The 72,089-nt window shown below is 46.2% G+C and overlaps 1 protein-coding gene across 1 annotated transcript; it reads left to right on the plus strand.

Annotated features, from left to right (window-relative positions):
• Window positions 1-30,317: 30,317 nt before the first annotated feature.
• On the plus strand, window positions 30,318-42,150 carry LOC123398190 (trafficking protein particle complex II-specific subunit 130 homolog). Its single transcript, XM_045092690.1, has 21 exons — window positions 30,318-30,608; window positions 31,235-31,464; window positions 31,592-31,773; window positions 32,015-32,198; window positions 32,323-32,413; window positions 33,967-34,127; window positions 36,262-36,351; window positions 36,475-36,636; window positions 36,865-36,926; window positions 37,015-37,105; window positions 37,633-37,784; window positions 37,895-38,111; window positions 38,372-38,917; window positions 39,136-39,348; window positions 39,546-39,930; window positions 40,015-40,105; window positions 40,185-40,269; window positions 40,485-40,668; window positions 40,919-41,199; window positions 41,302-41,392; window positions 41,507-42,150. The coding sequence occupies exons 1-21, from the start codon at window positions 30,545-30,547 to the stop codon at window positions 41,680-41,682; spliced, it is 3,738 nt and encodes a 1,245-aa protein (XP_044948625.1). The 5' UTR covers window positions 30,318-30,544; the 3' UTR covers window positions 41,683-42,150.
• The last annotated feature ends 29,939 nt before the right edge of the window (window positions 42,151-72,089 follow it).

Below are 72,089 nucleotides of genomic sequence, written 5' to 3' on the forward strand. Positions count from 1 at the left end.
TGATCTTTCCTAGTGGCTTTATTCAATTTCCTAAAATCGATCACCATCCTATAGCCAGTAATAATCCTTTGTGGGATCAATTCATCCTTATCATTAGGGACAACGGTAATGCCTCCCTTCTTAGGGACGCAATGCACCAGACTCACCCAATCGCTGTGAGCAACAGGATAAATGATACTGCTTCCAGGAGCTTTAGTGTTGGGGATATTGCTTATTAAGTGACCCGCCGAATATGGGCCGGGTTACGTGTAAGGCGATTCATCCTTTAGGGCTAGTTGGGCCTCAGCCTGGGCGGTTCAAAGTCGCAGGATGGTTATGATTTGTGGAAGGTCTCCGGGTTTTGCAGGACGGCGACTTAGAGACCGCGGTGGTCATGATTTGTAAAGGGGAAGGGACTCTTGTAAACCCTAGGGCTTCGACCTATATATAAAGGCGAGTCTGGAGGGGGAGAGGGAGGTTAGAAATCATCGAGTTCTAGGTTTAGGCAAGTTACGCCTTCCTTGTAATCGAATCCATATCAATACACACAAAAGCAGGACGTAGGCTATTACCTCCTCTCGAGGGGCCGAACCTGGGTAAATCGCCGTGTCTCTCCCGCTTAACCCCTTTGAGTCGCCACCAAGGTGCGATGGCTCCAGTACTAAGTCCTTTCACGAGGACATCTGCCGTGACAAAACCACGACAGTTGGCGCCCACCGTGGGGCCTGCGCACGGTGGAGTTGAGTTCTCAAAGGGATCCCTACCAGGGTCTGGGAGTTATGCGGCGGCGCTCATGACTTGGAGCCGACGCGGCATAGCCTACATCGACAACCGGCGATGGGGACCTGAAGCAAACTCTCTCGAATCAGGCTACAGGGTCCCCTTCGGCAAGATCAACGTCTTCATCGGCATGATCGGGTCATCTGTTCCGGAGCCGGACATCTCCTCCGACATCGTCGAGCCGGCCAGGTACGTTCATCTAGTCGTAACCCGGAATCTGACCCACCCGGTCTTTGTGGGCTTCACGCACGGGTCGGAGGAGCCAGAGCACACGGCGGCTCAGGAGGTTACCCCCATCAACTCTGACGACGAGTCATCCATGGGCGATTCCGATTCCATCCAGTCCCTCCACGGAGACGGTCTCGGGGGCTTGTCATTGGCCATGGATCCGGAAATCCTCGATCGAACCCGCCGCCAGATCGCCATCTACATGGCCGGGGCGACTCAACCCGCACAGAATCCCGCCGGAGGCGATGGAACCGGCGGGACGTCCAGAAGTGCGTCAGCAGTCCTGGTGGATTTAGCGGCGGAAATCACAAGACTAATGTCAACCCCCCTCACGCCTGAGAACCAAGAAGAGATAAATGCGGAGTTAGTAAAACTGAGGGAGGCGGTGGCAAAGGCCCATCAGGATGCTGAGACGGAGTCCGCCAGGATGGAAACTCGACAAGCCCAGATTACGGCCGAAAGGATGCGGTTGAACACCGACAATTGGCGGCTTGAAAGACAGCAGCGCACATCCGACGCCGTCCATCAGCGGAGGCACCAGGGACGCCTGCCCCATGATCTTAATCCAACTCGCATGTTCGACACTCCCCAAACACCCGGGATGGGAGCCGCTCCAGCAGGAGGGCTTGGCCGCCCTCCTAACCCGCCAATTCAGACGACTGAGGGTCAAATTCCTCGTTTCCGTACCCCTCGAGGCCACTTCTCTAACCCGGTGGATAACGTGCTTGCCGCAACTCGCCATGTGGAGTCTCTCCCGATCCACGGCAACACCCCAGCTGAGATCGAAGCAAGGAACGCCATCGAGATGTTGAAAACGGCGGTGGTCCAAAACGCGCAGTTCTCGCACAGCCCCGAGCGATTGCACTCCACCCCCAGGCGAGCTATACCAGGGGTTGGCCGGAGGATCAGCCAGCCGTAAACAGCGCCCCGCGACACCTCCTGCCGGACAACCCGCCCGAGCGGGACCCGCCGGGCAAAGGTCCACCCAACATTCAAGAGGCTCAGGCTCATACCGCGGGGACCGGAGGGCGAGTTGGGGTGCCCTGCTTGTCCCTGGCCCTTCGAAACGAGAGAATGCCCAAGGATTTCAAAGGACCGAGAAAGGTGCCTAATTACACACCAGATCTCGAACCAACATCTTGGATCGAAGGCTATGAGATCGCCATGGACATGCTCAACGTAAACGAGGCGGTTTGCGCCAGATATTTCACCATGATGCTCGAGGGATCGGCACGCACTTGGTTGAAAAATTTACCCCCCAATTCTATCCAGTCCTGGGCCGAGTTGAAGAAGCGTTTCATCAAAAACTTCTGGGGAACCTGTAAACGGCCGATGACAATCGTCGACTTGCAACACTGCGTGCAACGCCCGGATGAGTCAGCGCATCATTGGTCGCGGCGAGTCGCGGAAATTATCCATTCATCGGATGGCATCACGGTAGCGCAAGCTGTGCTTATCCTCGAGCACAACTGCCACTACGAACCGCTGGTCCAGAAACTGGGGCGACTCAAACGGAAAGTTCAGGATATGGGCGAGCTGATGGATACCCTCACTAGATACGCCGAAGCCGATGATACCAAGGATCCCGGCGAGGATGGTAAGGGTAACTCGCCCAAGAAGGGCGATTCAACGAATAAGCATACCCGCCTCCAAGGCCGCAACCATCATAACCAGGGGACCAACGGCAAGCGTAGGCCGCATGAGGAGCCCTCGGATCTGGTTGCCAACACCAACGCCAATGACGGCAAAAAGAAGAATCGAGGCTTCAGTGGGAAAAGACCGCGTAACTACGAAGAGCTGCTCAAAGGCCCTTGCCCGCACCACGCCACGGCCGACGGCCCGGCGGGCCACTCCTGGGAGAACTGCTTCGTGATGCGAGAATTTCGGGCCGAGGCAATCAAGAAGAGCCAGAGCGAAGATCCGAACCGTCGCCAAGACCAACTCGCCGCGCCCAACCAAAGACACAACCCCTTCGGCGGTTTTCCCGAACAAGAGGCTCAGGGGGGGGGTGCAGCCAGGCGGCGGCCAGTACCCGGTGCACCACCAACGGCGGTACAACCCGCCGGGAGTTTTCCAGCAGCCGCCCCCACAGGGGGCTCCGCAGGACCAGGATGACCATGGGGGCTTCCGCAACAATCCTAAACAGCTAAGTAATGGGCAATATCATGTTTTCACCACTAATGCTTGCAGACGTGATAAAAAAGTAAATCACCGGGCGTACAGCGTAATTGAGCCGGCAGTTCCCAGATATCTCCACTGGTCCGAACAGACCATAACATGGAGCAGAGAGGATCACCCGCCGAGAATAGATAACCCGGGCGACCTGGCATTGGTCGTGGCTCCCCAAGTGGCGGGTTACACTCTATCGAAAGTACTAATGGATGGCGGCAGCAGCATTAATATTCTATACTTCGACACCTTCCGGAGGATGAATCTGTTAGAGAAAGACTTGATGCCTTCAACCACGGTCTTCCACGGCATCGTCCCGGGTAAATCGGCTTATCCGATAGGCCGGGTCAGGCTCTCAGTAGCATTTGGAACTGCGCAGAATTACAGGTCGGAGTCGCTGGTCTTCGAGGTGGTCAAACTAAAAAGCCCGTACCATGCGCTGTTCGGGCGACCGGCTTACGCTCGCTTCATGGCCCGCCCGTGCTACGTTTACCTCAAGCTCAAAATGCCTGGTCCTAAAGGGCCCATCACGGTCGACGGAGATAGAAGAATCGCAAAGGAGTGTGAGGAAGGAGACGCGGCCTATGCGGAAGTCGCCTGCGCGGCGGAGGAGCTCAAAAACCACCGGGCCAATATTGATCCGGCAGACATGTCACCACTCAAGAAACCGACTACAGATTCCGAGTCGCCCCTCAAGTCCAAACCAACGGATGACACAAAGACAGTCGATTTTGTCCCTGGCGATTCATCCAAGCAGTTTACCATTGGAACGGGTCTGGACCCCAAATAGGAAAGCGCGCTCATCGAATTCATCCGTGAGAATCGGGACATCTTCGCATGGAAGCCCTCTGACATGCCGGGTGTACCGAGAGAATTCGCTGAGCACCATCTTAATATTGACCCAAAATGCAAACCTGTCCAACAATACCTTCGCAGGTTTAACGAGGAGCAACGGAAGGCGATTGGAGAGGAAGTCGCCCGTCTTTTAGCCGCCGGGTTCATCGTGGAAGTCTTTCACCCCAAATGGCTAGCTAACCCGGTGTTAGTGCTCAAGAAGAATGGCACGTTCCGTATGTGTATTGACTATACGGACCTCAACAGAGCTTGTCTCAAGGATCCTTTCGCTCTTCCCCGCATCGACCAAATCATTGACTCGGTGGCGGGATGCGAACGATTGTGCTTTTTGGACGCTTATTCAGGTTATCATCAGATCAAAATGGTCGTGGAAGATCAGGAGAAGACTGCTTTCATAACCCCCTTCGGGGCCTTTTCCTATGTGTCCATGCCGTTCGGGCTCAAGAGCGCGGGAGCGACTTACCAACGCTGCATCCAGAATTGTCTTCATAGCCAAATCGGCCGCAACGTCCATGCCTATGTTGACGACATTGTGATCAAGACCCGCCGGGAGGAGACACTTCTGGAAGACCTTAAGGAAACCTTTGATAATTTACGGGTATATCAGATGAAGCTAAATCCTACCAAGTGCGTTTTCGGCGTACCTGCGGGAAAACTACTGGGTTTCTTGGTATCGGAGCGCGACATCGAGGCCAACCCGGACAAAATTGAAGCGGTTACTTCCCTCGGCAAGCCGACGAATGTTAACCAGGTTCAGCGATTGGCAGGTCGTATTGCGGCTCTCAGTCGTTTTGTGAGCCGCCTCGGAGAAAAGGCGATTCCTCTTTATCAATTGTTGAGAAAGTCCGACCGATTCGTGTGGACAGAGGAGGCCGACGAGGCATTTCAGGCCTTGAAACATCAATTGGTTAACCCGCTGGTCCTGGCGGCCCCGACTGAAAAGGAGCCTATGCTCCTGTATATCGCCGCGAATTCCAAAGCGGTCAGCGTGGCTGTGGTCGTCGAAAGAAAGGAGGAAGGAAAGGAGTACCCGGTACAACGCCAGGTGTACTTTATCAGTGAGGTGTTAACTCTTTCCAAACAGCGATACCCACATTGGCAGAAACTGGTCTATGGGGTGTTCATGGCGAGTCGAAAGCTTAAACATTATTTCCAAGAACACCCGATCACCGTGGTCAGTTCCGCGCCCCTCGGCGATGTCATCCAAAACCGCGAGGCAACAGGGCGAATCGCCAAATGGGCAATAGAACTTGGGTCACATCACATACAGTATACCCCCCGCACGGCCATCAAGTCCCAGGCACTAGTTGATTTCGTCAATGATTGGACGGAGCCTCAGGCTCCGGAAGATCGACCTGACCTTACCTATTGGACTATTTATTTTGATGGATCCAGGCAGTTGGAGGGCTCGGGGGCGGGTGTGGTGTTGATATCCCCTCAAGGAGATAAGTTCTGCTATGTCCTCCGGCTCATGTTCCCTTGTACAAATAATGCAGCAGAGTATGAAGCTCTGCTTCAGGGTTTGCGACTAGCAAAAGAGATGAACCTAACCCGAGTCAGATGTTTTGGGGACTCAGATTTGGTGGCGCAACAGGTTTCGGGCACCTGGGACTCTCGAGATCCTATGATGGCGGCTTACAGGCGAGCCGTATCTGACGTGGCGGGCTATTTTCATGGGTACCAGGTTGATCATGTTGATCGGCGACTCAACGAAGCAGCCGATGCCCTCTCGCGACTCGGCTCACAGAGAAAACCGGTCCCCCCTAATGTCTTCTTGGATATCCTGCATAAACCGTCCGTAACTGTACCCACGGAGGAGGAATTGGCGATACCAGATCCCGAGTCTCAGCTTGTGGCGGCTCTCCATGTCGCTCCGGATTGGGCTCTTCCTTATCTAGCTTATCTTGCTCGTGGCGAGTTACCCACTGACGAAGTTTTGGCTCGCCAGATTGTTCGGCGTAGCAAGTCCATGGTCATCATTAATGGCGAGCTATATAAACGAAGTGCTTCAGGGGTCTTTCAGCGGTGCGTTTCCTCCGAGGAAGGATGCATAATCCTAAATGACATCCATTCTGGAGACTGCGGGCATCACGCCGGGTCACGTTCTTTGGTATCAAAAGCCTTTCGACACGGTTTCTTCTGGTTGACGGCTCACGCAGATGCAGAAGATATAGTACGGCGGTGTGAGGGGTGCCAACGATATGGGAGACAGGCTCATGTGCCGGCTCAAGAATTGAGGATGATCCCCATTACTTGGCCTTTCGCGGTCTGGGGGCTGGACATGGTCGGTCCCTTTAAGATATCCTCCAACAAGAAAACTCACTTGTTGGTGGCGGTTGATAAATTCACTAAATGGATTAAGGCGGAGCCTGTTGGGACTTGCGATGCGGAGACTGCGGTAAAATTTCTGAAGAAGCTGATTTTCCGTTTTGGATATCCACACAGTATCATCACGGACAATGGTACTAACTTGTCCCAAGGAGCGATGCTGGATTTCTGTCGCCGTGAACATATCCGGCTTGATATCTCTGCAGTTGCTCACCCGCAGTCAAACGGGCAGGCCGAGCGGGCGAATCAGGAAGTTTTGCGAGGGATCAAACCTCGGCTCATAATTCCCCTGGAAAGAACTCCAGGATGTTGGGTGGAGGAGTTACCTTCGGTATTATGGAGCATCCGGACCACCCCGAGTCGGTCCACGGGGTTCACCCCTTTCTTCTTGGTCTATGGTGCAGAAGCCGTCCTCCCTACCGACATAAGGCATGATTCTCTTAGAGTCGCCGCATATGTGGAGCGAGACAATGAGCTGGCGCGTCAGGACTCTTTGGATGCCTTGGAAGAGGCACGTGACTTAGCAACGGCTCGTTCGGCGATCTATCAGCAAGATCTGCGGCGTTATCATAGTCGCCGGGTGAAGAGTCGGACCTTCCAGGAAGGCGATTTGGTGCTTCGACTGATACAAGATCGGGCAGGCATGCACAAGCTTTCGCCCCCTTGGGAGGGACCTTTCGTTGTCAGCAAGAGCCTCCGCAATGGTTCTTACTACTTGATGGATCTTCGGCCTGATCGACCGACTACGGGGGCTGAGTCAACTCGCCCTTGGAATATTGCCCATTTGCGGCCTTACTACACTTGAGTTCTTAAAACTCCATGCTTTGTAAGTTTTTCAGTTTTCATTATGGAATAATATAATGTTTCCCTGACTCGGGGGCTTCTTCTTTAAGAAAAAGAGAGAGCAATTTCATGACATCCTGTTGCGACCTTATGAGCCGACAGAACATGCATTAAGGGTGGGTGCACGAGCTTTCTGACTCGCCTCCCCCTGTCGCGACCGTATGAGCCGACGAAACCTGCATTAAGGGTGGGTGCACGAGCTTTCTGACTCGCCTCCCCCTGTCGCGACCGTATGAGCCGACGAAACCTGCATTAAGGGTGGGTGCACAAGCTTTCTGACTCGCCTCCCCCTGTCGCGACCGTATGAGCCGACGAAACCTGCATTAAGGGTGGGTGCACGAGCTTTCTGACTCGCCTCCCCCTGTCGCGACCGTATGAGCCGACGAAACCTGCATTAAGGGTGGGTGCACAAGCTTTCTGACTCGCCTCCCCCTGTCGCGACCGTATGAGCCGACGAAACCTGCATTAAGGGTGGGTGCACGAGCTTTCTGACTCGCCTCCCCCTGTCGCGACCGTATGAGCCGACGAAACCTGCATTAAGGGTGGGTGCACGAGCTTTCTGACTCGCCTCCCCCTGTCGCGACCGTATGAGCCGACGAAACCTGCATTAAGGGTGGGTGCACGAGCTTTCTGACTCGCCTCCCCCTGTCGCGACCGTATGAGCCGACGAAACCTGCATTAAGGGTGGGTGCACGAGCTTTCTGACTCGCCTCCCCCTGTCGCGACCGTATGAGCCGACGAAACCTGCATTAAGGGCGGGTGCACGAGCTTTCTGACTCGCCTCCCCCTGTCGCGACCATATGAGCCGACATTAAGGGTGGGTGCACGAGCTTTCTGACTCGCCTCCCCCTGTCGTGACCGTATGAGCCGACAAAACCTGCATTAAGGGTGGGTGCACAAGCTTTCTGACTCGCCTCCTCCTGTCGCGACCGTATGAGCCGACAAAATTACTCGTGTTATGATTTGACCTTGGAGGTTTTTATCCTCACTGTTTATTTGTTGAAACTATTTGTAGTTCTTTTATTTGCACAGATAATGTGTTCAAGGTTTTCATCCTTGGCGGATTGAGCATTACAGGCGATTCTGCTAAGGATTAACAAAATATTTTAAAACCGCATCAAAAGCGGTATAAGGGTTTTTGCAGAAGATGTCATCAAAAGATAGCATTGAATATTACATGGCTCTTGGGCCAAATTCAAGGAAAATCTATTCCGCTAAGTCCTGGAGTGAGCTCTGACCAGCTTCGATTTGTAAATCGCCCAAGACCCAATTGCATCTGGACAAAGAAGCAAAATCGTCTTCATCGGTCAAGATTGATGCCAGGTCTGTTTCCCAGTCGAAGGGATTCTTGGGTCGCCGAGGGATAAGGTTGGTCACCACGAAGGTTGGCGGGTTGATTTTCTTATTCTTATCATCGTAAGCCGCCTGATATTTTGTCAAGTCAAGGCTGGCGGCGAGTTGAGTCGCGGCCAGTCGAGAATCCTTGACAACCTTCTGGTAGTCTTCTTCCACGAACTCCGAGCCGTCATCTTTGAGCTGAGGGAAGCCGGCAGCTACTTCTTCCAAATTAATTTCTGGAGCATACGCCAGGCAGCGACTCAGAGCCGTCAGGACACCCTTCGGGGCGGCTGATCGGGTTAACTCGCCGATCTGGGGAGGCAGTGTGGATAGATATCCAAGCACCTTCTTGATGGAAGTTATGGGCTCCTTTGCACCTATCACAACTTTGACGGTCAGCACACTGCCTGTGTATAGTTGTTCCGTCAGTGTATAGATCGCCTTCAGCATCAACACGCTGTCGTCTTGCAGATTGGCGACTCTCGAGCCTGTGATTAAATAACCGGTAAGTTAAACATTAAGGAATTTGCCCAAGGAAGAGGATAAGATTGGAGAGTTAGGTAAAGCTTACCAAAAATGGCTTGTGTCATGTTGGAAATATGGCGCTTTAAGCCGGATAGCTCCTGCTGCACAGTTGCCAGCTTTGCTTCTGCTTTTTCGGCTCTCGTCAAAACCGCGCTGTGGTCAGCCTGAGTTCTTTCTAACTTGGCTTTGAGCTTTTCCAGTTCAACCAGAGCCAACTTATATTTGTCTTCCGACTGAGTTCGGGCATCTTGTTGGTCAGCCAAGTTTTTCCTTAAGTCGCCAAGGGCCAGTTCGGTCTGGGCAAGGCTTTCCTGTTCAAAATTTAAAACAAAGACAAGTCTCAGAATTATTGCAAGGCAATACCCCTCACACTTGGGGGCTAATGTATAATTTCTCAAGGGAAATTATACAGAAATCAAGACCCGGCTCATCATTTTACTGATGACCCGGCCCTTGGGGGTTACTGGTCGCGAAGCTTTTAAAAGACCCGGCTCATCGTTTTACTGATGACCCGGCCCTTGGGGGTTACTGGGGATAATATAGAGTATAAATTTTACCCCATGCTTGTTATTTAACATCTTCAGCAGATTCCTTTCCATCTCGTAACTCGCTTCCAGGCGACTTGCGAAGCCAGAACAGAGTTCTTTAAACTCCAGACCTGCATAGTCAGAAAGTTTCGCCTTGGAAGGCCCAGACTGGGGAATTGATGGAGAAGGGGATGCCATATGTTTGGAGAGGATTGTCGCTGCCGGCTTGGAGAAACCAAAACCAGTAATGACCACAGCATCTGGTTCATCAGCTGTCGCCATTACGACCGGTGATCTAGGGACATCCGTTGATCCTTTGGGCGATTCAGGAGGGTTTGCTTGAATTGTTGGCTCGTTCTGACTCGGATCTTCTTGAGTCGGATTAGCTTTCCTTGGAAGCTCAGAAGTGGTGTCAGGGATTGATCCACTGGTCTTCCTCTTTTTGGCTTGCGCCCTAATGAAAGATATAGGTGTGTTTAAAAAAATTAAAAAGAGTGCTATTCTCAAGGATCAGGACAAGGAACTTACCCCGGGACTCGGATCATTGGTGGAAGGGTCGACATCACTGAGTCGCCAGAAGTAGGGGGAGAATCCTGCAGAATTTGTACATCGATAATACAGGCGGGTTATGACTGTGATCCAAAGCAGCACGAACAATGGTTGCTCAAAAAAAAGAGAGGTACCTCGCTTGGTTTTCTTTTGTTCGTTGTTGGCAAGCGAGGTGTTAGGTCGCCAGAATGACTTCGCGTTTTCCGTTTCGAGGCGTGCTGCGTTTTCTTCAGTAAGAAATTTGGGTCCAAATGGGCATTTGGATGTGAGAGAGGAACTTTCCCACATATTCGCCGGGCCGGCTTAGGTGGAGAAGGAGATGAATCGGAGGAGACGGAAATTACCTCGACAGAGTCTTCTTGGCTTTCGTTATCTTCATTCTATTATAAGAGGAGCGAGAGATAAATAAAGTTAAAAGGTGATAGGTGGCGAGTGAAAATGAGGACGGATTGGTACCTCTGAGAGTGCGTCGCCAGCTTGAGATTCGTCGACTTCAGATGGCTCGGCCGCAGCCGATTTACTTTTGCCCTTGTTTTTCTTGGAAGGTGGCTTAGCACTCTTCATGGCTTGTTTCTTAGGTCTCCTAGACCAGAACTTGTCGCCTTTCTGGAAAGATATATGGCATAAAGTCATGATGGCAATAAAACAGATGGAATAAAAATTGAGGGCGAGTTAGCCTTGGTTACCTTGGGCGCCGGGTTAATCTTGCAGAAGGGCTTAAGGCCGATTTGGCCGCACTTTGCTGTAGGCTCGCCGGTCAGCTTCTTGATGATGGCGACGATGTCTTTTTCTGTTAATGCTGTGTGGAAGTAGCATTGGGGATGATCCAGAGTACCGTCAAATTCGCACATCAAGCCTTCTCGACGGCTCAGAGGGAGGATCCGCCATTCGACCCAGCAGCGGATCAGGTCAACCCCGGTGAGACCATTGTTAGTCAAGGATCTCAGTTCGGACAGAATTGGGACGAATTCCGACTCTTCTTCCTCGGTGAGCTTGTCAGGGAGCTTGAAGTTGACCGGAAGGCGGCTTGGCATGTAGCCCTGAAGTTTGTTCTCGCCGGCAGGAGATGTTTCTTTGCAGTAAAACCAAGATTCACCCCAGCCTTTGGGATGGCTAGGCATAGTGAGTGCAGGGAACGGACTGTCCCTGCGACGCTGGACGTTGACCCCACCGAGCTCCAAACTGGGGCCATTGTGGAATTCTGTCTGGCGATTCAAGTGGAAAAAGTACCAAAACAGAGGGACGGAAGGCTCGATCCGCAAATAAGCTTCGCAAAGGACTTGGAATTGACTTAGGTTGCTTATGGAATTGGGTCCCAAATCCTGGAGTCGGACGTTCATAAAATTCAGGGCGTCTCTAAGGAATTTAGATCCGGGCGGCTTAAAACCCCATTCTAAGTGTTCCACAAAAACTACTATCTCCCCCTCCTTGGGGTTGGGGAGGTCTTCTCCTAACCCGGTGCGCCATCCAATGACGTCTTGAGGATCCAAGCAGACCGCTTTCACGTAATTCGCCAAAACAGTATCATCGACTTTGGTAGGAAGCCAATCGCTCTTGAAAACGGCACCCATGCTACAAATAGGCAAGAAACTGGTGTTACATGTCTCGAACATTTACTATGTGAGTCGGGACTAGCTCCTGCTTAACCCGCCGGACTGGGAGGCCGGGTTGGGCTGATGTGGCGACCTATCGGAGCAGGGCTATTCTCAGAAGCGACGCTACTGTGGGTGGTAAAATTTATTCTTTCCGAAACACTAAGGGAAGGACGAGGTTTCCAAACAGCTTTTTACAAACAGTGAAAGAGGAATGGATCTGTTCAACAGATATAAAAGCTTACGGACGTGGCTAAAACATGAACGATGTGTGATTAGGGTGGTACCTCATGTTTGAAAAAACTAGTCTATATAGAAAATTCGCAAGGGCACAGATGGATAGGATTATTCGAAGCACTAGGTGCCCTAATGGCGCTTGGGCTAATCAGTTCGACAGTTAAGGTGGTGACGAGCATAGGGCTTCAGAGCTATGGCAATGGCGGCAGCATGAACAACAAATAAATCTACCCTTAAAGAAGGGGAAACGGTGGCCTAACCTGAAGATCTTGGTCGAAGAAGATCGGCGATGATGGAGGCTGTTGGAGAATGAAGGGACCCTCGGCGGCGGCGGAGCCTGGCGACGGCGACGACTTGCGGGCGACGCTGGAGCTCCTCGAACGGCGCCGGAGTTCTTCGAAACGGCAACGGCTTGCGAGCGGCGTCGGAGCTCCTCGGGCGGCGACGGCTTGCGAGCGGCACCGGAGTTCCTCGAACGGCGACGGCTTGCGGGCAGCACTGGAGTTTTTCGAACGGGGGCAGAGTTTGCAGCCGGCGGCGAAACCCTCGGGAAGCGGTGCGGTTCTTTGCTGCGATAATGGGGGGACTGACGAGACTGGTAGGTGGCCAGCGTCAGCCCTGTCCCTTCCGCCTATTTATCAGGACAGGCGCTGGAATCGAGGCGCCGTGAGCGGGAACCGACGAGGAAGAAAAGATTCGCTATGATGACGTCCGAAAATTTCGGGATAATGATGCACTAAAAGATCCGTTGGGATTATGTTGGAGTTCCCGAAAATCGAGGGCTAAGGGGAGTGCTGACGGGAAATGCATTGGCGGCTCAAAAACTTTTTCCAGTACCAATTGGCGAGTTAAAATTTCTGGCGTATGGAGGAACACAAAGGAGTGAATCGCCTTCACCTAAAACGGAGGCATTGGCATGAAGATTCAAGTCAATTTGGGGCCTAATGTTGGGGATATTGCTTATTAAGTGACCCGCCGAATATGGGCCGGGTTACGTGTAAGGCGATTCATCCTTTAGGGCTAGTTGGGCCTCAGCCTGGGCGGTTCAAAGTCGCAGGATGGTTATGATTTGTGGAAGGTCTCCGGGTTTTGCAGGACGGCGACTTAGAGACCGCGGTGGTCATGATTTGTAAAGGGGAAGGGACTCTTGTAAACCCTAGGGCTTCGACCTATATATAAAGGCGAGTCTGGAGGGGGAGAGGGAGGTTAGAAATCATCGAGTGCTAGGTTTAGGCGAGTTACGCCTTCCTTGTAATCGAATCCATATCAATACACACAAAAGCAGGACGTAGGCTATTACCTCCTCTCGAGGGGCCGAACCTGGGTAAATCGCCGTGTCTCTCCCGCTTAACCCCTTTGAGTCGCCACCAAGGTGCGATGGCTCCAGTACTAAGTCCTTTCACGAGGACATCTGCCGTGACAAAACCACGACATTTAGTATTTCTTTTCTTACTACCTATTTTATCTTAGGATTCAATCTCCTTTGATGATCAGCAACTGATTTGAAATCAGGATCAGTTTTAATCTTGTGCTGGCATAGGGTAGGACTAATGCCCTTAAGATCATCAAGAGTATATTAGCAGCACGGTGCTTCCTCGGAGTTTTTAGTAACTTCTTTTCTACATGCTCTGAGAGGCTAGCACTAATAATAAAATGATATATCTCTTTTTCATCAAGATAGACATACTTAAGAGTATCAGGCAACTGTTTAAGCTCGAAGATAGGATCACCCTTTGGTGGGGGTGGGTCCCCAAGCAGTTCAATAGGCAAGTTATTCTTAAGGATAGGATATTGTTCTAAGACAACTCTATCTATCTCATCCCTTTCATCCATATGCATATCATTTTCATGCTCAAGCAAGTATTGCTCTAAGGGATCAGTAGGAGGCACGGCAATAGAAGCTAAGGCAATAGTTTCACACCTTCAAAGCCAACAGTGACAGTTTGCTTCTCACAATCAATATGAGCATTGACGGTATTGAGAAAAGGTCTACAAAATATGATGGGACAGAAGCTATCTTGTGCGGTAGCAAGAACGAGGAAATCAGCAAGATACTTCGTTTTACCACACAAGACTTCAACATCCCTAACAATTCCCACAGGAAGATAGTATCTCTATTGGCAAGCTGAATAGTGACATCTATAGGTTCTATCTCAACAGGTGCAATCTCGTGTTTGATTTAATCGTATAAGGACTGAGGTACTGCACTAACACTAGCACCCACGTCACATAAACCATGGTAACAATGATCTCCTATCTTAACAGAAACCACAGGCATGCCAACAACAGGCCTATGTTTGTCTCTAACGTGAGGTTTAGCAATTCTAGAAGCATCTTCACATAAGTGAATAGTATGTCCCTCAACTTCTTCAGACAGAAGATCTTTGATAATAGCAATGCTAGGTTCAACTCTAGTTTGCTCAGGGGGTGTAGGTGTTTGATACGTCTCAAACGTATCTATAATTTTTGATGGTTTCATGCTGTTATCTTGTCTTATTTGGATGTTTTATGTATCTTTTTATATCTTTTTGGGACTAACTTATTAATTGAGTGCCAAGTGCTAGTTCGTGTTTTTTCTGTGTTTTTGACTCTTTTCAGATCTGATTTTGGAACGGAGTCCAAACGGAATAAAAAACCCGAAATGATTTTTTCCCAAACGGAAGAAGATCAAGGGGCCTCTGGGCCAAGCCAGGTGGGCTCCAAGGAGCCCACAAGCTCCCACTCCGCCACCAGGGGAGGCGGCGGGGTCAGGGCTTGTGGCCTCCCTGGCCGCCCCCTGACCTAGATCCTTGGCCTATATATTCCCAAATATTCAGCAAAAAATCAGGGAAGCCTCGAAAATACTTTTCCGCTGCCGCAAGCTTCTGTTTCCGCGAGATATCATCTGGAGACCCTTCCCGGCGCCGTGCCGGAGGGGACTTTGGAGTTGGAGGGCTTCTTCATCATCATCATCGCCCCTCCAATGACTCGTGAGTAGTTCACTTCAGACCTACGGGTCCGTAGTTAGTAGCTAGATGGCTTCTTCTCTCTCTTGGATCTTCAATACAAAGTTCTCCATGATCTTCATGGAGATCTATCCGATGTAATCTTCTTTGGCGGTGTGTTTGTCGAGATCCGATGAATTGTGGATTTGTGATAATATTATCTATGATATATATTTGAGTCTTTGATGATTTCTTATATGCATGATTTGATATCCTTGTAAGTCTCTCTGAGTCTTGGGTTTTGTTTGGACAACTAGATCTATGATTCTTGCAATGGGAGAAGTGCTTGGTTTTGGGTTCTACCATGTGGTGACCTTTCCCAGTGACAGTAGGGGCAGCAAGGCACACATCAAGTAGTTGCCATCAAGGGTAAAAAGATGGGGGTTTTATCATTGGTTTGAGATTATCCCTCTACATCATGTCATCTTGCTTAAGGCGTTACTCTGTTCTTATGGACTTAATACACTAGATGCATGCTGGATAGCGGTCGACGTGTGGAGTAATAGTAGTAGATGCAGAAAGTATCGGTCTACTTGTTTTGGACGTGATGCCTATAGATATAATCATTACATAGATATCGTCACGACTTTGCGCGGTTCTATCAATTGCTCGACAGTAATTTGTTCACCCACCGTCTACTTGCTTTCATGACAGAAGCTAATAGTAAACACTACGGCCGCCGGGTCTATTCACATCCATCGTTTACACCTCCGCTTTTACTTTGCTTTGTTACTTTGTTGCTTTCAGTTCTCACTTGGCAAACAATCTATAAGGGATTGACAACCCCTTCATAGCATTGGGAGCAAGCTTTTGTGTTTGTGCAGGATCTTGAGATACTCCTTCACCGGATTGATACCTTGGTTCTCAAACTGAGGGAAATACTTACCGTCGCTATGCTACATCACCCTTTCCGCTTCAAGGGAACACCAACGCAAGGCTCCAAGGCCACGGGGGAAATCCTTTGCATACTTGCCTAGGAAGTCCCTTAAGGCGTAGCCGCAGCTGAAGGATTCCTGGTGTCGTCGACACATCTGTTTCTGGCGCCATTGGAAGGTCTTTTGTGCAGTAGCATAGCTGACATCAGAAGCATTTATGGCGCCGTTGCCGGGGAGGAGAAATCAAGATATATCCAAGTAGGTCTCACAAACTATTCTCTTGCATTTACTTTTGTTGCGAGTTGCCTCTCGTTTTCCTCTCCCCCACTTCACATTTGCCGTTTTCATTTGCTTTTCTCCTTCGCCATTTTCTTTTTTCCTTTGCCGTTTCCCTTTGCTGGTTCTCTTCCTTGCTTGTGTGCTTGCTTGTTTGTTGAAGTCATCATGGCTGAAAACACCAAACTTTGCGACTTCTCGAGCACTAATAATAATGATTTTATTAGTACTCTGATTGCTCCCGCCACTAGTGCGGAATCGTATGAAATCAACATAGCTTTGCCGAATCTTGTTATGAAAGAGCAATTCTCTGGCCTTCCTAGTGAAGATGCCGCATCCCATCTCAATACCTTCATTGAGCTTTGTGATATGCAAAATAAAAGAGATGTGGATAATGACGTGATTAAGTTGAAACTTTTTCCTTTCTCGTTGTGAGATAGCGCAAAAACTTGGTTTTCTTCTTTGCCTAAAAATAATATCGATTCTTGGGACAAGTGCAAATATGCTTACATATCCAAGTATTTTCCGCCGGCTAAGATCATATCCTTACGTAACGATATCATGAATTTCAAGCAACTTGATCATGAACACGTTGCACAATCTTGGGAGAGGATGAAGCTTATGATTAGAAATTGTCCCACTCATGGCTTGAGTTTGTGGATGATTATACAAATCTTATACGTTGGCTTGAATTTCGCTTCTTGCAATATCTTGGACTCCGCCTCAGGTGGAACATTCATGGAAATCACGTTAGGAGACGCTACAAAACTCCTAGACAATATCATGACCAACTACTCTCAGTGGCACACTGAAAGGTCGCCTGCTAGCAAAAAGGTGCACGCTATAGAAGAGATTAACTCGCTTAGTGCTAAGATGGACGAGTTGATGAATTTGGTAGCTAGTAGAAACGTTACCGTAGATCCTAATGACATGCCACTATCTTCTTTGATTGAGAGTAGCAACGCTAGTTTGGACGTGAATTTTGTTGGTAGGAACAATTTTGGCAACAACAATGCTTTTAGAGGAAATTATGTTCCTAGGCCTTTTCCTAGTAACTCCTCTAACAATTATGGCAATTCCTACAACAACACTTATGGAAATCACAACAAATTACCCTCTGATTTAGAGAGTAATATCAAAGAGTTCATCAACTCTCAAAAGATTTTCAATGCGTCCATAGAGGAAAAACTACTCAAAATAGACGATTTGGCTAAGAGCGTTGATAGGATGTCTTGTGATATTGATGCTTTGAAAGTTAGATGCGCTCCTAGCAAGATCAACTTGGATGAAACTTTGAAAGCTATGTGTATCTCCATGAATGAGAGCAAAGAAAGAACCGCCCAAATTCGCGCTAGACATGAATGGTTTAAAAGGGTGCGTTCTAGTGATGCAAATCACGAAGATCTTAAAGTGCTTGGTGTGTCTCCTCTTGAATCTTTGTTTTCGCGTGTCAAACCTACTTATGGAGGGGCTGGATATGAATCCACTTTGGTTGAAAACGCCCCAATGATTCGGAGTCCACCTATCTTGATGATAAAGGTGTGGAGAGTGGAGTAGAAGAAGTCAAAATTTTGGGTAGTAATGAAACTCCCACTTTGGATTTCAAGGAATTCAATCATGATAATTGCTCCTTGTTTGAATGCATTTCTTTGATGCAATCCATTGCAAACTCTCCACATGCTTATAGCCAAAGTAAAGCCTTTACCGCGCATATCGTAGATGCTATGATGAAATCTCTTGAAGAGAAGCTCGAACTAGAAGTCTCTATACCTAGAAAACTTCATGATGAGTTGGAACCTACTATCAAGATCAAGATCAAAAACTATGAGTGCAATGCTTTGTGTGATTTGGGTGCTAGTGTTCCCGCGATTCCAAAGTCTTTATGTGATATTCTTGGTTTTCATGAGATTGAAGAGTGTTCTCTTAATTTTCATCTTGCGGATTCTACTGTCAAGAAACCCATGGGAAGGATCGATGATGTTCTTATTGTTGCAAATAAGAACTATGTACCCGTGGATTTCATTGTACTTGACATAGATTGCAATCCTTCATGTCCCATTATTCTTGGTAGAGCTTTCCTAAGGACTATTGGTGCTATCATCGATATGAAGGAAGGGAATATTAGATTTTAATTTCCTTTAAAGAAGGGCATGGAGCACTTTCCTAGAAAGAAAATAAGATTGCCTTATGAATATATGATGAGGGCTACCTATGGTTTGAGCACCAAAGATGACTATACGTGATTCCATCACTTTTTGCCTAGCTAAGGACGTTAAACAAAAGCGCTTGTTGGGAGGCAACCCAATGAATCTATCCTTTTTATTTCTGTTTTGTGTTTTCAACACTTTCATAATTCTGTTATGATTGTGTTTTTTGTGTTTCTTTTTGCGTTTGTGCCAAGCAAAACCGTTATGATTAGTCTTGGGGATGATCGTTTGATCATGCTGGAAAAGACAGAAACTTTCTGCTCACGAAAAGAATTTTCATTTTTTTTCTGTAAGAGCTTTTGAGTTGATTATTTTTGCTCCTGATTTATACGTAAATTCTTCAGACTGTCGTAATATTTTAGAATTGTTGAAGTACAGAGGTATACAAAATATATAGATTGCTACAGACTGGTCTGCTTTTAACAGATTCTGTTTTTGTTGTGTTGGTTGCTTATTTTGATGAAACTATGGATAGTATCGGGGGGTATTAGCCATGGAAGATTGAAAATACAGTAACCCAACATCAGCACAAGTAGAATTTAAGTTTGCTACAGTACCTAAGGAAGTGGTGGTTTGCTTTCTTGTACTAATGTTATCACGAGTTTCTGTTTAAGTTTCGTGTTGTGAAGTTTTCAAGTTTTGGGTGAAGTTCTTATGGACAAAGAGACAAAGAGTGGCAAGAGCTCAAGCTTGGGGATGCCAAAGGCACCCCAAGAGATTCTGCCATAAAATCCTAAGCTTGGGGATGCCCCGGGAAGGCATCCCCTCTCTCGTCTTCAATCCATCGGTAACGTTACTTGGGGCTATATTTTTATTCACCACATGTTATGTGTTTTTGCTTGGAGCGTCTTGTATCGTAGGAGTCTTTTATTTTTTTTGTGTCACAATCATCCTTGCTGCACACCTATAGAGAGAGACATGCACACACCGTGATTTTGTCGAGCTTCACTTATATCTTTTGGTAGACAATTCAGCTCACATGTGCTTCACTTATATCTTTTGAGCTAGATACGTTTGCTCTATGTGCTTCACTTATATCTTTTAGAGCACATCGGTGCATGGCTTGGTAGTTGATCTATGCTTTGAAAGTAGTCTCAAAAGGGGTAGTTATCCAAAGGGATACGAAAACATCCACCTTCATGTGCATTGAATAGTAAGAGAAGTTTGATTCATCTCAATTAGTTTTGAGTTGTGGTATGGTAATATTGAAGTCATGCTAGTAAGGTGTTGTGGATCTAGAAATACTTGGGTTGAAGTTAGTGATTCCCGTAGCATGCACGTATGGTGAACCGCTATGTGATGAAATCTGAGCATGATTATTATATTGATTGTCATCCTTTGCGTGGCGGTCGGGATCGCGCGATGGTTTATACCTACCAACCCTTCCCCTAGGAGTATGCGTTGAATGCTTTGTTTCGATTACTAATAAAACTTTTGCAACAAGTATATGAGTTCTTCATGACTAATGTTGAGTCCATGGTTTAGATGCACTTTCACCTTCCACCATCACTATCTTCTTAGTGTCGTGCAACTTTCGCCGGTGCACAAAACCCACCATTAGCCTCCCTCAAAACAGCCACCATACCTACCTATTATGGCTTTTTCAAAGTCATTCCGAGATATATTGCCATGCAACTACCACCATGACATGTGCCACCACGTCTACATTGCCATTGCATGATCGTAAGATAGCTAGCATGATGTTTCCATTGATGTCTATGCCATGCTAGATCATTGCCACGGTACACTACCAAAGGCATTCCATATAGAGTCATAGTTGCTCTAAGTTTTGAGTTGAAAGTGTGATGATCATCGTTAATGGAGCATTGTCCCATGTGAGGAAATAAAAGAGGCCAAAGAAGCCCACCAAAATAATAAAAAAAAGAGGCCAAAGAGCCCACCCAAAAAATGAGAGAAAAAGAGAGAAGGGACAATGCTACCACTTTTTCCACACTTGTGCATATTAAGCACCATGATCTTCATGATTGAGAGTCTCTCGTTTTGTCACCACCATATAGCTAGTGGAAAATTTTCATTATATAACTTGGCTTGTATATTCCAATGATAGGCTTCCTCAAAATTGCCTTAGGTCTTCGTGAGCAAGCAAGTTGGATGCACACCCACTAGTTTTTCTTTAAGAGCTTTCACATACTCATAGCTCTAGTGCATCATTTGTATGGCAATCCCTACTCATTCACATTGATATCTATTGATGAGCATCTCCACAGCTCATTGATATGCCTAGTTAATGTGACTATCTTCTCCTTTTTTGTCTTGCAACCTCCACCACATTCCACGCCATCTATAGTGCTATAACCATGGCTCACGCTCATGTATTGCGTGAGATTTGAAAAGGTTTGAGAAAGTAAAGGTGTGAAACAATTACTTGACCAATACCGGGGTTGTGCATGATTTAAATTCGTTGTGCAATGACGATAGAGCATAGCCAGACTATATGGTTTTGTAGGGATAACTTTCTCTTGGCCTTGTTATTTTGAAAGTTCATGATTACCTTGTTAGTTTGCTTGAATTATTATTATTTCCACGTCAATAGCAAACTATTATTTTGAATCTAACGGATCTGAACATTCACGTCACATAAGAGGAATTACAAAGGACATCTATGCTAGGTAGCATGAAAGCATAAAAAATTCAGTCTTTATCACTTCCCTACTCGAGGACGAGCAGGAATTAAGCTTGGGGATGCTTGATACGTCTCAAATGTATCTATAATTTTTGATGGTTTCATGCTGTTATCTTGTCTTCTTTGGATGTTTTATGTATCTTTTTATATCTTTCTGGGACTAACTTATTAAGTCAGTACCAAGTGCCAGTTTCTGTTTTTTCTGTGTTTTTGACTCTTTTCAGATCTGATTTTGGAACGGAGTCCAAACGGAATAAAAACCCTAAAATGTTTTTTTCCCGAACGGAAGAAGATCAGGGGGCCTCTGGGCCAAGCGAGGTGGGCTCCAGGGAGCCCACAAGCTCCCACTCCGCCACCAGGGGGGAGGCGGCGGGGTCAGGGCTTGTGGCCTCCCTGGCCGCCCCCTGATCTAGATCCCTGGCCTATATATTCCCAAATATTCAACAAAAAATCAGGGGAGCCTCGAAAATACTTTTCTGCCGCCGCAAGCTTCCGTTTCCGCGAGATCTCATCTGGAGACCCTTCCCGGCGCCCTGCCGGAGGGGACTTTGGAGTTGGAGGGCTTCTTCATCATCATCATCGCCCCTCCAATGACTCGTGAGTAGTTCACTTCAGACCTACGGGTCCGTAGTTAGTAGCTAGATGGCTTCTTCTCTCTCTTGGATCTTCAATACAAAGTTCTCCATGATCTTCATGGAGATCTATCCGATGTAATCTTCTTTGGCGGTGTGTTTGTCGAGATCCGATGAATTGTGGATTTGTGATCAGATTATCTATGATATATATTTGAGTCTTTGCTGATTTCTTATATGCATGATTTGATATCCTTGTAAGTCTCTCCGAGTCTTGGGTTTTGTTTGTCCAAGTAGATCTATGATTCTTGCAATGGGAGAAGTGCTTGGTTTTGGTTCTACCATGTGGTGACCTTTCCTAGTGATAGTAGGGGCAGCAAGGCACACATCAAGTAGTTGCCATCAAGGGTAAAAAGATGGGGTTTTTATCATTGGTTTGAGATTATCCCTCTACATCACGTCATCTTGCTTAAGGCGTTACTCTGTTCTTATGGACTTAATACACTAGATGCATGCTGGATAGTGGTCGACGTGTGGAGTAATAGTAGTAGATGCAGAAAGTATCGGTCTACTTGTTTTGGACGTGATGCCTATAGATATAATCATTGCATAGATATCGCCACGACTTTGCGCGGTTCTATCAATTGCTTGACAGTAATTTGTTCACCCACCGTCTACTTGCTTTCATGAGAGAAGCCACTAGTAGACACTACGGCCCCCGGGTTTATTCACATCCATTGCTTGCATCTCCGCTTTTACTTTGCTTTGTTACTTTGTTGCTTTCAGTTCTCACTTGGCAAAAAATCTATAAGGGATTGACAACCCCTTCATAGCGTTGGGAGCAAGCTTTTGTGTTTGTGCAGGATCTTGAGATACTCCTCCATCGGATTGATACCTTGGTTCTCAAACTGAGGGAAATACTTACCGTCACTGTGCTACATCACCCTTTCCGCTTCAAGGGAACACCAATGCAAGGCTCCAAGGCCATGGGGGAAATCCTTTGCATACTTGCCTAGGAAGTCCCTTAAGGCGTAGCGGCAGCTGAAGGATTCCTGGTGCCATCGACACATCTGTTTCTGGCACCATTGGAAGGTCTTTTGTGCAGTAGCATAACTGACATCACTATTCTAATATAGCCTCTACGTATCACAGTTGAAGCTTTAGAATGATCCTTTATCCTAACAGGAAAAGGTGGTTTCTCAATGTAAGCACTGGGAACCACAAGATCATTATAGGCAATGACTTTCTCTTCAACTGGAGTGGGTTTGACTACATTGACTTCTAAAGGAGGATTATATTTAAACCACTTCTCTTTGGGGAGATCAATATGAGCAGCAAAGGATTCACACAATGAAGCTACTATCTCACAGTCAAGTCCATACTTAGCGCTAAAATCACTAAAGGTATTTGTCTCAACAAAGGATTTAACGCAATCAAACGTGAAATTCATACCCGACTCCTTACCTTCTTCAAGCTCCCAATCTTCAGAGTTGCGTTTAATTCTGTCCAATAAATTCCATTTGAAGTCAATATCTCTCTTCATAAAAGAACCGGTACAAGAAGTGTCAAGCATGGTGCGATCATCATGAGAAAGCCGAGCATAGAAGTTCTGAATGATAATTTCTCTCGAGAGCTCATGATTGCGGCATGAATATAGCATTGATTTAAGACTCCCCCAAGCTTGAGCGATGCTTTCTCTGTCATGAGGCCAAAAATTGTAAATATAATTCCGATCACGATGTACTAAATGCACAGGATAAAACTTTTGATGAAATTCCAATTTCAACCGATTGTAGTCCCATGATCCAGTATCATCACATAGCCTATACCATGTCAATGCCTTATCCTTCAAAGATAAAGGAAAGACCTTCTTCTTTACCTCATCCTCGGGCACACCTGCAAGCTCAAATAAACCACAAACTTCATCTAACATAGATTAGATGCAAGTCTGGATGTGATGTTCCATCTCCTATAAAAGGATTAGCCAGCAATTTCTCAAGCATACCCGAAGGAAATTCAAAGCAAAAATTTTCAGTAGGTGCAGCAGGTTGAGGAGCAACTCTTTGTGCTTCCGTTCGAGGTGAAGATACCCCGAACAAGCCCCTCAAAGGATTAGTATCCATAGTGACAAGTGACAATAAATTTCAGCACACTATATGAATGTTTCCTTACCAAGTTCCACTTACCAAAAACGCTTCACTCCCCGGCAACGGTGCCAGAAAAGAGTCTTGATGACCCACAAGTATAGGGGATCAATCGTAGTCCTTTCGATAAGTAGGAGTGTCGAACCCAACGAGGAGCAGAAGGATGTGACAAGTGGTTTTCAGCAAGGTAAAATCTGCAAGCACTGAAATTGTCGGTAACAAGTGATTGTGTGGTGAGATGATTCGTAGCAAGCTACAAGTAACAAAAGTAGCAATGGTTGAAACTTGAGAATGATCCTTTATCCTAACGGGGAAAGGTGGTTTCTCAATGTAAGCATTGGGAACGACAGGATCATTATAAGCGATGACTTTCTCTTCAACTGGATTGGGTTTAACTACATTGACTTCTAAGGGAGGATGATATTTAAACCACTTATCTTTAGGGAGATCAATATGAGCAGCAAATGATTCACACAATGAAGCTACTATCTCAGAGTCAAGTCCATATTTAGCGTTAAATCACAAAAAGTATTTGTTTCAACAAAGGATTTAACGCAATCAAACTTGAGATTCATACCTGACTCTGTACCTTCATCAAACTCCCAATCTTCAGAGTTGCGTTTAATTCTTTCCAATAAATTCCATCTGAAGTCAATATCTCTCTTCATAAAAGAACCGGTACAAGAAGTGTCAAGCATGGTGCGATCATCATGAGAAAGCCGAGCATAGAAGTTCTGAATGATAATTTCCCTCGAGAGCTCATGGTTGGGGCATGAATATAACATTGATTTAAGCCTCCCCCAAGCTTGAGCGATGCTTTCTCTGTCACGAGGCCAAAAATTATAAATATAATTCCGATCACGATGTACTAGATGCATAGGATAAAGCTTTTGATGAAATTCCAATTTCAACCGGTTGTAGTTCCATGATCCAGTATCATCACATAGCCTATACCATGTCAATGCTTTATCCCTCAAAGATAAGGGAAATACCTTCTTCTTGACCTCATCCTCGGGCAAACCTGCAAACTTAAATAAACCACAAACTTCATCTACATAGATTAGATGCAAGTCGGGATGTGATGTTCCATCTCCTGTAAAAGGATTAGCCAGCAGTTTCTCAAGCATACCCGAAGGAAATTCATAGCAAATATTTTCAGTAGGTGCAGCAGGTTGAGGAGCAACTCCTTGTGCTTCCGTTCGAGGTGAAGATACCCCGAACAAGCTCCTCAAAGGATTAGTTTCCATAGTGACAAGTGACAATAAATTTCAGCACAATATATAAATGTTTCCTTACCAAATTCCACTTACCAAAGGCACTTCACTCCCCGACAACAGCGCCAGAAAAGAGTCTTGATGACCCACAAGTGTAGGGGATCTATCGTAGTCCTTTCGATAAGTAAGAGTGTCGAACACAACGAGGAGCAGAAGGATCTGACAAGTGGTTCTCAACAAGGTATTCTGTGCAAGCACTGAAATTATCGGTAACAGATAGTTGTGCGGAAAGATTATTCATAGCAAGTAGCAAGTAGCAACAGTAACAAAGGTGCAGCAAAGTGGCCCAATTCCTTTTGTAGCAAGGGACAAACCTGGACAAAATCTTATAGGAGGTAAAGTGCTCCCGAGGACACATGGGAATTTCTGTCAAGCTAGTTTTCATCATGTTCATATGATTCGCGTTCACTACTTCGATAGTTTGATATGTGGGTGGACCGGTGCTTGGGTGCTGCCCTTACTTGGACAAACCTCCCACTTATGACTAACCCCTCTCGCAAGCATCCGCAACTACGAAAGAAGAATTAAGACAAAGTCTAACCATACCATAAAACTAGTGGATCCAAATCAGTCCCGTACGAAGCAACGCATAAACTAGGGTTTAAGCTTCTGTCACTCTAGCAACCCATCATCTACTTACTACTTCCCAATGCCTTCCTCTAGGCCCAAATAATGGTGAAGTGTTATGTAGTCGACGTTCACATAACACCACTAGAGGAAAAACAACATACAACGCATCAAAATATCGAACGAATACCAAATTCACATGACTACTTATAGCATGACTTATCCCATGTCCTCAGGAACAAAAGTGACTACTCACAAAGCATAATAATATTCATGACCAGAGAGGTATTGAATAGCATCAAGGATCTGAACATATAATCTTCCACCGAGTAATCCAACTAGCATCAACTACAAAGAGTAATTAACACTACTAGCAACCTTACAAGTACCAATCGGAGTCGCGAGACGGAGATTGGTTATAAGAGATGAACTAGGGTTTGGATATGAGATGGTGCTGATGAAGATATTGATGGTGATGAGTCCCCTCCGATGAGAGGAGTGTTTGTGATGACGATGGCGACTATTTCCCCCTCCGGGAGGGAAGTTTCCCCGGCAGGACGACCCTGCCGAAGTTCTAGATTGGTTCTGCTCAAGTTCCGCCTCGTGGCGGCAGCGAATCCTCCTGAAAGCCTCCTCTTTATTTTTTCTGGAATGAAACCCTCCTTATAGCAAAAGAGGGGAGCCAGAGGGGCAACAGGGAGCCCACAAACCCCCTAGGCGCGACCAGGGAGGTAGGCCGCGCCTAGCAGGCTTGTGGCCTCGTGGTGGCTCCCCTCTGGTACTTGTTTAGCCCAGTATTTTTTATAAATTCCAAAATAATTCCTCGTTGATTTTCACGGCTTTTGGAGTTGCGTAGAATAGGTATCTCAAACTTGCTCCTTTTTTAGGCCAGAATTCCAGCTGCCGGCATTCTCCCTCTTCATGTAAACCTTGCAAAATAAGAGAGAAAATGCATAAGTATTGTACCGTGAAGTGTAATAACAGCCCATTAAAGCGATAAATATCAACATAAAAGCATAATGCAAAATGGACGTATCAACCGGTTTGTGATTTTGCGATTATTCGGACAACGGGTTGGAGTTCTTATAGCTCCGGTCGACCATCCCCAACGTACGGGTTGCATCAAACCTTGCTAGGTATGAAGCTAGTTGTCTTGGCTGCTTGCAGCTGCTTATCCTCCGATTTGATCCTCCAACGTGAAGATTGGGCCACCTTCGTATGTGAACTTGTTCAATGGTTTGCACCTATCACAAGTCTATTTTGTGTTATGTGTGCAAGTACCAAGAACTTTGGTTGAAGAAAAATTTCCTACTAGTTTGATAAACCATGGTTCTAGATCGAGTAAAATACGTATTGCTAGGTTAGTTCACCCTTGCACTTGAGGATTACCCAACCACTCTTACAAAAGAGCAAGCAAGCTTTCGTTAGGAACATACCAAATAATACACTTTGATCTCCTCTTTTGAATAAGGCACCGAGAGAGACATGTTCATCTTGTCGGACATCTTTCATGGCACATGGTCCAATACATGCTCCATTCCATTAGCCCCTTCGAAAGCAAAAATATTACTATAAATTTTCTTAGCCATGATTTCCATCTCGGTCAAGTTGGACGTACTTGTCCCTTCATGTTTAGTGAACTTTTCATTCTCCTCATACAAGCCCTTAGATGTAAATGCTTCCTTTGTCTAAAATTAGTTGACCTCAAACAGATGTATCTAACGGGGAGTATTTTGTATTCTTTTCACCTCTTGCAAGCCACTCGATACGCGATTGCTAGCGCCACATGATCTCTTCATGGTAATACAATTCAACCAACTTCTTATGATCTTTAACTCGGCATGAGTCGGACCAACTCTCAAGGGATGGTCGTGAAGATCTTCTAGTTCTGAAGATCTTCTAGTTCTCTTTTCATGGTTTTTATCTCCTTTTCTAACGCTACTGAAAGAACCAATTATCTGTCTCATAAGGTTGACCAAAAGTGCTACAGCTTGGAAGGAGTGATTATGCAGTTGACAATGGTAGCATTGCCATGGTTGCAATGTTGGTGACGATGAAAAAAAAAGATTATGATGAATGGGTTTGTTCTTGATGGCAACGGGTCTGACCAACGGCGGCTAGAAAGCTCACGAGGACGACTGATGAGCCGACTGGCGTTTGGGGAGGAATGCACGCAGCGCGGTAACGAAGATGTAGGAGACTGGATCGGACTGTGCAAGAGGGGACCGATATGGCACTGCGACCATGATAATTTTTGCGATAAATTTCTATGCTTCGACCATATGTATCGTAATTTTACGGCCAGATGGATATAGAGTATGATAGAGATGTACCCTGAGCATCTTCAGCCGTTCGGCCCTCCAGGGGCGTGAAATAGAGCCGCCTCGGGGGGCACCGACGAAAAAACAGCGTGGGGGGGGGGGCTCGGGTTTTGAGTCGCCCTCAAAGGTCGCTTCAACTAGTTTTTAAAAAAAAACTCGACCCAAATTCGGCCAAAAACGACTCAAATTTAAAGGGAATTCATAGTTTTTCATTGAAATTTGTACAAAAGTGAAATTAAAACATAATTAAACCCTATATGGAAACTACCTCGCCGCCGCCCGCCGCTGTCGCCCGACGCTGCCGCCTTCTACATGTCGAGAAGCTTGTAGAAGTTGGTGTAGTCACCGCCGTCGTCGTCGTGCGCTCCGCCACCATCCTTGCTGCACCCGAGCCCTGGGTCGTTGTGGTGAACGGGGTTGGAAGGCCCGAACACCTCCTCGTCGTTGTCGTCGAGGATGACGACGCCGTCCTCCACGCGGCCGCGGCGCCGGGCGGCGATCTCCTCAAGGGCGCGGTGCTGACGCTCCATCTCCCCCCGGACATAGTCATCTCACGCCCATTTGAGGGCCGTCTCGTCATCGGCAACCATGGTCAGATGCTCCTGCTTGACGGGGAGGAGCGTCAGCTCCGTCTTCATCTTGACGAGGTGGGAGGAGGCGTCGAGCTCGTTGACGACGATGTCGCCGCTACACGTGTGTCGCCCTAGCGGCGTCTCCTACGACTCCCGTTTGATGGGGAGGAGTGCCGGCGACCCGAAGGAGCGGGAGTGGGAGCTGGACAAAGAGGACGACATCGTCTCCATCCGCCTCGGCGTCCAAGAGCTGCCGCGGCGGCGGGAAAAGGCGGGTGGCAGCGGGTACTCGTACTGCTACGAGTTCCCGCCCTCGATGTGCTCGAGGACATCCTCCAATGTGCGGTCGGGAACGCCCACCATTGGCGGCGCCCCTCGGAGTTGTGACGGCCGCGGGGTTTGACCCCGTTGGTGGCGGCGTGCCGGCGTTCGAAGTATGTCGTCCACAACATGATGCTGTTGGGGGCGTACCTCAACAAGTTCCGCGAGCTCTCCGGCAACGGCGACCGGATGCGCGCGGTCTCCGCTCGTCGGTCAGCTCCAGAAGGCAGGGGTGGCACTCGGACTTCACCGGCGCTCAGCCTCCACGAGCCCAACACCCGCATGTGCGGTGGCGCCGGATAGTCCACCTCGTAGAGAAGGCGGGCCTCGTCCTCGTGGAGGTGCCGGCGGCCGAAGCCATTAGGTGCTGCTCCATCGCCGGGGAAGCGCTCGACCATTTTTGGGGAGAAAGAGGGAGAGGAGGCGCCGGTGACGAAATAGGAGAGGGCGTCGACGGCGAGATACTAGCGAGAGAGGCGTGTGTCCATCGACGGGGAGAGGGGCGACTTATATAATTGCGGGCGGGCGGGCACGCGGAGCGGTGCCGAATGGACGGGACGTGCGTCGCCGCGCCTTCACTACGACGGTCGTGAAGAATCAATGGAAGGCTGACCGACGGTGCAACCTTCGCAGTGATTCTCGCGGGAAACGAGGCGATGAGGATGATGACCGCGCGTCAGTCGCTGACTCGGTGGGTCCATAGTTGTTTCGTGCCAAAAACGTTTACGCCGGCGCCCCCATGCGCCCCTAGCACGTTGGGTTCGATCTAGGACCGTCGGGGCCAATTTCCGCCCTAACCGATGAAAAAGGGCTCCTGGGGCACGATTGGGCCATTTTTTCTCCGCCGACGATTTTTTTTGGCCTGGGGGACTTGTTGGGGCGCAGTTGGAGATGCTCTAACGACTCGACCTACACAACCGTAGCCAGCGAGGACAATTTTTATGTTTTGACCTAACAAATTCCGGAATTGGTCTTATTTTCAGAAAAAATTGAATCTGAGCTCTTTTGGTGACGCCAACATCCGTAACATCTGGTTTGCATGGAAGACACCAAGGTCCCTGATGTTTTGCATGACCGGCTTATCTGTTGAGTCTGTGACGTGACTCGATACCACACGCGAGGGACCCTGACGTCTCGTCGTGGACCAGACCCCAAGGACTCTCACGTTTGGTACCAAAAGCTAGTGACCCTGACGTCTCGTCAGAACAGATCACACAAACATTTTTTTGATAACATGTGCCACGTTATCCATATGCCAAGGTCCCCGACGTTTGGTACAAGACGCGAGGGTCCTTGGCATGTGGTCCAGGACGAGACGCTATGGTCCGTGGCGTGTGGTCCAGGATCAGACGCTAGGGTCCATGGCGTGTGATACCGAGGCACGTCACACACTCAGCCGATCAGCCGATCATTCAAGTCCATATCATACGTTAGGGATCTTAGCGTCTTCCATACAAATCAGATGCCATAGATGTTGACATCACCAAAAGAGGTTAGATTTGATTTTTTTTAAAGTAAGGTTAAATTTAGAATTTGTTAGGCCAAAAGTCAAAACACAAAAATTGTCCAACGAGCTACTCAGTTGGACCACCGCACGGCCTCTTCGCCCCGTTAGCCATTTGCCCGCTTCGCACCCGACCCGACCCGCTTGAGCGCCTGCCGCCTTGTCGTCTCCACCAAACTCAACTCCCCCACCACTCTCCCCTCCCCTCCGCATCTCGCCACTCCCCCGCCTCGTCCCTGTCTCCGGCGACCTCCCTGGCGGCGGAGCGCTCGCCGCATGGAGGAGTAGCCCCAGCGCCGAAGCTATCTCATTGCCCCTGAGCCGGCTGCGGTCATGGCCAACTATCTGGCACAGTTCCAGACCATCAAGTCCTCCTCCGACCGCATCGTCATCGCCGGTACGCCACCCCCTCTTTTAACTCTACTCCTAACCCCTCGGATCCCATCCCTACCATGAAACGCGCTCTCTCGCACGCTGCCGCGACTCGCAGCATAGCGCGATCTGCGCAGCCGGCCCGCGTGATCTCGGGCCTACGCTCTCGGGTTGCGCCCGATCAGGCGGCAATTGGAGACGAAATGGTGACATCTATAGAGAATAGAGATGAAATGGTGGTCTCGGGCTTGCTGTGACATCTTGTTGAGTGATATTCATGGTGATCTGAGGACTGGAGGGTTGTGTTTTGCCTCCTGCTGGTCGCATCTCAATTAGTGACAAGTGAAGTTCGCAGTGCTTAAGCTAATGGGAAATGAGTGTTGTCTCCAATTTCCAATTTGGCCAAACAATTTGCATGGAAACCACATAATGCACCAGCATATTATGAAATTTATCTCAAATTGCACACATCTGTAGTGTTGTAGTGTTGGACAGGCAGATGCCCATTGGTATAGCCCGGAGCTATACAATGAAAGTTGACTAACACGACTACTTTTGCTCCTCACCGCACATGCTGACAAAATGCGAGATCAAATTTGTGTATTTGTTATATAATTTCCTTCTCATACAGCAAATAATCTTTTGTAACAGTTGAGGATGTCAGTGACTTGTGGCTCAACGTCAAAGATAGTTTCAAGCAGCGCTTGCCAGTCAAGAAAGCCTGTCTCAATAACAAGGCGAGGAACCCTGTTCTTGTGGAAAACCTACCAGCTGAGTTTATACAGACAACTGATTCAAGGCTGCGTAGTCGGTTTCCACAAGAACAATACTTGTTTTGGTTTCGCGAACCGTATGCTACTGTTGTTCTTGTTACTTGCGAGGTATTTCTCTCCACATTTTTAAATATATCATGCTGCATGCTGCTCTTTCTGATTCTAGTCTTAGATAACATCACTTTTCAAATGGACCATGACTTTTTGCCATCCTTCACATATATGACATGTACAGGATCTTGATGAGTTCAAGACCATTCTTAAGCCTCGCCTCAAATTAATTGTGCAAAATGATGAGAGAGAATGGTTCATTGTATTTGTGTCGAAGGCCCATCCTAGCAATGATCAAGCAACTAAGATGGCAAAGAAAGTATACGCTAGGCTTGAGGCCGATTTCAACACTAAAAAGAGAGAAAGGTAAGTTTCTTGCCATGTCTCCATAGTGGAGTTAGTAACACACATATCCGTGTGCTGAATATTTGTATGTATTTGTTGTTTGACTTCAACATCCTACTGTCACATGTCATCTTGCACTGATTTTTTTCGGAGGATGCCTCCATTTATGAATTTTCAAGCAACTCCTTTTGGGGTTTTCAGTTCAGATACTGCAAATAATACTTAATTACATGCAAATTTAAAATGCCCACCAATGATATAGGTGCTGCAAATTTGATCTGCATGGACCTGATGATGAATTCTGGGATGATTTTGACTCGAAAATGGTGGACTGCATAAGAAACACATTGGATAGAAGGGTTCAGTTCTATGAAGAGGAAAACCGCAGGTTAAGTGAGCAGCGATTCACACCGATATGGAACTTCTGCAACTTTTTCATTCTGAAGGTTAGCAATGGAACCATTTCTAATGCTTATCAATTGTTGTTACTTATTTCATTCTCAGTGGCACTGTGTTTTATTACCTGTATGTTTGTGTGGCTTTCTTGAGCTTACACTCTTATTTCTTCAGGAAAGTTTGGCATTTATGTTTGAGGTGACTAATCTTCATGAAGATTCACTCCGTGAATACGATGAGCTTGAACTATGCTATTCAGAATCAGGTTTTTCTTCAACTTTGATCTGGGGCAGTTATGTTGCATTGAGTTTTGACCTTCATCTCCAATTAAACTTTTGCATCATCAAAGGATTTTCTTTTTAATATATCAGGGTTCATTGTAAGGTGATCAAGAGTGATGCAGTTTTTCATGAACTCAGAGTAACTCCATACATCTATTCATAAGGTGTATGCGATTGCTTTGTAGTTTGTAGGGGTAGGACAACAGTAGCCAAGGCTAATGGTGGTGATTAGCCATTGCTGGTGGCAATACAGAAAGAAATAGTGCAAGGGAGTTATAGGTTTAAGGAAGAGAATTTGGGGAAGATGGATTTTTATTATTGTTGGAGAATAAAATGTGCAATACTAACTGACCTATATAGCATTACAAAAGTTTGTGAACTAGGCGGACATTGAATTGTAGTCTGTCATGGTAGAATCCGCCTGCAGTGCAGCAGGGCTCTCCCTTTGCATGTCTGAATCCGGTTGTGTCCAGCCAGTTGGTTATGCGCCAGTGTCACCTTGTCGCTTTCTCCAGTAATGTTGACCCCAATATGAATCTGGAACAGTTCTCATTTGCATAGGCTAACATTAACTTGTGCTGTCAGAACTGCAACACAGGTTCCTCATCTATTGCACATGTAATATGAACCGTAGATTAGAAGTAGTTTGCCTTGAGGTTTCTGAATTTGTATTACTATATAGAGGCATTGAACCGAACTTCTTATAGATGACAAGTGATGATTAGTTAGTTAGACATCGCGTATTAGGACACCGAGGAACAACGAGCCGATGTATGGACAAGCATATAACCAGCGGCTCCATGAGCCAATGCATGAAGCCTAAACAGCCCCTCTTAACTCCTTGGTATGTTATCTAGCGGGTGTTCGGCAGCCCTCTGCGGAGCCGAGAGCGCGGAGCGGCGGCTTAGCAACTTCCCAAATTAACACTGGAGACTACTCCGCTCCGGCGCGGAGTCCCGGAGCGGAGGAAGTCCGAACACGGCTCTAATATGCAAAGCAATGTTCAAGATATTGGTAACTGGTACCATATCGGTGGGGTGCTGAGTAGGGATAAATATGCGAATTTTCCAGTTAATCGGCCGATAACCAGTTAATCAGCTATTCGGTGACCCGCCGAGTAGCGATTAACTGACCGAGATGCCAATTAACTGGCTGATATTTGGAGCAATGAATTGCAAAGTAAAATGAAACAGAGAGTAGCATGAACACCAAATATGATTATAAATGATTTGATATTACTTCCAACCATAAATTTATGGGTCTATTGTGAAAGCTTGCTTGTTTTTTCTGGAGGTGACTGTGAGTAACTATTTATTTACCGACTATTTGGCACGCTTTTCTTTGCTTCAGATACTATAATGGTGATGTCACCAACTAATTCCTTGTCTTCTATGTTAAGAAAAGAGAAAGTGTTACATTTTGACATAAAGCTTACCTGTGCCACCAGTCTTTTTTGGAATATTAAGTTTCCTGTATATGTATTTGATGAGATAGTTTGCTCATTAGTGTCCATATTATTTTGTTCGCATGAATGCAGTAAATCTCCCAGGGAAACCTCGAGAATTTGGAGGACTGGATACTGGTGATGATCAGGCTGCGCTGCTAAATCCAGGGTTCAAAGCGTTAACCCAGATTGTTCAGGATGACGTGTTCAGGGAATTTGAGTTTAGGCAATACATATTTGCTTGCCAGGCTAAGGTATGTGCATAATGGATTATTCGTTTGTTGAAATAGTTTTTCGAGAAAGCGCAAAAAGCCTTTGCGTTTCATTGTATTGGAAAGAAGGGGGGGGGGGGGTACATCCTCCTAAGAGGCTAGTACAGCAGCGTTACATGAGGATCAGCGAACATCCCAGGATGTGGGCAAGATTACCCTGAGCCCTTTGGCCCCGGCTCTTGCCCAACATCTGGTCTCATCCTTGATCCTGTCCATGAGCTCATCGAGCGATGGTGTTACATGGTCAAAAACACACGCGTTTCTATGCTTCCAGATCATCCAGGGCACCAGTAGCGCGGCCGACATCAGCGCCTTGCGAAGCGATAGTGGCGTGGCATCCCTCGCCCTCAGCCACCAGTCCTGGAGCGAGGCGTCGTGTTCTGGCGACGGGGCCGGCTGGCGCAACCAAGATAGGGTCTCGTGCCAGGCCTGCCTCGCGAAAGGGCATGTGAGCAGCAGATGCCGGATGGTTTCCGGCTCTTGGTCGCATAGAAGGCATCGAGGGTGATGATGAAGGCCGCGGCGAGCGAGCTGCTCTGCTGTCCAGCAGCGGTCCTGGTTAGCAAGCCAATGAAAGAACTTCACTTTCGGCGGCGCCCAGCCCTTCCAAATAAGCTTCCAGGAGCGGCATGTCATCGATCCGTGGAAGGTGGCCCGGTAGCAGGACCTCGCCGAGTATACGCCATTGGCCGTCCAGTTCCAGACGAGCTTGTTCGGTTCGGTGGACAATGTTGTGTGCGTCACAAGCTGCCATGTCCGCAGGTACTGCCCAATCTCTTGTAGGCCTACGACTCCGCGGATGTCACATGCCCAAGCGTTGCCGCCGATGCCCTCCGCCACAGTCCGCGCTTTTCTCCTGTTTTTGGGGATGCATAGGTAGAGCAGGGGCGCGAGCTCGCGAATGGACTGATCGTGGAGCCAACGGTCTTCCCAGAATAGGGCTGTCAAACCGTCCCCGACCACCATGGATGTAGAGGCGTAGAAGAGGCCGCATTCCTCAGGTGTGAACTGCAGGTCGAGGCCCTGCCAGGCACGGTCGGTGTCCGTCCTCGATAGCCAAAGCCATCGGAGTCTGAGGGCGAGCCCCGTGCGCTCAAGGTCTCGGACGCCCAGCCCGCCATATTCGATCGGTCGTCAGACCATGCCAGTTCACGTGGCAGTGCCCTCCATGGGCGACCTCGCGGCCAGCCCAAAGAAAACCGCGCTGGATCTTCTCGAGTTGCTTCAGGGTTTTCTTCGGGGGCGCCAGGGCAAGCATCTGATGTATGGGGATCGCACTGAGCACCGACTTAACAAGCGCCAGCCGCCTAGCCTTGTTCATGAGCCAGGCATTCCACGACGGGAGGCGCCCAGCCACGGCGTCGACAAGCGGCTGCATCTGTGCCGCTGAGGGCCGGCGGGTGGTAAGCAGGATGCCCAAGTATGTGATGCCGTCCCGAAGATACCCAGGATGCTCTTCACGGCGAGAACCTCATCCATCTCGGCGTGGCAGAACAGCATCACATCGTCGGCGTAGAGGGATATGGCCGGGATGTTGCGGCGTGGGTGAAGGCGCCGAAGGATGCCGGTCTGGAGTGCCCGGTGCATGAGGCGAGCAAGCGTGTCGACAGCCAAGACGAATAACTGCAGGGATGTGGAGTCGCCTTGGCGCAGCCCGCGACGGTGCCATATCGGGGGTCCGGGCACTCCATTGAGCAAGACACGGGTGCTGGCCGAAGATAAGAGTATGGCCAGCCATTCCCTAAATCTGTCCCTTGTTGAAATAGTTTGTGCAATATTGTACAACTGCTTAGTATTTTATGTAAGTATGAAACCACCTCGATTTATTGCTTTATTTTGTAGCAACTTAGAGTTACGCAATGTTTATGATTAGGAGAGGAGCATGAAACAACAATAATTACTTGTAATTTTGCACAAGCATTAAAGGACTGACACTTATTTAATTAATTAGGAGAGGGACATGCTCTTATTGTGCTCAAATGGATCTTGTCATATAGAACTACAACCTGTGTCGTTTTAATTTATGCTATTTTTTTATACAATTCATTATTAATAGTTCTATGGCAACTGACAATTAAATATTTTATTTATCATTTATTTCATTTCACCTTTTCAGTTATTATTTAAACTTTCTCGGCCAGTTGAGGTTGCTGCAAGAGGATATGCTTTTGTTGTCAGCTTTTCCAAGACGCTAGCCTTGCATGAAGTATGTAACTTTGGTTTCACTATTTTTCTCGCCAAGAATTAAATATGTTCTAGGAAGACTATCACCCTTTGCGAAATACTACTTGTTTATTAATCCTGAATGTGTTTTCCCTTCTCCCTTCAGAATGCACTACCCTTTTGTTTCCGCGAAGTATGGGTGATAACTGCTTGTTTGGGTTTAATTAAATCTACAAGTACACAGTATGATGGTGGAGTTGTTGCTATTGATTCAGAAAAGGAGTTCTATCGTCTTCAGGGTGACCTTTATTCTCTCTGTCGTGCTAAGGCAAGTTCGAATAATCATCTGTCTGCAGTTTATAATGATTTGAAGTTCAAATGGACACTAGAGAATGCAGTTCTTGTTTTGTGTTTTGTTGGTTTATTAGCTTCTTGCTGCAATCAGATTAAATGTTCCATCCACTCCTTTTTGCTTATCTTTTGGACTATATTTGCCTAATTCGCTGAAAACATGCAAAACTCTTTGCTTACATATTACTTTTGATGAATATGGCAGTTTATGAGGCTTGCTTATTTGATTGGTTATGGGGTTGAAATAGAAAAGAGTCCAGTCAACAGGTATAAGATCAATGTCACTATTATATATTCTGAATTCACCTTTCCATCCAGTTTTGCGTTCAAGCTGACATGTTTAATGTACCTGTAGTGCATCATTAAGCATGCTATCTTGGCCAAAGCCAGCTACTTGGCCTTCGATTCCACCTGATTCGTCGTCGGAAGTAATGGCAAAGGAGAAGGCAAGCATTTTTCAGCTTTATATCATGCCTTCTTATTATGTTTCATCTGCATCAAAAGTCTATTTCACTCTTATGTGGTCTAATTGGGCCATAACCATGCGAAGTGACAACATCAACATGTTAGAAATCAGTCACTAAATGTTGTCGCCCTTACTCTAATATTGTATGCTCAAAAGGCAAATCTTTCTGTACGAAATGGCATGAAATAAAGCATGGCATATGGAAATGGAAAATGTTACTCCTTGCATCCATGTTAGGGATCAATATCATTTTCAGTTTTTTGTTCCTGTGAACATGCAATTTTTCATACACGGAAACACTCAGTTTCATCACTAGTATAATTATGCATTTGGGTGTAGAATAATAAAAAAGAAACCGGAGATGCCAAATGTTGGAGTTGGAAAATGGGAATTCTTTTACGGCTCTCCCTCGATCTTGGACAAAAGAAAATGCTTTACTGTTTAGCTGCTAATTGCATATGTAATTCAAACTGTGGCTTAAAGTTGTGAAATATTCTCTCTATGCAGACAATTCTTCAAGCAAAAGCAAGAGAAAAGCTCTTTGACATTCAGAGGAAACCCCTGCCACTGGAACCTTCCTCTCTTCTACGTGAGGCTAATAGGCGTAGAGCTTTTCTTTCAGTTGGAAATTTGGCTGAATTATATGATTCAGTTGATGGGTAAGGGCAGCCATTTCTCCCATTTATGATGCATTTATATCTGGAGTGGGAATTTCAGCATAAACTATGGGTTGTCTTATTTATGTATGTGTATATTTTTGTCTGGACAGTTCAGGTTTTGGTCCACATTCAAAAGTTTCTCCCAACAAATCGTCTTCTAACTTGATGACAAGAACTATGTCTGGGCCAGCAACCTCTGAGACTTCTCTACCAGTTGATCGGCCCATGAGATTGTCAGAAATTCATGTTGCTGCTGAGCATGCATTGAAACAGACGATATCTGATCCTGACTTTATGACGTCACTTTCATCACCAGAAGAATTTGAGGTGCTATATTTATTCAGCCACAGCTCGTCATTATAGATTCTTTTCTTACTATCCTGTTATATATATTTTTGGAACACCTTAATTATACTTTCCCATTCTGCTCATTCCCCCCCCCCTCCTCCCTAATCTATTTTAAAATTAGTTTGTTGAAGTAAGTAATTTTGGAGACACTACTTGAATACCATGTTATTTAAATAGATTTTCCCAAGCAATAGATTAAAAAAATAAACTGCAAAGAGTGTTTGTTTCTGTGTTAACAGAATAGATATATGGAGCTTACTAAAGGCGCAGCTGACAATTATCACCGCTCTTGGTGGAAAAGACATGGAGTTGTGCTTGATGGAGAGATTGCAGCTATATATTTTAAGCATGGGAATTATGATTTGGCTGCAAAATCCTATGAAAAAGTGTGTGCTCTCTATTCTGCAGAAGGCTGGGAAGAGCTGTTGGCAGATGTTCTTCCTGATCTTGCAGAATGCCAGAAGATTCTTAATGACGAAGCTGGTTATCTGGCTTCCTGTGTGAAGTTACTTTCTATTGAGAGTAGCTTGTTTTCATCTAAAGAGCGGCAAGCTTTCCAGTCAGAGGTTGTTCGGCTTGCTCACAGTGAAATGAGCCATCCTGTACCCCTTGATGTTTCATCACTAATTACATTCGCCGGAAATCCTGCTCCGCTGCTAGAATTATGTGATGGTGATCCCGGTACACTATCTGTAGCAGTTTGGAGTGGCTTCCCAGATGACATGACACTTGAGTCTCTCAGTTTAAGATTGTCAGCTTTCTCTAGTGCAGATGAAGGTCTTAAGGTATAGTTAATTAGCTGTTACTATCAATTACTTTCCTTTTTTACTTGTGGGATCTAGACTTCTTGTTTAGTCTGATACAATAGTATGTTCCCAATCCAAATCCAGTTTCATCATTGTAGGACAACTTTCAGAAGTTCGTACATGTAGGACAACTTTCAGAAGTCTGCACATGTATTATTTGCAGTCACCTAATCGATGAATGATGCCATGTCATGCAGGCAATAAGGAGTACGGATGCACGTGTTCTTGTACCAGGTAGAAATATTATCACCTTTGACATTCCTCCTCAAAAGCCAGGTTCCTATGTGTTGGGCGCTCTCACTGGACAGATTGGCAAGCTGTCATTCAGATCACATGGATTTTCTCAAGATAGTCCAGTGGACACTGATGAATTCATGAGCTTTGAGAAGCCCACAAGACCTGTTTTGAAGGTAATGCATTAAAATTAGCTGGAGTATTATGACAAATCGGTCCTGGTGAATCATGTCAACTAACCATAAGTCAGCTAGCATTATTTTCAAAATTATAAATAGGCACACTTAAATATAACATGGTAAACCTTTCTTATACTTAGGGTGTGTGCTTTCAATCGGGCCTGTCTCACTTTTTGTGTTTGCATTCACTCTAGGTGAGAAAACCGAGGGCTTTGGTTGATATTACTCCTGCTGTATCCTCTGCATTGCTTATGAATGAACTCCAGTGGATCGGGTTGATTGTCAAGCCTATAGACTATTCTTTGAAAGGTGGCATACTGCATATAGATGCCGGTGCTGAACTAAAAATCGAGGAGTCGCAGATGATTGAGATAGAAAGCTACAGAAGCGATGGGGATCATTCTGGTAATCTTGATGCTTCCAAAGCATTATCAAGGTCCACTGATACTGGAAGGGTTGAGAAGGTTCCTATCGGAAATGGGAAGATAGAACTGCCAGATTGGGCTAGTGACGTGACAACTCTTGTTTGGTTCCCTGTTCGTGCTATCGACGATACAATTGCAAAGGGAACATCCCCAGGTTCGTATGAAATAGATAACATCAGGTATAGTAGTGTGTTTCATCCAGTCAGTTGACATTTTTATCGTGTCTTTATTTGTTCAGCATCCCCTCAGAAACATAGCATAGTAGATGGGATGAGAATGATTGCTCTCAAGCTTGAATTTGGAGCTTTCCATAATCAAATATTTGAAAGGTATACCTCAAGTATTTGTGCTCTCACTTCATTATTTAGATATGCCAAGTAAAGAAATACCATTGTGATTGCTTTCCAGGACCATTGCCGTACATTTCACTAATCCATTCCATGTGAGCACACGTGTTGTTGACAAGTGCAATGATGGAACTCTACTTCTGCAGGTACAGTCTTAATGTTTACACAATTGTTAGATGATACATTGTAAAAAAAAAGGCACATAAAATATGCTCTTCATCTTGTATTAGGTGTCAGCAACAATGCACATAAAGTATATTTTTGGCAGCTCTAGTAACATATTTGAACAAATGCATGTATCTATTAGTACTAATTTCTCTTGGATTATTGGATCCCAATTTATGTTCTATTTTGTGTCCAGGTAATATTGCATTCTGAAGTGAAGGCTACTCTGCATGTAAAGGATGTATTATTGGACCTACAAGCTGGATTTGAGCACCTAGGCAAGGGAGATGGACGTCCGACTTCGAGTTTGTTCCCTCTGGTTATTGCTCCTTCTTCCAAAGCTGGAATCTTATTTGTGATACGTTTAAGTGGCACAAAAGGTACTTCTTCTCTAGGAAGTTCACTTACCATAGCTGACTTGCAATGGATGATTGCTCACGTCTGTTACTCCTTGGTACGACTACTAGTCATGTACTTCACTATGCCAAAGCTAACCACAAAAATTATAGTTTTCTTAGGTTGAATTATTGGTTGCCACAATGACCATCTAAAATGTACAACGTAAACTCCATTTTCTAAGCGCTACCAATCTTAAACATGAATCACCCATTTGAACTTTCACATTTTCAGACCTAGATGAGTTGGAACAGGCAGACAGCATGTTGAATATTAAATACGGGATATCCGGTGACCGAGCAACCGGAGCACACTCTCCAGTTCCTGTTAAACCTGATGACTCTGAAGAGCTTCTGTTCAAGATTTCACTCAAACTGAAGCGCCCTGTTCTGGATCCATGCCTGGCAGTTGGATTCCTTCCGTTTTCTACCGATTGCCTGAGGGTTGGTCAATTAGTCAACATGAAATGGCGGGTTGAAAGGCTCAAGGACCTGGAGGAGGCATCTCTGTCCGATGTAAGTCTGCAGAACATTCCTTTCTTGCGTCTCAGTAGGCATCACTTTATGCAGATGCCACTGGAAACTTTCATCATAACTAATCCAAATTCAATTTGGCAGGATGAGATACTTTATCAGGTGGACGCTAATCCACAGAACTGGATGGTTGCTGGGAGGAAAAGCGGTCACATTTCATTCTCAGAAACACAAGGTTAGAATCTAGACACATCTGCGGTTCACTTCACTTGCCATCCATCTTTATTTAGCACCAATTCAGAATTACTGTGTGCACCAATATAACAGTAGGCATCCATTTTACCCATAGGATCAAGGATCGAGATCGCCGTGACGTGTGTCCCGCTGGTGTCGGGGTATGTACACCCGCCACAGCTAGGCCTGCCCGACGTAGGCGATGCGAATATCAGCTGCAACCCGGCAGGTCCCCACCTGGTGTGCGTGCTTCCTCCCACCCTCAGCACCTCCTACTGCATACCGGCTTGATTCATGAGCCACCTCTGTGCCATTACGATAGCTGCTTAGAGCCTCCCCATTTGAGATACAAGGTGTTCTGTATTTGCCTGGAGACTGTTCCTTTTTTCTATAGGTTACATGCACGGTGTATATTGATTGACTTGGTGCAAATCCGTATTCTCGTGATGAGTTGGGGGTTTAACCCTCGACATTTGAATTGCCCTGAGTAACGAGTCGAGGGTAAACCCTGAACATTTGTGTGTTTTGCTGTCTCCCTACGAAAAAGCTAGCCGTTACAAGTGTTTGCTTTCTACTCTACTTGGTCACTGCTCACCAGAAGACGGTTTGTTTCGGAGGAAAGCGGAATGAAGCAAGCGGAAGGAGCTCTCGTTTCAGCAAACAGAATCCTTGGTTAAGCTTTTGATGTAAGTTTTGTGGCTGAGAACAGTATGTAACTCACAACCTATCTACAAAGCCAGAGCGCATACGAGTTCTAAAGCCGTGCACATTTCCCTCATTCCATGCATGACCATTGAGGCTTGAGCTTTTCTTCGTTTACCTTGCGGTCAGTATTTTAAAATGGCTCGTTTGAATGTTGAGGCCTAGCAGCGTAGCGACATTTTAAAATATAAGACAAGGTTTGCCAATTGCTCAAGCTGATCTACAGTCCAGATCGTTTGCCAACTGCTCAAGCTGATGCCAACTGCTCAAGCTGATCTGCGGTCCAAATCGTATCGTGAAACACCACGCGAAGAATTAATTCAAAGCTCATTGGTGAGTGTTTTGGGGTTCCATGAATTTCCCCGAAAGTGCTGGAGCCAATGGACTTGGGCTAATCTCGCCAGAGACCGTAGTTTTTTAATTTTGGGGTTAGCGCATTCCCCTCCTCGTTGTATGCGTGCTTGGCCTCTCCATTCACGCTAGCCTTCGTGTTCGTGCTTGTGGGGCGTTGTCTATGATGCTTCAAACTCTTTTTTCTTCTATCAATACAATGATACATAAAGCTTTCGTGTATTCATGAAAAAAATTGAATTTTCCTCATAGGCGCCCCTAAGTTTAGAATTGAGGGGTTTCTATCTTGTCGGATTGGTTTGGAGTAGCAAAAGAAAAAAAACCGTGAACCAAGTGACATCTTTTTTCCTATTTCTATTTGAGATGTTATATATTCCTATTTTTGTATTATTATTTGAGACATGTATCTCACTTCTAAATACTATTGTACTCCTATGATACTCCTGTCCTATATAAAAGATTGGTTCATGTCGTCAACGTTGCTCGAGAGCAAACATGACTCCACAACATTCATGTTGGTCGGACGGACTCGACCAGACGAGCAGGCAACACCGCTGCAATGCCAATGCGGCAAACGAGAAGCTTAGAGCAACTCTAGCAGATCCAATATATCACGGACCTGTATCGCGCGTTTATAGTTTGCAAAAATCACTTTTTACGGGCTGATGAGGGCCGCGGCAGAACAGAACTCGCATCACAGAACTATAAAATAAAAATATTCATAGAATATTTTGTAAAAATTCAAACTTTTAATTTGACATCAATTCCGCTGATTTGCATCAAATTTGAACAATCAAACATAGTTTACGTACAAATTAAACCATAGTTTTTAATCAAGACGCTAAAAGACGTCATGCAAAAGTAACCACCATCTTCACCATCTTCATGACCATCATCGTCAATATCATCACTCTTCACCACCGCCACTCATTCCACCACCGGCACCGAAGCCATCACACCTTGCAGCCATCATCCTTGTCTTCAAGATTTTTCTTCTTGTCATATCATGCCATTCTTTGATGATGTCGTCCATTTCATTGCGGTCCATTGTCATGATCTTATTCTCCTCCGCAAGAAGCTTGGCCAAAGCCTTGTTCTCCTCGGTAAGGGCTTTCATCTCCTCAGTGGCGGCCTTGCGCAACCCCTCCTCCTTGAATAAGAGCCACTTTTCTTGCTTCTCTCGCGCTTTCTTCTCGGGCAACTCCTTCTTCGCCTCCAATATCTTGATCACCAACACCTCATTTGATTGCATCATGATATATATCTTATCACGCAAGCTTGACAACCGGAGGAGGCGTTTGCGAGGTTGCTCTTGCAGCCGCCTTCTTGTGCTTCACACTCGAGATCTTGCCTTTTCGGGTCGATGCGGGCCTCCTCTGCAGCGCCGACATCGGCGGCACTGGGCGCGCATGCCTGCCCGGCGGGGGCTACAAAAAAGCCGCGGTGGACGACGATGCTGCCATGCCGCTTGGGGGGGTGGCACAAACGAGGGTTGAACGGCCACGGGCATGTAACGACCAAGATGCGGTCCTTTCCGATCTGGGGGCCGAGGCCCCCGAATAGGAAAGAAGCGCATCTAAGCGTTTCGCAAGCAAGTAACATAGCACAAATAATAATAACAGTAGACAATTCGGGATTCAACTGTCTCCTTATTAATAACTCAGAGTACAACACAGTTACAATGAAGGTAGTTCCGCTACGGACTACAAAACATGGAAAATGCTATGCTACCCTGCTGCAGGCCCACGATCACGACCACGCCTCAGTCCTCTGGATAGTTCACGTAGAGGCGGTCTGTCTCCTCGTCGTACTGCCACGCCAGCTGGGTGCCGTCGGGATCATCTGTGTCTGGGGTACCTGTACCTGCTGGGAGTTTCGGAGGAATCCGTGAGCCACGGGGACTCAGCAATCTAAGACCTTGGTGCCAGAACTAGTCATGTTATTAGGTAGGGTAGGGGTGAAGTATATCAGGCTGCAGCATCCTATGCTTGATTAAGTGGCTAACTTACGCAAAGTAGAAGTGAAGGTGGTCTACGCTAACGGTCGGGTTTACTTGATCAGTAAGTGATCCTGAACACCTACCTACGGCATTCATAACCCCACCGTGTTCCCGATCGAAGAGAGATCTTCGAAGGGACAGTCACGGTTACGCACACAGTTGGCAGTTTTATTAGTTTATGTTTAAGTTCTCTAATACCGGATGTTAACAAAATATTCCAAGTTGCCACATAACCGCGGGCACGGCTTTCCGAAAGATTAAACCCTGCAGGGGTGCTCCAACTAGTCCATCAGAAACGAACACAGGCCGCAAAGGCATCCTCTATCACGAATCTCGTGATCTCGTCGGATTCCTTAGAGGAAAACCTCAACTCTGGGGGAAACCAAAGCTTCACTGGGATTCCTATACGCAAGATATACCGCTAAGGTAAGGCAAGGCTAGCAGGACCTCCCGACGTGTCGACGACCCTGATAAGAGCCGCGTATCTCAGTCTCAGGACACGCCGGATGAGTCACACTACAGGTATACCAAACCTTAGGTTGCCCTGTGGTGGACCCATAGTCTGCCCAGTTTGGACCAACACTCATGAGGAGCACTGGCCCGGGTTGTTGATTAAAATCCTCGGGGTAGCTATTCCCTATGCAGTTTATTATTAAGTGATTAGCAAATTAACACCAATGTTGGGTCCTGCCGGACAAGCCTTAGCACTACGCGATTTATCGAGGGGGTCCCCATAACAACCCCGAACGTGTTAGGAGCGATCATTATGGAATCAAACACCGGTAACCGGTAACTAAGGCGGCAATAACGGAACAAGGCACCCGACAAAAGGCTAGGCCTCCCGTCATTTACCAAGTATATAGGTGCATTAATTAAATAACAGAATTTAATATAATGATATCAAGCTCATGTTATCACATGAGTCAAAAACACCTGCAACTAGCAATGCTAACATTAGTAGCTGAGCAAGCCTACTTAGCCACACAAGTTTGCTAGAAAGGAGAACGGTGTTTGGGCTCATGGCATTTCAAGAGGCAATTTAATTCAGTGGTAGGAAGCGAGCAATATGACATGGAAACGAAACTAACATAACAAGTCTAGAGATGGAATCAAGGTCATATCATCTTGCCTGTGATATCCTCAGCTTGGAATGGTTCTGGTTCGTCCTGCACGTACTCTCCTGACTCCACGTATTCGTTCTACGATCCCGGTGCTACCCAACATGAGAATAACAGCCAATGAACAGCAGCACCACAAGATGCAACAATGACATGATGCATGAGATGAAAATTGAGCATGCACCACTATTTCTATCACTAGCACAAGCAAAATAAACTACTGCAAGTTTCTGGACAGAACTGTACACTAAGCTATTTTGACATGCATGAGAATGACATGAACAGATGCGTCTCGTGAAAACGGTGCAAAACCATATAAAGAACATTGCAAACGGAGCTACTGATCAACGGGAATCAACGAAACAAGATATGAAGCTCTACGTGGAAGAATCAACACCACACACTCAAATGGCATAAATCTGGTATTCCCAGGTTGCCAAGACATGTATCGTTCCAACATGAATGGAATGGAGCAAGGAAGAACACCACAACACCCCCTAAGCTCACACAATGACCAAAATGACAAAACTATATAATCTGCCATAATCTGCATCTTAGCTCTTTGGGAGCTACATACAACATAGCTACAGGCCTCCAAACATGACAATTAATATATGTGGCTGAAGCCAACCAAGAACACTACAAGCACCAGCAAGAATCACAGCAAAAGGAATTGAACTCTAGAAGATACAAGGCAACAAACTTTCCCAAAACCATCAGATCTTAGGGGCTTAGTGAAAATTCCTGCACCTGAGTTTCTGTCTCTGTTCTGAATCTTTTTGACAGCAATCAAAACACAATCTACTGGACTCGAAATGATTTGAAATTTGACAGGGAGCTTCACAAACATATCAGGTTCAAAATCCTAGCACTGAACTATGGCTAGTTCTCAACAGAATGACCAGCACATCCTCATCTATAAGAGAAGAAAATGTTTCCAGCATCCCAGATTTAGTGAAATTTCAGATTTCACAAAGCTGGACTTTTTCAGCCACATGCCCACTTTGTCTAGGCATAGTTTGCACATACATAACACCAAGTGATAAATGACACCACTATGGTGTAGAGCAAAACCCCTACTACTATCACACAAAAGCTCATGCCCTTGGGCTCCACCTATTCCATGGAATCAAGGAACAAACTTGCAACAAATCTGAATATGTCAACTCCATAAAGTATCCTAGTGGCAAAACAAACTTCACCACTGGATTCCTTGGGAGATTCTACCCCAAAATCATATATAACATGTGAGCACTTACTTGGAACAAGTGGCCATAAATTAAGGAAGAGGAAACTACTCCAAATCATGCCTAGTAATTAGTGCATCATTTCATGTAGTTCCTACTAAGACAACAACTACAAAGGTTGTGTTCATGTGCACAATGACAAAGTGGCATGGGGGTTTGAACCCCATGTTTGTGTCATGCACATCAACAACACAAATACTACTCACTAAGCCACCCCACACACACAACCTATTGCAAACATCAATTGCTAGTACCTACAACGAAGAAGAATCTACACATGCTATATCTACTCTTGCTAATATGTTCCTAGGATCAACTACTAAGAAGCATCACTATACCACACACTCAAATGGCACAAACTACCCCATGACAACAACAACCTACCATGCACACTCCCTAGTTACACCACAAGGGCACAAACAAAACAGCCCACTTCATTACATCTACACATACACACACTATCTTCACATGCACATGAATCTACTAGATGTCATACAGCTAGTGCACACACACAAACACATATAATCTACACATGCAACAACAAGGACACAACAAAAGAAATAATGCAAAACTAGCCTAATACACCCTGATCACATGCCTCTGCAGTTTTCTGTTGCTAGCAGCAAATAAACACACCAAAGAAATAATATACATAGAGAAAAAAAAGAGATTTCCAAGATCTCTCTGCACTGCACTGCTGGAGGGGGGGGGGGGGGGTTCGAACCCAAGACCTATCTGCACTGCACTGCTATTGTTGCCACCCTGCTACCGTCATGGCTTCGACACAGAGGGTGCAGCTAGCAAGAAATACCTCTGGTGCTGCATCTACTGCTATTGACCGAAAAGAAAAAATATATAAAAGGGGGGTTGCACAATCTGGGGCTCGAACCTGGCACCAGCGGTTAGTCCAAACAACAGCGCCCTCACAACCACCACTGGGATACACAACAGGATCTTGGCAGAGAATGAACATGTTGCAAAGAATACTATCCCTACTGTGTGCTCTGTTCTGCACCGATAAGTGCCAGCGACAGGGAGGCTGCCGGGGCTAACTGCTGCTGCGCTGCGCCGCGCCAAAGAGCTTGGCAACCGCGTGCAACTAGCTACGGCTGCAGCTACTCTACCTGCACCTCCACATCTACTACTCCAATAGCAACCCATCTGCTGCTGCCGCTCGGGGCAGGGGCTTCCTGCAGCCTACTCGCCGGATCCAACGAGGGAGAAGGGAGGAATAGTACCGGCTCACCTCAGGGAAGAAAGAGGAGCCGCACGGTGGAGGAGGCCGGCCGGAGAGGAGGGAGACGCGCGGGAGAAGGCCCTGATGCAGATTGATGTCGACGGAGGTAGACGAAGCAGGTCACCGGAGCAAACGCTTTGACGTGCTCCTGGCTGGCGTTGTAGACGTCCCTCAACCTCACCGAGGACGAAAATGGGGGCGCGGGCACCGTCCCCGTGCCCCTGGACATGGCCGCCGGCGCTGCTCGACGGAGAAGGCGGGGTATACGGCGGCGAGGGGTTCTCTTTCTCTCTGCTCCTACTCTACAGAGGACTTACCAGGGAGAGGGAGGAGAAAAGGAGGGACGTGGCGGCGGCGCTGGAGGAAGGAGAGGGAACCCTAGGGAAGGAGGAAGGTTCCCTCCATCTTATATTACCTCGGGGGAGACGCTTGAGCCACAGGATCGAGCCATGGAGAATCGGTGGAGGAGGTGGAGTCGTACACCGTGACGTAGATGGAGGAGGAAGAGGGACGCGGGATGGGCTGCTGTCGCGAGGGGGATAGGAGGCGCTGGGCCTCTCTGAGTGGGAGGAAGCCCACCAGAAAAAAGAAGAGAAAACAACCCTGGACATGTTATTATCTAATTAGATTAATTACAGAGAAGGGAAAAGGCCCACAGGACTAACTACTGATTATAAAATCAAAACAAAAATGCCCCTGGACCTGAAAATACATAAGCTTTTTAAATAAAATGCAAAAGGAATTTTATGGGGCAATTAAATAAATACAAAACAACAATTATAATAACTGTTTTGTGATTTATTGCACCTGTTTAAAACACCTTTAAAATCACCAAACTTGCACAACTAAACACCCACAATACCCCCCTAAATAAAAGACATTTTTTTAAAATAGCTTAGGAGCAAGTAAATATTTGAACTAGGGAATAAAGAGAGAGATGGGTTTTGCAAACAAAGGGTTTTGCAAACCAACTATCACCACAAACACTACTACTACTCACCCCAACACATATGCACCAACATCACATGAAATCACCAGACACCACACTTGCAATCACCAAGTCTCAAAGAAACATGGAAGATAAGATATGGCATGCATGCATGGGAAGGAAACAAAAAGGAACATCACACGAGGTCATGGCACAAATGAGATCAACATATCCCTGACAAGGTGGACCCACTTGCAACAGGTTCCAAATAGGGAAGGTTACATCTGGGGCACTACAAACTCTCCCACACTACAAAGAAGATCTCGCCCTCGAGATCTAAGACTGAAAGAAATCGGGGAATTCGGAACGAAGGTGATCCTCGCGTTCCCACTTAGCCTGTTTATCAGAATGGTGTGACCACTGCACTTTGAGAAACTTGACAGTCTTGTTACGGGTCTTGCGCTCAGTCGCCACGAGAACCGCAACTGGATGCTCACGATAAGAAAGGTCAGGCTGAAGGTCGATATCTTGAAGATGCACAGTGCGCTCGGGGGTCTTGAAACACCTCCGGAGCTGAGAAACATGGAACACATCATGGACATTTGCAAAGGTTGATGGAAGCTCGAGCTGGTACGCAAGGTCGCCCCTCTTGCCGACCACTCTGAACGGACCAACGAAACGAGGCACAAGCTTGCCTTTGATGCCAAAACGCTGCATACCCTTCATAGGCGACACCTTGAGATAGACAAAGTCATCAAGCTCATACGACATGTCACGGTGCTTGCTATCGTAATAGCTCTTCTGACGGGACTGCGCTGCTCTGAGGTTGTCGCGAATGATCCGACACATCTCCTCAGCTTCTTCTATCATATCATTGCCAAGGATCTGACGCTCGCCTGTCTGGGACCAGTTGAGCGGAGTACGACACTTCCTTCCATAGAGAATTTCAAACGGAGCCTTACCAGAACTTGCTTGATAACTATTGTTATACGAAAACTCCGCGAAAGGCAGACAATCGTCCCACCTCATGCCAAAAGAGATAACACATGCTCTCGGCATGTCCTCAAGAACCTGATTCACTCTCTCCACTTGACCACTAGTCTGAGGATGGAACGCTGTGCTGAAGCGGATCTTCGTGCCCATAGCAGACTGAAAGGAGTCCCAGAACTTGGAAGTGAAGATACTTCCGCGATCTGACGAGATCATCATAGGTACTCCGTGCAAAGAGACAATCCTGGAGGTGTACAACTCTGCCAGCTGAGCTGCTGAAATGGACTCCTTGACTGGAAGGAAATGCGCTACTTTACTCAATTTGTCGATGACGACGAAGATAGCGTCATTGCCCTTCTTGGACTTCGGAAACCCGGTGACGAAGTCCATCTCAATGTGATCAAACTTCCACTCGGGAATCGGCAAAGGCTGCAAGAGGCCTGCTGGTCTTTGATGTTCTGCTTTCACCCTTCGACATACATCACACTCGTTTACGAATTGTGCAATTTCACGTTTCATACGAGTCCACCAGAAAGTCTGCTTCAACTCATGGTACATTTTGGAACTTCCAGGATGAATAGAGAGCAGAGAGTTATGAGCTTCTTCCGTGATCACCTTTCTGAGATCACCTTTCGGGACGACAAGGCGATCCTCGAAAAACAACGTGTCCCTGGCATCAACAGTGAAACATTTATACTTGGGAAGACTCTTTCCCACGCCAATCTTGACCTTCTTCACCATAGCGTCAAGTAGCTGAGCTGCTCTGACCTGATATTCCAAGGTAGGAGAGATCTGTAGGTTCGCAAGAAAACCCTGAGGAACTAGCTGAAGATTGAGCTTCCTGAAAGACTCAGAAAGACCCGGCTGGAGAGGTTGCAGAATCAGACTGTTGCAATATGCCTTCCTGCTCAATGCATCTACCACAACATTTGCCTTGCCTGGCGTGTACTCAACACTCGGATTAAAATCCTGGAGCATTTCCACCCAACGTGTTTGCCGAAGATTCAAGTTAGGCTGAGTGAAGATATACTTGAGACTCTTGTGATCGGTGAAAACTTCAACCTTACGTTCCAACAAGAGATGTCTCCAAGTCATCATGGCGTGCACAACAGCTGCTAGCTCGAGATTGTGCACATGATAGTTCTTTTCCGCAGGCTTCAGCTGCCTGGAGGTATAAGCAACCACCTTCCTATCTTGCATCAAGACTGCACCGAGACCCTGGAGAGAAGCATCGCAAAAGACCTGGTACGGCTTGGAATCATCTGGAGGGGCCAATACCGGAGTGGAGATAAGCTTCTCTTTGAGTGTATCGAAAGCCAGTTGACACTCTAGAGACCAAACATACTTGACACCCTTCTGAAGAAGACTAGAGAGCGGCTTGGCGATTTTGGAGAAGTTCTCAAAGAATCTTCTGCAATATCCGGCAAGATCGAGAAAGCTTCGAAGCTGCTTCACATTTTGCGGAGGTTCCCATTCAACAATGGCTTGAACCTTGGACGGGTCAACCTTAATGCCCTCGGCAGAGATAATAGGCCCAAGATAAACCACTTCTTTCAGCCAGAACTCGCACTTGGAAAACTTGGCATATAGCTTGTATTCTCTCAGTTTATCAAGCACCAACCTGAGATGTTTCTCATGTTCTTCCTCATCCTCAGAAAAGACTAGAATGTCGTCGAGATAGAGCAAGAAAAATTCATTCTTGTATGGTGAGAAAAATATAGTTCATCAATCGACAAAAAGTCGGAGGAGCATTAGCCAGACCAAAAGACATGACCGTATACTCATACGAGCCAAAACTAGTCCTGAAGGCCGTCTTTGGAATGTCTTCCTCGCGAATGCGAATCTGATGATAGCCCATTCTGAGATCAAGCTTGGAGAATACTTTAGCACCTTTCAGCTGTTCGAACAACTCAGTTATGTTTGGAAGTGGATATTTGTTCTTGATTGTCTTCTTGTTCAATGGGCGGTAATCGACACACAGCGGTCCGAACCATCCTTCTTCTTGACAAATAGAACACCACATCCCCACGGAGACGAGCTTGGTCTGATCAAACCCAAACGCTCCTGCTCATCGAGTTGCCTCTTGAGTTCCTTCAACTCTTCTGGACCCAGCTTGTACGGCCGTTTGCACACTGGCTCTGTGCCTGGCTCAAGCTCAATGACGAACTCAACTTCACAGTGGGGAGGCATGCCTGGTAGCTCTTCAGGAAACACATCTTGATATTCACAGACTACTGGAACTTGCTCAATAGGATTGATCTCACCCTTTTCATTCAAGGAGAACAAACGAATTGTGTCATCGCGCGCCGCGAATATAATCACATCCTCCGAAGAGTGGGTAAGCTTCACTTCTTTAGCTTCACAATCAATTGACGCCTTGTTCATGGCCAACCAGTCCATACCGAGAATCAAGTCGATGTCGGACTTGCCCAAGACATACGGAGAGGCCAGAAAAGAATAATTGCCCATCTTGATAGAAACATCCGGAGCAACCCAACGAGAACTCATAAGCATACCCGGAGAAACAATGTCCAGAGACCTAGCCAACTCTTGAAGATGGAAATCATGCTTTGCCGCAAACGGATATGACAAGAAAGAATGCGATGCACTAGAATCGAATAACACTTTAGCAGGAAAATCATTGACGAGGAGGTTACCCATGATCAGATCAGAGGAGTTGTCTGCTTCAGCTGCATTCACCATGTTGACTCGAGCTGATCTGGGGTTGAATTTGACAAGAGCGTTGCTTGGAAGTTTGCCTGGAGGAGGAGGCGGCAGACGGAGCCGAGAAGTACATTTGTTGGCATAGTGACCCTTCTGCCCACATTTGTGACAAATGACATCTGCTGGCTGCCGGAACTGAATCTGAGGAGGCCCTTGCTTCTGATGCTGGTATCTCTGCTGGAAGCCAGGGTTGGGTGGGTGGGAAGAACCACGTCCACCTGAGTGCTTTGGCTGCTGTGAGTGCCGAGGAGGAGGAGGAGAAACCCAAAACCTCTGTTGCTTCTGAACCACCTGAGTCGAGGAAGAGCTGGAATCTCTGAAGCGCTTCTTGGAGTTCTCCACCCTGAGCAAGGCTGCCTCTGCTCTGAGAGCTAAGTTGTAGAACTTGTCAAACTCCTCAGGATCGTGCAAAGCAAGTGCTAACTGCAAGTCCTCCTTTAAGCCACCCCTGAACTGATAGATCTTGCTCTTCTGATCCGGGACATCCTACAACGCGTAACGGGCCAGCTCGTGGAACTCGACATTGTACTTGTACACCGAATTGTTGCCCTGCTTCAAACGCCTGAACTTCTCACGCATCTCCTCAACAAAACTGGAAGGGATGTAGTGGGACCTGAAGTCACGAGAAAACTCGTCCCAAGACATCACCCTGCCACCTCTGGAGTCATTAAGCTGCTGCCACCAAATAGAAGCCTGCCCCTTCAACTGAAACGTCGCAAACTTGACATAGTCCTCCGGACGCACATTGCTACACTCGAAATGCTTGTTCATATCACGGATCCAATCTTCCGCATCAAACGGCTGGTCGCAAGAAGTGAATGTCTTAGGCTGGTTTGACAAGAACTGACTCAAATTGGCGAAGTGATTGCCACCCTGCTGAAAATTGCCCTGCTGATGATTGGCTCTCTCCTGGATCAACTGCAACAACATCCGAGTGTTTGCATTAGTAGCTGCCATCATCACCTGCCAGGCCTCTGCAGGAGGAGGCGACGGAGGAGGAGGAGGAGGAGGTGGAGGCGGCATATCCTCACACGCTGGGGTCTGACGAGTCGGTGGAGCCATCCTGAAGACGGACAACATATTAGTCCACAGAATAATTGAAGATATTGCTGAATCAAAAGACAGGATATCTGAATAGAATTTAGCATTGCACTCGAACAACATAGCAAGAGTGCATCCTCAAAGTAACAGACGACAAAATTCCGATAAGGACCACTTCAAACAAGTGTGAGCTGGAACTGCTCGGAACAAACATATGACCAAGATTTCCCAAACCTCAATCAAGCGTCTGTAGGAAGATAGTCCTATAAGATACTACTAGATATCCCACCTATGAATTCCCGAAATAACTGGTCATGCAATCAGGTACACGGATACAAGGAGTATTTCACACAACTCCTAAACTAACCCGTCACCTGTATCACATCCTTCAACACACAACCAGCATCTCGGACCTTCATCTACAACAGATCCTCGTGATCACAACGATACAAAGTGTGGTAATACCCCTGAACAATCTACACCAGTACTGGGGACATCGGGGTTATCTCACCACTACCCGTATTGAAGCAATAACGAACACCCTCCGTTCTTAGATACTCAGAAATCTGAATGATGGCGATGTGCGCAAGAATCCCTGGAGCTCAACTCCCCTGATACTTAGAGCAGATAGGAGGCACCAGGACAGGATCCCCTCACATCGAAATCATATAGATTTCACAAATACCCGCGTGATCCTGAAAAAAAATTGAGAGAGAAAAGGAGTAGAGTTAAAGACTTCCTAAGACGGGAACCTCACCAGAGCATAGAAGAGGAGAAAAAAGCATCCTACTCTCCGATATAACTAAGACTCAAAACGTTTTCTAGACTCGACTCGGCCAAGTACGATCACACAAAGGCTCCTATGGTCGTAAGGCTCTGATTACCAACTTGTAACGACCAAGATGCGGTCCTTTCCGATCTCGGGGTCGAGGCCTCCGAATAGGAAAGAAGCGCATCTAAGCGTTTCGCAAGCAAGTAACATAGCACAAATAATAATAACAGTAGACAATTCGGGATTCAACTGTCTCCTTATTAATAACTCAGAGTACAACACAGTTACAATGAAGGTAGTTCCGCTACGGACTACAAAACATGGAAAATGCTATGCTACCCTGCTGCAGGCCCACGATCACGACCACGCCTCAGTCCTCTGGATAGTTCACGTAGAGGCGGTCTGTCTCCTCGTCGTACTGCCACGCCAGCTGGGTGCCGTCGGGATCATCTGTGTCTGGGGTACCTGTACCTGCTGGGAGTTTCGGAGGAATCCGTGAGCCACGGGGACTCAGCAATCTAAGACCTTGGTGCCAGAACTAGTCATGTTATTAGGTAGGGTAGGGGTGAAGTGTATCAGGCTGCAGCATCCTATGCTTGATTAAGTGGCTAACTTACGCAAAGTAGAAGTGAAGGTGCTCTACGCTAACGGTCGGGTTTACTTGATCAGTAAGTGATCCTGAACACCTACCTACGGCATTCATAACCCCACCGTGTTCCCGATCGAAGAGAGATCTTCGAAGGGACAGTCACGGTTACGCACACAGTTGGCAGTTTTATTAGTTTATGTTTAAGTTCTCTAATACCGGATGTTAACAAAATATTCCAAGTTGCCACATAACCGCGAGCACGGCTTTCCGAAAGATTAAACCCTGCAGGGGTGCTCCAAGTAGTCCATCAGAAACGAACACAGGCCGCAAAGGCATCCTCTATCACGAATCTCGTGATCTCGTCGGATTCCTTAGAGGAAAACCTCAACTCTGGGGGAAACGAAAGCTTCACTGGGATTCCTATACGCAAGATATACCGCTAAGGTAAGGCAAGGCTAGCAGGACCTCCCGACGTGTCGACGACCCTGATAAGAGCCGCGTATCTCAGTCTCAGGACACGCCAGATGAGTCACACTACAAGTATACCAAACCTTAGGTTGCCCTGTGGTGGACCCATAGTCTGCCCAGTTTGGACCAACACTCATGAGGAGCACTGGCCCGGGTTGTTGATTAAAATCCTCGGGGTAGCTATTCCCTATGCAGTTTATTATTAAGTGATTAGCAAATTAACACCAATGTTGGGTCCTGCCGGACAAGCCTTAGCACTACGCGATTTATCGAGGGGGTCCCCATAACAACCCCGAACGTGTTAGGAGCGATCATTATGGAATCAAACACCGGTAACCGGTAACTAAGGCGGCAATAACAGAACAAGGCACCCGACAAAAGGCTAGGCCTCCCGTCATTTACCAAGTATATAGGTGCATTAGTTAAATAACAGAATTTAATATAATGATATCAAGCTCATGTTATCACATGAGTCAAAAACACCTGCAACTAGCAATGCTAACATTAGTAGCTGAGCAAGCCTACTTAGCCACACAAGTTTGCTAGAAAGGAGAACGGTGTTTGGGCTCATGGCATTTCAAGAGGCAATTTAATTCAGTGGTAGGCAGCGTGCAATATGACATGGAAACGAAACTAACATAACAAGTCTAGAGATGGAATCAAGGTCATATCATCTTGCCTGTGATATCCTCAGCTTGGAATGGTTCTGGTTCGTCCTGCACGTACTCTCCTAACTCCACGTATTCGTTCTACGATCCCGGTGCTACCCAACATGAGAATAACAGCCAATGAACAGCAGCACCACAAGATGCAACAATGACATGATGCATGAGATGAAAATTGAGCATGCACCACTATTTCTATCACTAGCACAAGCAAAATAAACTACTGCAAGTTTCTGGACAGAACTGTACACTAAGCTATTTTGACATGCATGAGAATGACATGAACAGATGCGGCTCGTGAAAACGGTGCAAAACCATATAAAGAACATTGCAAACGGAGCTACTGATCAACGGGAATCAACGAAACAAGATATGAAGCTCTACGTGGAAGAATCAACACCACACACTCAAATGGCATAAATCTGGTATTCCCAGGTTGCCAAGACATGTATCATTCCAACATGAATGGAATGGAGCAAGGAAGAACACCACAACACCCCCTAAGCTCACACAATGACCAAAATGACAAAACTATATAATCTGCCATAATCTGCATCTTAGCTCTTTGGGAGCTACATGCAACATAGCTACAGGCCTCCAAACATGACAATTAATATATGTGGCTGAAGCCAACCAAGAACACTACAAGAACCAGCAAGAATCACAGCAAAAGGAATTGAACTCTAGAAGATACAAGGCAACAAACTTTCCCAAAACCATCAGATCTTAGGGGCTTAGTGAAAATTCCTGCACCTGAGTTTCTGTCTCTGTTCTGAATCTTTTTGACAGCAATCAAAACACAATCTACTGGACTCTAAATGATTTGAAATTTGACAGGGAGCTTCACAAACATATCAGGTTCAAAATCCTAGCACTGAACTATGGCTAGTTCTCAACAGAATGACCAGCACATCCTCATCTATAAGAGAAGAAAATGTTTCCAGCATCCCAGACTTGGTGAAATTTCAGATTTCACAAAGCTGGACTTTTTCAGCCACATGCCCACTTTGTCTAGGCATAGTTTGCACATACATAACACCAAGTGATAAATGACACCACTATGGTGTAGAGCAAAACCCCTACTACTATCACACAAAAGCTCATGCCCTTGGGCTCCACCTATTCCATGGAATCAAGGAACAAACTTGCAACAAATCTGAATATGTCAACTCCATAAAGTATCCTAGTGGCAAAACAAACTTCACCACTGGATTCCTTGGGACATTCTACCCCAAAATCATATATAACATGTGAGCACTTACTTGGAACAAGTGGCCACAAATTAAGGAAGAGGAAACTACTCCAAATCATGCCTAGTAATTAGTGCATCATTTCATGTAGTTCCTACTAAGACAACAACTACAAAGGTTGTGTTCATGTGCACAATGACAAAGTGGCATGGGGGTTTGAACCCCATGTTTGTGTCATGCACATCAACAACACAAATACTACTCACTAAGCCACCCCACACACACAACCTATTGCAAACATCAATTGCTAGTACCTACAACGAAGAAGAATCTACACATGCTATATCTACTCTTGCTAATATGTTCCTAGGATCAACTACTAAGAAGCATCACTATACCACACACTCAAATGGCACAAACTACCCCATGACAACAACAACCTACCATGCACACTCCCTAGTTACACCACAAGGGCACAAACAAAACAGCCCACTTCATTACATCTACACATACACACACTATCTTCACATGCACATGAATCTACTAGATGTCATACAGCTAGTGCACACACACAAACACATATAATCTACACATGCAACAACAAGGACACAACAAAAGAAATAATGCAAAACTAGCCTAATACACCCTGATCACATGCCTCTGCAGTTTTCTGTTGCTAGCAGCAAATAAACACACCAAAGAAATAATATACATAGAGAAAAAAAAGAGATTTCCAAGATCTCTCTGCACTGCACTGCTGGAGGGGGGGGGGGGGGGTTCGAACCCAAGACCTATCTGCACTGCACTGCTATTGTTGCCACCCTGCTACCGTCATGGCTTCGACACAGAGGGTGCAGCTAGCAAGAAATACCTCTGGTGCTGCATCTACTGCTATTGACCGAAAAGAAAAAATATATAAAAGGGGGGTTGCACAATCTGGGGCTCGAACCTGGCACCAGCGGTTAGTCCAAACAACAGCGCCCTCACAACCACCACTGGGATACACAACAGGATCTTGGCAGAGAATGAACATGTTGCAAAGAATACTATCCCTACTGTGTGCTCTGTTCTGCACCGATAAGTGCCAGCGACAGGGAGGCTGCCGGGGCTAACTGCTGCTGCGCTGCGCCGCGCCAAAGAGCTTGGCAACCACGTGCAACTAGCTACGGCTGCAGCTACTCTACCTGCACCTCCACATCTACTACTCCAATAGCAACCCATCTGCTGCTGCCGCTCGGGGCAGGGGCTTCCTGCAGCCTACTCGCCGGATCCAACGAGGGAGAAGGGAGGAATAGGACCGGCTCACCTCGGGGAAGAATGAGGAGCCGCACGGTGGAGGAGGCCGGCCGGAGAGGAGGGAGACGCGTGGGAGAAGGCCCTGATGCAGATTGATGTCGACGGAGGTAGACGAAGCAGGTCACCGGAGCAAACGCTTTGACGTGCTCCTGGCTGGCGTTGTAGACGTCCCTCAACCTCACCGAGGACGAAAATGGGGGCGCGGGCACCGTCCCCGTGCCCCTGGACATGGCCGCCGGGGCTGCTCGACGGAGAAGGCGGGGTAGACGGCGGCGTGGGGTTCTCTTTCTCTCTGCTCCTACTCTACAGAGGACTTACCAGGGAGAGGGAGGAGAAAAGGAGGGACGTGGCGGCGGCGCTGGAGGAAGGAGAGGGAACCCTAGGGAAGGAGGAAGGTTCCCTCCATCTTATATTACCTCGGGGGAGACGCTTGAGCCACAGGATCGAGCCATGGAGAATCGGTGGAGGAGGTGGAGTCGTACACCGTGACGTAGATGGAGGAGGAAGAGGGACGCGGGATGGGCTGCTGTCGCGAGGGGGAGAGGAGGCGCTGGGCCTCTCTGAGTGGGAGGAAGCCCACCAGAAAAAAGAAGAGAAAACAACCCTGGACATGTTATTATCTAATTAGATTAATTACAGAGAAGGGAAAAGGCCCACAGGACTAACTACTGATTATAAAATCAAAACAAAAATGCCCCTGGACCTGAAAATACATAAGCTTTTTAAATAAAATGCAAAAGGAATTTTATGGGGCAATTAAATAAATACAAAACAACAATTATAATAACTGTTTTGTGATTTATTGCACCTGTTTAAAACACCTTTAAAATCACCAAACTTGCACAACTAAACACCCACAATACCCCCCTAAATAAAAGACATTTTTTTAAAATAGCTTAGGAGCAAGTAAATATTTGAACTAGGGAATAAAGAGAGAGATGGGTTTTGCAAACAAAGGGTTTTGCAAACCAACTATCACCACAAACACTACTACTACTCACCCCAACACATATGCACCAACATCACATGAAATCACCAGACACCACACTTGCAATCACCAAGTCTCAAAGAAACATGGAAGATAAGATATGGCATGCATGCATGGGAAGGAAACAAAAAGGAACATCACATGAGGTCATGGCACAAATGAGATCAACATATCCCTGACAAGGTGGACCCACTTGCAACAGGTTCCAAATAGGGAAGGTTACATCTGGGGCACTACAGGGCACGACATGACCGGCGACGAGATCTGGCACAGGGTTTGGCGCGTGTCTGACCTCGACGGTGAAGGACGAATGCTCGAAGGCTTCCATGGCGGCGACGGGAGTACGCGGATGGTGGTCTGGAGCGGTCGGAGGAGGACCGAAGTGGAAGCGGGAACTGCCGTGCGGAAATGTCCCTCTCACCAAAAATCTGTGTCGATAGGGGTCGAGCTCGGATAGCACTTAGGGCCCGTGAATCTAGTGGTTGAGGGCGAAATTTTACTGTGTCCCGCAATTTTTTTATAGTTTCACGACCAATAGGGGTTTGTTTGAGACACTTTGTCGACGTGAAACTGTAAAATGGTGTTTATTTTATGGGTTCGCGAGTTATACGGAGTCTGTTAGATTTGTTCTTACTCACACAGCTACACCACATTGAAGTCGGTTTGGCGTGGCTTCTCATTCACATGGCCTCCCCATGCCTATTTAAGCAAATATTCTGCACGTTCACATAGCATGAGTCCATTCCCTCGGCTCCGACCATGACCATGCACCTTCTTCATTGTTAGGATTTAATTGTTCCTATTAATTTCTGATTTTCCTAACCGAGGCGGTTGCCTCGTATCCCTTCGGTCACACCCCTTCGGGATATATATATATGAAGAGCTAATCTAATTTCTGATTTTCCTAACCGAGACGGGTGAAAATTAGATTAGCTCTTCATAGACAAACTTGGGGATATATATATGAAGAACAATCCCGAGCCGATCTTACCTTGGCTCGCAAACCCCAAGTTTGTCTATGAAAAGCTAATCTAATTATATCTTTTTTTCTAGAATGGATTTCTTATGTGAAATACTAATGGATAGGGCCTCGTTACTAAGTGCTACAAGATCTAGTGCACTGGAACTCGTGGTTATGGACCCGAATCCTTTAGTATGGAACATTGTCTTTTCCAAGTAAAAACCTCTAGTATATGAAAGATTGAAAAGGTGGTTTTGTTCTTGTGGAATAAGAAGCCTTCGTACCTTAATGAAAGGAAAATCATAATTTTTCGTCAGGTATTTGACCAAATAGGATCGTCTAGTTCCTATATATATATATATATATATATATACTCTATTAAACACCCAGGGTGAGGAATAAGTTATTCCTCATCCTGGTCAGGACGTAATTTTTTCACATGCATGAGGTAATTTTACGGCTTTTATTTCCTTCATGGGAGAGAGGATTTCCTTTTTTTGAGGCCGTAATCTTACCTTTCCTTTTTATCATGTTGTAATCTTACCTCACTTAGTTTTCTTTCTTACCTTTTGACCGTGGGAGATGGGGTGGGATGAGGAATAACTATTCCTCACCTAGGGTGACGAATAGCGCGACCCTATATATATATATATATATATATATATATATATATATATATATATATATATATATTTCACCCTATTAATATAGGGATTGGCTATTTGTCATCCTGGGTGAAAAATAGTATTTTTCACCCCTTTTTATTTTTATTTCAATGCACCGTAATTTTATGTTTCAATTTTTTTTTCTTATTTCATACATAAAAAGAGACCATAAGAAAATATATAGTCATCATAAAAAATATTCTATGTCACATAAAATTACAAACATAAAAACATAGTGTAAAATATACATGAAATACGATTTTTCTGGTCTTATGACCTATATTTTTTGAAAACATTACATTAAATTTTACGTAATGAATCAATATTAATGTAACTATTGGTATTTCAAATATAATTTATTTATGAAATAGTCGTAAGATTAATTGGGTGAAGAATAACTTATTTTGCACCCTGGATGACGAATATAATCCCATCATTAATAAAGACAACCGTCATTTTACATTTTTGTCTATTTTGTCTCTTGTTTCCTTTACAACATGTTATCAACACATTCCTGACAAGAGAGATTTGGCTAGAAGAAAGCAAGGGAAGGAGGCAGAGCAGCGACACACGCAAGTCTGTGAAACACCACAGTCAGCCCGGCGTCCCTCGGCCCCAGCGAGGCTCCACCCATCTATGCCATTCGAGCCTGCTACCAGATCAGAGAAAGGATCAGACGGATGCCATGAATTGAAGACCTGGGAAGGAGGAAAATCAGGCTTTGGCCTACATCGATCACAGAAAATAGTAGAGAAGAATAGGAGAGCCTGCCGGCACAGCACGACCACTCACATCACAGAAGCGGCTGCGTCCAAGGACCTATAAGGTGGAAGCGTTCCTACCCTCCATAGAGGGTTGCGTTGGTTTATATCGATAGGAGGGAGAAATAGCCTCTACCATGTCTTACAAGAATGCCATCGGTTTCAAGGATTGTATGGTTACAGGAGAAGAGATTCCGTGAGAGACAGGGAAAGAGGATAAAGAGTTTGTTGAGATTACAACTGAATTTATTTCTAAGTCTAACACCCTCCCTTAGTCTCAACTATCCTACATTTAGATTTCTCTTGAACTCTTCAAATGGTTTGCTTGGAAGAGCCTTTGTAAAGCCATCTGCTACTTGATCCTTGGAGGGAATACAGTGTATGTCCAACTTCTTCTCTGCAACCCTTCCTTGAACAAAGTGAAAATCAATTTCAATATATTTAGTTCTGCCATGAAAGACTGGATTTGCAGAGAGATAGGTGGCTCCCAAGTTGTCACACCATAAACATGACACACGATGCTTGATTCCCAATTCACTAAGCAACGATTCCAACCAAATAATCTCAGCAGTGGCATTAGCTAGAGAATTTTACTCAGCCTCAGTACTTGACCTTCACACTGTTGCTTCTTTTTTCTGGCACTCCAACAAATAAGATTAGAACCAAAAAATATTGCAAATCCTCTAGTTGACTTTATGTCATCACTACGTCATGCGGAGTCAGCATCAGAGAAGGCACTCACCCCAGTTGAATTGGAATGTCTGCACTGAAGGCCTAGAATTATAGTATGCTTTATATACCGTACAATTCTTTTAAAATTGTCTAATGTACAGTAGTAGGTGCATGCAAATATTGACAAACCTTATTAACAACAAAGGATATATCTAGTATTGTTAATGTAAAGTACTGTAAGGCCCCCACAACACTTCTATACCTTGTGATTTCTTCTTCCTTAAGTGGCTCTCCCTCAAATGCTGAAAGTTTTTCTGAAGAGGATAATGGTGTACGTGAAGGCTTGCAGTCCTTCATCCCCATATGAGCGAGAAGTTCAGTAGCATATTTTTCTTGATTGAGTATTATGCCATCTTGAATCTTCTTGACTTCAATGCCTAGGAAGAAGTGTAGTTCACCAAGATCTTTCAGGGCAAACTCTAAGCTTAAATCATACAATAGGGCATTAGTAGCACTTTGTGAAGAACTTGCAACTATAACATCAACATATATCAGAACAAATATAACTGTGTTTGCCTTGTTATAGATGAAAAGCGACGTGTTAGGTTTGGATGCAACAAAGCCAATATGCTTTAACTGATAACTTAAACGTGAGTACCATACCCTTGGTGCTTGTTTTAGACCATAAAGTGCCTTATCAAGTTTACATACATAATCGGGTGCCCTTATTTCTGCATACCCAGGTGGTTGCCTCATGTAAACCTCCTTTTCCAGAACACCATGTAAGAACGCATACTGAACATCTAGCTGTCTCAAGCTCCATCCCCTAGAAACAACAATAGCTAACACAAGCCTAATAGTTGCAGTTTTAACAACAGGACTGAGAGTATCTTCATAATCTAAACCATAACGTTGTTTAAAGCCTTTTGCAACTAAACATGCTTTATACCTGTCAATCGAGCCATCTACCTTCTTTCTGATTATGTACACCCATTTACAGTCAATAATATTTTTACCTCTTGGCTCAGGTACAAGATGCCAAGTCCTATTCCTCATGAGTGCCTTGTATTCCTCATCCATTGCATTTTTCACTTCGGATCTTTCAGTGCATCCTCCAAGCCTCTTGGCTCTCGTGTAACACACAACATGCCATACGGAATAGTGCCATCAGTTCTAATTTTTGGATTTTTTATACCTTCCTGTAGTCGAGTCATAACACGTGAAACTGGTTGTACTTGAGCACGCCCTACAACTTGATGTACATGATATGGTGTAGGAGAATTAGCCATAGAAGATCCTAAAGAGAATCTGGACCCGCTTTGCACAACATATTCTATGGCCTCCTGTGTGGGAGGTGAGATGGCCACGTACGGCCCGACGTCCAAACAAGATCCTGTGAAACCGCCATGCACATGCGCGTGGGGATGGATTCCCGCGGCGGACGCGGTCTCTGTCGACGCCGTCACTGTCGCAGGCCCGCGTGTGGGACACGGGGTGGCATGCGATGACGTGCCATCCACGGGCTGGTGGAAAGCGCCTCTATCCAATGTGTGATCTCTCACATATCCGCGCACACGATCCAAGGCGGTCAGGTGCCGCCAAATCGTCTTCGTGTTCCGCGCCTGCTTCGTCCAATATTGCACCATTTTCTTCAAGTATTTGATCATTGTTTGCACCATTACCTGCATGACCCTGCGCATGAGAAGTACTAGCAGGATTATCAGTTGGGTTAGTACAAATATCTTGTCACGCCCAAGATGCGACCCTATCCTCAATTTGGCACGAGGGTCTCGTCAGGGATAGAAGCGCATCTCGTCGTGTCGCAAGAATGGATATCGTTACAAGTACATGTAGTGAAAAGAAGAGATATATAAATAGAATTGGCTTACACTCGCCACAAGCTACATCAGAGTCACATCAGTACATTACATAAAAAACATGAAGAAGAGCAGGGTCCGTCTACGGACGAAAACAAACGAGAAAAGAAGAACGACGTCCATCCTTGCTATCCCAGGCTGCCGGCCTGGAACCCATCCTAGATCGATGAAGAAGAAGAAGAAGAAGCAACTCCAAATGAACAATCAACGCGCTCGCATCAAGTAACCTTTACCTGTACCTGCAACAGCAACTGGTGTTGTAGTAATCTGTGAGCCACAGGGGACTCAGCAATCTCATTTCCAAAGGTATCAAGACTAGCAAAGCTTAATGGGTGAGGTATGGTTAAGTGGTGAGGTTGCAGCGCGACTAAGCATATATTTTGGTGGCTAACTTACGAGTACAAGAATAAAGAGGGGGGTGATCTACGCATAACGGGTAACTACTGATGATCAAAATAATGATCCTGAACACCTACCTACGTCAGACATAACCCCACCGTGTCCTCGATCGGAGAAGGAACTCACGAAAGAGACAGTCACGGTTACGCACACAGTTGGCAAGTTTTAATTAAGTTAACTTCAAGTTATCTAGAACCAGTGTTAAACAAAGTTTCCACATTGCCACATAACCGCGGGCACGACTTTCCGAAAAGATTTAACCCTGCAGGGGTGCTCCAACTAGTCCATCACAAATTACCACAAGCCGCATAGAAATCCTCAATCACGACACTCGCGATCTCGTCGGATTCCTTAGTGGAAAAACCTCAACTCTGAGATTACCCAAAGCATCATCGGAATCCCGATGCACAAGATATCTCGTCAAAGGTAAAACTAATCCAGCAAGGCCACCCAACGTATCGACGATCTCGATAGGAGCCGCGTATCTCGTTCTGAGGACACGACGGATAAGCAAAGCGTACGGTGGCCTGATAGACATCACCCGAGTTTCCCCGGGTTGGCCCCGCACGGTGCTCTGTTGTGGACCAGCACCATCAGCACTGCCCCCCCTGTATTATGTGAAATTACTCCTCGGGTTCATGACGCCCCATGCTTTCAGTATTAACAAAGTTATTATGTTGGGCAAATGTAGTACCAATGTTGGGCCTTGCTAGACCAGCTTTAATCTAAAACGAATTATCAAGGGGGTCCCCATAATAATCCCGATCGTGTTAGGAGCGCTCGTTTATGGAACATAACACCGGTAGCCGAAACTAAGGGGGCAAAGGTGGAACAAAACACCAGGCTAGAAAGGCCGAGCCTTCCACCTTTTACCAAGTATATAGGTGCATTAAATTAAATAGCATTAATATGGTGATATGACAAGGAACCCATGTTAACACATGGAAGCAACTACACCTACAACTAGCAATGCTAACAACGTGGTTAAGCAAGCAGTAACATAGCCAATCAGTGGTTTGCTAGGTTGAACAGGTTGAAGGTTTTCATGGCATTGTTGAGAGGCTGATATTTAACATGTGGTAGGCAACGAGACATAATCGATAGAAGCGATAAAACTAGCATGGCAATGATAGTAACGGTATCTGAGGAAATGGTCATCTTGCCTGAGATCCCACTTGGAAGAAGAATGACTCCGTGAAGCAGACGAACCGACATAGTCGAACGGATCCTCACTTTCCGACACGCTTGCGGAACTCTAACGAGGCGAAGCAAATGGAAACAAGAATCAATACACGATATTCACCATAGCACATGCACAACAGGATGCACTATCCAATATGATGCATGAATGCTCAACCCCTATTGATGCACTTAACCCATCCTACATCGGTAAACAAGTGCCACCTCATCATGAAGTGACACTTCAGCAGGACTGCCCAAAACTGAAACTACTATCTCCATTGGACTCGTTGGGTTCTCCTACCCCAAATCCATATATTACACTGCTATACATGCATGCAGAAAAACACCAGAAACAACAAAGGAAAAACTACACAAGATCAAACTCCGCTAATAACAAGAACATGGGTTGTTCTTGATATGCCAGATTTGGCATATTCCTCTTCTGGAATATTCCAGATTTGGAAATACATCACAAAACTAAACAAAACAAAATTCATATAATCATCAGGGGGTCCCACTGGTCATACTCACCAGGGCCCCTAGTATGATATGTGGGCTCTCGACCCACTATCAGTGGCACACTCCAGCAAGCAACAAAATGCACAGGAAAAAGAATAACATGGGAGAAGGGGGACTCGAACCCACTACCTACTTGCAACACAACAGGGCAAACACCACTGAGCTAGGCTCGGTTCACTGCCCTGACAGGGGGAGTAACCTACCTATGCTATCTATGCAGGCAGCGCAACAGTTTGAAATAAAACCCAATTAAAAAGGGGCGCGCGAGGGTCTCGAACCCTCGACCTACTGGCGCTGCAGTGGCTCGGTTGCCACTTGGATGGTGAAGTGTTACTGCTAGAACAGGGAAATAAATTCACATATGCAGACTCTGCTAGCTAGCACAGGAGAACAAAATCGCAAAGATTAAAAGGGGGGCGCTGGGTCTCGAACCCAAGACCTCGCAGTATCTGCGCGACGCTCAAACCAGTCGGCAAAGGAGAGGAAATCTGAACAGAAACAGGTTCTGCTCAGAATAAGCTAACAACACACGCACCCTTCTTCTACCTCCAGACTGGAAGTACAGAGGAGAAGAGATCGACGCCGACGAGGCGTGATGCAACAACGGCGGAGAGGAACTACCGACGGGGGTGCGGGAACCCTAGGGGGTTCCATTCCCGGGGCTACGAGGCTCTAAGGAGCTGCGCACGGCGGAGGCGTCGAGCTCGAGCAGAGCTCGCTCCTAACCTACGATGCGAGGCATCTACAGTGACTACCGGCGAGGACTACGCACAGGCATACATGCACGGGGAAGGGGAGGGCTCACCGAAGGGATCAGAGAGGAGATCAGGCGAGGAGGCCGATCTACGCGAGCTCGAGCCACAGGGGAGCGGCTGCCGGCGCGGGCGGAGACAAGGTAGAGGCCGAGGCGTTGAAGGTGCTCCGGCCACCCTAGGGAGGGAATGGAACGGCGCAGACGCCCTCGAGCACCTGGCCAGACCACCACGACCAGTCCCCACCACGACGCGAGGGGGGGGAAGCTCTGAACTTCCGACTCTTCTGTGAACCTCACGCCCACCTACCTGACGAAGAAGAAGATCGAGGAGAAGGGGAAAATGGAGGGGAGAGGGAGATGGCGGCGGAGAGGAGGAACCCTAGGAGGAGGACACGGACGCCGAAGCCTTAAATAGACCACGCGGATGCGACGGGGACGCCACCGAGGCCATGGCGGGACCCTGCTCGCGAACTCTGTGAGGGGGAGCTGGAAAGGGGAAGGATGCGGAAGACGGAGGCTGACGCTGGGCCCGACGCGAGCCACGCTGGAAAGAGCTAGCTCGCGGGGGAGGGGTCACTGGGCTGCGACGACGAGGAGAGCCCAAGTGGGCCGACACTCTATCTCACAACGAAAACAGAGCAAACATGGCCTACTAAAGGGGAAAAAAGACTGGACTGAACGAAGTTTGCTAGAGGCTAAAAGAAAAATAGTTTAGAAAAAAATAAAAACAAAATGTATTTGGGGTTTTAAAATCATGCCTTATTTGTTATAAAAAATAAATTAGGCATTTTGTAAGAGTAAAAATTAAATGCCTTTTAAAGACAAAGAATATGTTTATGAAATAAAACAAAAGGATAATATAAAAATAAAAACCAGAGGGTTGCCCCAAAAATAATAAGAATGTTTTTAAAAGAGGAGGAACATTTTATTAGGCCCCAAATAGAGACTTTAAACTCAGCCACTAAATAAATTGGAAGAAGGGCTTTTTGGAGCTTTGGTGCAACAATGGGTTTTGAGAAGAATCCTTGAGGCACCCAATCACACAACAATCACAATGGCACACTCACAAAGCACTCACACTCACAATCACCAAGGTGCAACTAGACACCAAGACAAGCACGCAAGAGAAATGATGACATGCATGATGCGATGATGATGAGACAAATAAAATAATCATACGTCAGCAACGGAAAAGAGGGGAATCTTCTGGGGCGTCGGTCTCGGGCTGTCACATATCTCCACCTTGACCAAAGCTTTGGCGACTAGGTGAAAGGAGGAGAATTTCTTTCCTAAGAAGTGCTCCGGCATTTGGGTGAAGAGATTCAAAATGATAGATTGATTCATCAAAGCCAACTCAAAGGACGTGGATGTCGCCTAGAGGGGGTGTGAATAGGCAATTTAAAAATAATTATGGTTTAGGCTTGAACAAATGCGGAATAAAACTAAAGTTTAATTTTTCAATCACAAAACCTAAAACAAGTAGGCTCACCTATGTGCACCAACAACTTATGCTAAGCAAGATAAACAACTAAGTGATAGAAATATATATGACAAGAAACAATATGGCTATCACAAAGTAAAGTGCATAAGTAAAGGCTTAGGTAAGAGATAACAGAGGCACGTGGAGACGATGATGTATCCCTAAGTTCACACCCTTGCGGATGCTAATCTTCGTTTGGAGCGGTGTGGAGGCACAATGCTCCCCAAGATGCCACTAAGGCCACCGTAATCTCCGCACGCCCTCGCACAATGCAAGATATCGTGATTCCACTAAGGGACCCTTGAGGGCGGTCATCGAACCCGTACAAACAAGGTTGGGGCAATCTCCACAACTTAATTGGAGGATCCCAACGACACCACGAATCTTCACCACAATGGAATATGGCTTCGAGGTAACCACAAATGATCGGGGCAATCTCCACAACCTAATTGGATACCCCGCCGCTTGCCCGGAGCTTCACACCACAATGATTGAGCTCTCAGGCACCACCAAGCTTCTAGGATGACAAAGCACCCAAGAATAACAAGTATTAGGGTACCAAGCACCCAAGAGTAATAAGCTTCTCAACCTTCACTTCCACGTATCATCATGGAGAACTCAAACCTATGCACCAAATGCAATGGCAAGGGCACACGGAGTGCCCAAGTCCTTCTCTCCCAAATCCCTCCACAACAACTAATGCTTTGGAAGAAAATGAGAGGAAGAACGAAGAAGAACAGGAAGAACTCCAAGATCTAGATCCAAGGGGTTCCCCTCACATAGATGAGAAAGTGATTGGTGGAAATGTGGATCTAGATCTCCTCTCTATTTTCCCTCAAGAACTAGCAAGAATCATTGGAGGGATTGAGAGTTCGAAAGCTCTAAGAAGGTCAACAATGGGGGTCAAACATGAGCTCAACGGATAGAAACCCATTTGGGAAGAAGACCCCCTTTTATAGGGGGGAAGGAATTTTCTCGTTACCTACCCCGTCAGCCCGAGCCAGAGCGGTACTACTGCTCCTGTGAGCAGTACTACCGATGATAAGAGGTACTACCGCTCAGGGGACCGGTACTACCGCTCAGGCAGAGGGAGGCCGAGCCAGAGAAGGGGCACAACCGTTAGTACCGCACGGAGCGGTAGTAACAAGCGGTAGTACCGCCTAGTACTACCGCAAAGTACGACCACAAAAGTGTTCGCACTTCGGAGCAGCGGTACAGGCCAATGGTACTAGCAGAGCACAACCACTTACAGAGGTACTACCGCCGGCCCGGGCGGTACTACCGGTGATAAGAGGTAGTACCGCTCTAGGGAGTGGTACTACCACTTGGAACACAGAATGTGCCAAGAACTGCCATAACTTTCGCATACGACCTCCGAATTGAGCAAACTCAATCTTGTTGGATTCACGACGACAAGAGCTATCCAACATCAACGACTAGCTCAAGTCGAATTCTTAAGAACATGCAGTTATGAAAATGCCAATGATATAGAGATGTGAAACATCTATGAATGAAGAACCGGCAAAAACTCTAACATTGAAAACATCATAGAAGATGCACATGAACTTCATTTTCGATGAACTCGAGCTTGTCATAGAGATGATCATAAGCTCTAAAACTCACAAAGAGAACCACCAAACAAGAACCAAGAAATATGATGCAAGTATGCAAATGGTTTGAGCTCTCAACAAATGATACGATCAAGCTACTCACTTGAGAGCTCCCATTGACAGTACGACAATCTATGCTAAAATAGAAAAACCTATAAAGGGCAAACCTATGCCTTGCACATAGTCCACTTGAGCTAGATTATGATGATCTTGACTTCCTCAAGAGGGACCACCTTTCTTGATTGCGTTGGCCTGATAAAGACTAGTTTATTGCTCCCCCATACCCACAATTGGCGATCCACTCTTCAACACGTCTCCACAAGTCAATTGCCATCACAATGGACGGCAAGCTTCAAGCATGGTATCTTTTGATGCTCCGCTTGAACTTGCACACCGCAATCTTGATAACGATCACCACTTGACATCATCCTCCATGGATTGTATGATATCTTCCTCTTGATGCAAGCCCATGGAAACACACCTAACCCCACATAGAACTCTCACGAAGACCATGGGTTAGTACACAAAAGCGTAATGGACAATGCTTACCATACCATGAGATCACTTGATCCCTCTCGGTACATCTTGTACACTTTGTGAGATGATCAACTTGATTTACTCTTTGACTTAGTCTTGATCAACCTTGTGTATTTATGACCATTCTTTGGATAATACCTTGAATACAACCTTGGTCATCATATAAACTCCTTGAAACCAACAGATGCACTTCAAGAAGTGCCTATGGACAAATCCTTCGAATATAACTTAAGGCTACCATTAGTCCATAGAGATTGTCATCAATTATCAAAACCACATATGGAGAAATATGCTATAACAACATCATCCCGAGAAATATACGCCCTACCAGTGGAAATATCTTGGCATTTGACTCCTTTGTGAATAGGACTATATACAAGAAAGGCACACCAAACATCTGAGAATAAGTTGTAAGGGTTCAATGGAAATACTAATAGAAATAGGACATGGCAACTAATCACTTTTAGCTTGCTCGCATGGATCACGAATAGAATCAATGCTAGACTTATGAGAGAGGGTAGTTTATTCCTACTAAGAGCAAGCTTAACAATAACTGATGAAGGATGACATGATCTACTATGCCACTTTGCTGAAGAAGGCTTTATAGCAACAAAAGCATGTTTATTTGATGATGATGATGATATGATTGGGTAGAGACCTCCCACGCACTTGCCCCTAAGAAGCATTCTCCTCGTGTCCAAGTCCTTAACCAAAAATAAGTAAGGATATAATTCCATAAGAACATGATTATCAAGGGTAAATCTATGCACAAAAAGAAGATTTTTTTTGATGCTTCACGCACATATAGAATTTTGTTTAGACGCAAACTTTTCATGGAGTTTTTGACAATTGAACTACAACCGTCAGTAATTTATATACCAGAACCACTTGAAGTGTGTACTTGGTCATGTCTACAATACTTGTCTGTGATTGTTAGCTTGTCGAGCTCCCCCGTAATGTGATTTGTAGCACCGTA

This window comes from Hordeum vulgare, chromosome 5H (assembly GCF_904849725.1).
Source record: "Hordeum vulgare subsp. vulgare chromosome 5H, MorexV3_pseudomolecules_assembly, whole genome shotgun sequence".
Taxonomy (NCBI): domain Eukaryota; kingdom Viridiplantae; phylum Streptophyta; class Magnoliopsida; order Poales; family Poaceae; genus Hordeum; species Hordeum vulgare.

Excerpts from the sequence above, each read along its gene's own strand:
- LOC123398190 (XM_045092690.1), top strand. The coding sequence starts at position 30,545 with ATGGCCAACTATCTGGCACAGTTCCAGACCATCAAGTCCTCCTCCGAC. Across the intron at positions 31,774-32,014 it reads AACACTAAAAAGAGAGAAAG|GTGCTGCAAATTTGATCTGC; the intron begins GTAAGTTTCTTG and ends CCAATGATATAG. Across the intron at positions 40,270-40,484 it reads ATGGAACTCTACTTCTGCAG|GTAATATTGCATTCTGAAGT; the intron begins GTACAGTCTTAA and ends TTTTGTGTCCAG.